Source organism: Sminthopsis crassicaudata, chromosome 5, assembly GCF_048593235.1.
Source record: "Sminthopsis crassicaudata isolate SCR6 chromosome 5, ASM4859323v1, whole genome shotgun sequence".
NCBI lineage: Eukaryota > Metazoa > Chordata > Mammalia > Dasyuromorphia > Dasyuridae > Sminthopsis > Sminthopsis crassicaudata.
Window position 1 is genome coordinate 92313431 of NC_133621.1, and position 72089 is coordinate 92385519.

The 72089-nt window shown below is 36.0% G+C and overlaps 1 protein-coding gene across 1 annotated transcript; it reads left to right on the forward strand.

Moving 5' to 3' along the window:
• Window positions 1-20719: 20719 nt before the first annotated feature.
• PDIA4 (protein disulfide isomerase family A member 4) lies at window positions 20720-52703 on the forward strand. The gene is made up of 10 exons (XM_074267596.1): window positions 20720-21484; window positions 38038-38221; window positions 41932-42137; window positions 42729-42867; window positions 43728-43933; window positions 44142-44300; window positions 44932-45083; window positions 49320-49476; window positions 50277-50510; window positions 51921-52703. Exons 1-10 carry the CDS (start codon window positions 21397-21399, stop codon window positions 52334-52336), a joined length of 1941 nt encoding a protein of 646 aa, XP_074123697.1. The 5' UTR covers window positions 20720-21396; the 3' UTR covers window positions 52337-52703.
• Window positions 52704-72089: the final 19386 nt, after the last annotated feature.

The window sequence follows — 72089 nt, forward strand, 5'->3', positions numbered from 1 at the left end:
CTATGAAAAATATCTGTCAGAGATGGATAGCATTATAGAATGAGAAAGCTTTCCTTAAATGCTGCATCAACTATCTCTGCAGTTTCTTAAATTCAAGCTTGCAAATGAATTTAGCAAACTGAGGGATTACTATGTGCCAGACACTGCACCAAGAACTAAGCTTTGTTGTTTGTCCTTCATGAGGACCACCGTGATGCCATAACATGCAAGTGCACTGAATTTAAGTGACGGAGGGACCTGTGCAAGGCTGCCTCATTTTCCCTCCAAGAGCCATCTGAGTCCAGTGGCCAGGTATAGGTCAGGATGACTGGAGATGGCCCTGGACAGAGTCATAGATCTTCTTAGCCTTTTTAAGCTAAGGTCTTCCAAAAGCCTCAGTTTGGCTGAAAAAAACACTCATTCAGTTAAGACTAGATAGGAAAAAAATAAAGCAAAGTGTCTTTTTCATGAGAGAGAACCAGTGTGTGCCTGAGCTAGTCCTAACAGACCTAGTTGAATGGACTAGACATATTCTTTGATCCCCATAACCTCTCCAAAATGGAAATTATGCACTAAAGATAAATCAACGTCCACTGTTTGCTTTATTTAGATCACAGAGAATCTGCCACAGCAGATTGACCAAATTCTGAGAGTTTAGCAATTAGAATTTGGGGGAGCTTTACTGAAAATTGGGGTCTTAGCAGGCTAGCAGCTTACTTGGGGAGAGCAAAATGCAGATAAGGGAGGAGCCAGGATGTCTTTTAGCAAGGTGTTATTATTTAAAGAAGGAAACAAGTGAGAAATTAAAATTTGGCTTTTACAAAAACATTTTCAGGATGCGGCTTTTATATGAGACATAAGGAGCAACAGATAAGAAGTTTTATTGTTCAACATTCCTTAGGTAGATACAAGGTTTTAAGTAGATCCTGAGCTCTGATCTATCAGTTGAACATGACTGAAACAACTGAACAACCCACAAACATTTTGTATCTACTACAAAAAAAAGGAGGGAGGAATGAAATAATGTTCCAAAGAGCAATAGAGCTCAGGCTGCACCTGGGATTACTTATTCTGTAAATATGAGCCTCACTGTAGAGAACCAAAGATGAATATTTGGTAACAAAGAAAAGTTTGAAACATTTTTAGAAAGAAAACCAGAACTGAAGAGATTATTTGCCTTTTGAACACTCCAAATAACAGAAATGAGAAGGTGAATAAGTGCAGCAGACAATAACAGTAACAACAGTAAGATTCTTAAGAGATATTTCTTCTAAACAAGAGAGAAGTGAAGAAGGAAATCTGATAGAGGTAAGTGAAGAAGTAGATAGCATTGATAGAACCTGACAACACCCTGCCTAAGGTGAATGCTGCTTTGTGGAACTATATTACAACATGGAAGGATCCATAAAAGTAGGTGAGGGGAAAAGCAAAAAGAGTGAGTGATACATTGGAGTCAGATCTAGAGCCAGCAATGAGGAGAGTGTGACCCCTATAGTCTCAGAAAGAGAATAAATTAGAAAAGAATATGTGAAAAAGAGTGTGTGGGGTAGGGAGGCAAGGTTGAAAAGAGAAGGAAAGGAAGGAGGCTTTACTATGAAAGTAAAATGAGGTTCAAATGACGAATGCTTCTATTAGTGAAGAGAGTATGTTAGTGAGAAAGATGAGGCCCTCACATTAGGAGTTCTGGGAGATGTGGTGCTTAAAAAATCCTGTATGAAATCTGAAAACAAATGACCAAAAAGTCACAGAGGTTATGCAACTGTTGTTAACTCTAAAAAAAACCAAAAAGTTCACACAGGTTACCACAACCACCATTAACTCTCATATAAAATAAAACCAAAGTAAATATAGGGGCAGCTGGGTGGTGCAGTGGATAGAGCATCAGCCCTGAGTTCAAATGTGACCTCAGACACTTAACACTTCCTAGCTGTATGACCCTGGGCAAGTCACTTAACCCCAATTGCTTCTGCAAATAATACAATAGCTAACTGGTCATAAACAAAAAGTTTCAGGTTTGTTTTGTTTGTTTGTTTGTTTGTTTGTTTGTTTTTTAAGTCAGTTAAAGGAGAGAATCTAGACATGTCAGGGCCTCCTCTAAGAGGATCAGTTTTAGTGAGGTCAAATCTTAACACATAGCAACGGCTATGCAGTGAACTGTAGTCCTGCAATGAGGTCTCACAACAATGAGGCAAATTTGATTCATAGTAGTCGGGGTACAGGGGTTACCCAAAATATTTGGAGGTTCCATGCCAGTGTGGCTGCTGTCCCAAAGTAATTTGGAAACTTAAAAATTTTCTAATCAAGAGGTAAAGTTTTATTATAATTGTAATGCTAATTAAAGAGGGCCAAATTCCGAAAGGAAAATTGCCAAGAACATGGAGCAAGCAGGTAAATTTATAGGGATGTGGGGAGTATAGAACAAAGAACAGAGCAGGGTAAATGATATCATGGGACTAGGGCTCACATTATTGGTGAGAAGTTTGGTAATGGAGACTGACAATGACCTCCTTTCTTTTGTGAAACTAACAAGTGTTCATTGTTTGAGTCCAGGTGCAGGACAGCAGCCCAGATTTTTGGAAGACATACCAGACATCCTTGAAGGATACCTTGCTGGAATAAAGCTATCAGGCTCCCTTTCTTTCACACACATTCTCCAAGATTCTACCATATCATTCCCAATAGCAAGATTCCTAAGGTGACTACATCATTCCTAAGGCCCAGTGACCTCGGGTTTCTTGAAAAGTATTGGGTTCTCTAATACTATTGGGCTTTCTATGTCAGCAGGTTTCATGACCTGAACATGGATCCTGTAAGTACATCTGACCTTGGGGACCACCTGCTGCTGGTGCAAAACAATTGTGGGATTTTGCTATGGCTGAATTCATCCAGAGGATAAGCACAAAGGATGTTATTAAGCTCAGGGTACAGCTTGCTTTCTGGGCCTTGGTGCTGGAAAACAGGATATCAGGTTCTAATAGTTTAAAAAAAGAGTAAAAATAAAGGGTAGTCAGGGCATGGGGAATCTGACATCTAGAAGTAGGGTTGAGATGAAAGGTTGGAAACCCTGGAGACAATTGATTCCTAGAGAAGTGGGACATTTCCAGGCAAATGTAGGAGGAAAAAAAAGTCAGCAAGGGAGGATATATGTCAGGAATAGTTTACATAATCAGGGACATGGCTGGAAAAGGTCCCTGTGGGCCAATGTCTGACACCTGCAATAACTGGCATTAGTTCTAGGAAATGAAGCACGATGGAAAAGGGGAATCCATGGAGCAAGTTCTCTAGTGGCAGAAAGTGCCTAAAAGGGAGGGCTTTAAAGCTTTGACTACATGAAGAATACAAAAAGAGAGAGAGAGAAACTAGATAATTATAGGGAACAAGAATCAGAGATGGAGATGTAGAGCAAACAGAAAGAAAGATGGATACTGAAGCAAATGAGAGAAATCCTTTTTGGAAAGGGGTACAGAAAAACTTAAAAATTATTTTTTTATTTTATTTTTTATAATATTATCCCTTGTATTCATTTTTCCAAATTATCCCCTCCCCCCTCCACTCCCTCCCCCCATGACAGGTAATCCCATACATTTTACATGTGTTACAATATAACCTACATACAATATATGTGTGTAAATGCCATTTTCTTGTTGCACATTAAGTATTAGCTTCCGAAGGTATAAGTAACCTGGGTAGATAGACAGTAGTTCTAACAGTTTACATTCACTTCCCAGTGTTCCTTCTCTGGGTGTAGTTGTTTCTGTCCATCATTGATCAACTGGAAGTGAGTTGGATCTTCTTTATGTTGAAGACATCCACTTCCATCAGAATACCTCTTCATACAGCATTGAAGTGTACAGTGATCTTCTGGTTCTGTTCTTTTCACTCAGCATCAGTTGATGTAAGTCTCTCCAAGCCTCTCTGTATTCCTCCTGCTGGTCATTTCTTACAGAGCAATAATATTCCATAACCTTCATATACCATAATTTACCCAGCCATTCTCCAATTGATGGGCATCCATTCAACTTCCAGTTTCTAGCCACTACAAAAAGAGCTGCCACAAACATTTTGGCACATACAGGTCCCTTTCTGCTCTTTAGTATTTCTTTGGGATATAATCCCAATAACAGCAATGCTGGGTCAAAGGGTATGCACAGTTTGATAACTTTTTGGGCATAGTTCCAAATTGCTCTCCAGAATGGCTGGATTCTTTCACAACTCCACCAACAATGTATCAGTGTTCCAGAAAAACTTAAAAATTAAAGAATAGGACTAACTGAAAGGGAGAAAGAGAAGGAATACCAAATGACAAGAAGGGATCAGAAGAGAAGAAAGCTGGAGGAACAGGGATACCTTAAAAAATTAAGTAGTAAGGAACAAAATACTATATAGAAAAAGAAGGAATCTGAAACTGAAAAGCTCATGTACAGACAACATTAATATAACTAGGATAAGAAGAGAAGTGGTTGAATGGGTAAAAAAAAATCAGATTTCTTAATAAAGGTTTGGTATCCAATAAACAATTAATATAGATAACTAATAGCCATTTCCCAATAGATTAATTGTCAATGGACAGTTTTCAAAAGAACTGCAAAGTATTCACAGCCACATGAGAAAAAATGCTCCACATCACTAATAATGAGAAATGCAAATGAAAACAAACTTGAGATTTCATTCCACACCCTGCAAATTGGCAAAAATGATCAAAGAATGATGAGTCAATGTTGGGGAGCTTGTAGAAAGACAAGTTACAGTGATATATTGTTGGTGAAGCTATGAAATGGTACATTTTGTAAAGCAATTTGGAATTATGGAAATAAAGTACTTTTCAATCACTATAAAACTACTAGCTAGATTACCAGGTAAAACTAGAGATTAGAAGTGATTTAGAAAATAATCTGCAATATCATTTTATGAGAACCTACACATAGTTGTTATTGGAGAAATGTGCCTATTTATTATTCACTATTCCCTAGATTTTTTGGGAGATAAGGAAAGAAATCAGAAATTCCAGAATTCCACTAGGATCACTAAGCAAGGTTAGAGCAGAACTAGGATCATAGCCAGCCATGTAGAAAATACTGAAATGGAAGAGGCTTACCTTTTTTCCAAATTAAATATTTTTCACATTGTAAAATTAACAATCTATATGTAAACATATTAAAATACAAAGAAAGAAAACAGGATTGCATGTTATACAATGAATCTTTACTATATATAGCTTACTATTTTTTTATTTAGAATTTTTTCCCCACAGTATATATGCATGAGTAATTTTTTTAATAATATTATCCCTTGTATTCATTTTTCTAAATTATCCCCTCCCCCCCTCCACTCCCTCCCCCCATGACAGGTAATCCCATACATTTTACATGTGTTACAATATAACCTACATACAATATATGTATGTAAATGCCATTTTCTTGTTGCACATTAAGTATTAGCTTCCGAAGGTATAAGTAACCTGGGTAGATAGACAGTAGTGCTAACAATTTACATTCACTTCCCAGTGTTCCTTCTCTGGGTGTATTTGTTTCTGTCCATCATTGATCAACTGGAAGTGAGTTGGATCTTCTTTATGTTGAAGATTTCCACTTCCATCAGAATACATCCTCATACAGTATTGTTGTTGAAGTGTACAGTGACCTTCTGGTTCTGCTCATTTTACTCAGTTCATGTAAGTCTCTCCAAACCTCTCTATTCATCCTGCTGGTCATTTCTTACAGAGCAATAATATTCCATAACCTTCATATACCATAATTTACCCAACCATTCTCCAATTGACGGACATCCATTCATTTTCCAGTTTCTAGCCACTACAAAAAGAGCTGCCACAAACATTTTGGCACATACAGGTCCCTTTCTGCTCTTTAGTATTTCTTTGGGATATAATCTCAATAACAGAAATAGCTTATTATTTTTAAAAATTTTAATAAACTTATTTTCAAATCATATGCAAAGAGTTTTCAACATTCACCCTTGAAAACCTTGGTTCCATATTTTTCTTCCAAACTTCTCCCTACTCTCTTCTGCTAGATAGCAAGTAATCCAATATGGTTTAAACGTGTAGTTCTTCTAAACATACTTCCACATTTATCATGCTGCACAAGAAATATCAGATCAAAAAGGAAAAAAATGAGAAAAAAAGTAAATAACAACAAAAAAGGTGAAAATACTATGTTGTGATCCACATTCAGTCCCTATAATTTTCTTTTTGGATGCTGCTGGTATAAGGACACCTCTAACTGCTTCAGCCAATGACATTGCTAATAAAACTAAGGAAAAAGTGCTGGTAGAAACAGCCAACAGAGATGTTCCAAAGGAGGCTCTAAGGAGAAATGTCATTCCAGCAGGTATCAGTCATGGGGAAGAAAATGCTTTGTGCAAGGAAGAAAAATATTACTAGATCATGATCCTAGGCTTATCATGGGCTACAAGAAAAAAAAAAGAAAAAAAAAAAACATGTCTGCAAACCTTCAAAGAACTTCCTGTCACCAAAGTCACCATGAAAAATGTCAGCTTGACTTCATTTCAATGGTTGACTCTACCTACAGATTTTCCTTTTTTTTTTTTTTTTTTTTTTTTTTGACTCACATCAAAGGCCACTTATGTTCCAGACTGACCAAAGGCAAACTGGGAGGCAGAAGGAGTGGCAGGAAAAGTATCAGATTGAGCCAAGAAATTGGAAGTTTAGTCCCTGCTCCACCATTTAGCAGCCCTCTAACTTTAGGCTTGTCACATGACTTCTGAGGAAATTACCTTATTTGTAATTCTTAAAGTAGGATGGGAAAGGGAAAAGAGGCAGCCAATGAGAAATACACATAAAGCATTTTAAAAACTTGAAGTACCTGTAAAATATATTTTTTGTTATTAAGACAGTGTTTGATCAGTAATGAGATTAATGTCTGAAAAATGAGAAAAAACATATATGGCAGAAACTCTGCTAAATGTTTCTATTATGGAATAAAGTAAATTAATTTAATGTTCCATTTATATTGCTAATCATCACATCAGTTCCAAATAGCATCAAATTGTTTTTACTTTTAGCCATGTAAGGAGGCATATGAAGCCTGTTCTAGTGGACCATTTGTTTTTGCCTGTCCAGGCATGATCTTTGCTCAAAGGATGGAGAAAGGGGGATGGAGTCTAGATGTCCTCATAAAGGCCAATATAAGAGGAGAGTTTTAAAAACTATCACCTGGGTGCTTTTACCTATCACTTCCAGTGAAATATGTATTGCCATTCTAAAAGTATACAAAGCTAATCATCTTTCTCTCAAAGGTTCCTAACTCTTAATTAAGAATTCTCACAATTCTTAAAAAATGAAAGTCCATTTCACTTTTACCACTTAATCCTTTTCTAGTCCCAAGTTCCATTAGTAGACATCAAATTTGTTTGAGCTTGTAAGAAAGCCAAGGTTAGAATATCTAAATAAAAAGACTGAGGGGTGGGAGAAGGCACACTAGTACTGAAGAAAATGAGATACTAGATGGTGTTGGGGATGTTTGTCCTTTGTTTTGAAGGGGACCATGATATCAGAGAAGTGATGCTGTGACATGCAAATGAGTTGGATTGAAGTGAGGGAGGGAGGGCTGTGAAAAATCACCTGCCTCATTTTCCCCTCCAGAGTCATTTGGGGTCAATGGCCAGATAGAGATCAAATGACTGGAGAGGGCCTTGGGTACAGTGAGAAATCTTAATCTTTTTAAGCTAAGATCTTCAACAGGTCTCAGTTTGACCCATTCAGTGATTAAGGCTAAGTAGCAACTGAGGCAAAGACCCTCCTGGAATGCCCCAAGAGGAGCTGGGAAGGTGTGAAGTGGGGGAAGCCTGGCCCACTTCCTATGCAGCTTGGTATCCACAGAATACCACTACAACTCAGTTCATGAAGCTAGTGTATGCCTACCCAAGCTGACTTCATACTTTGCTGGTGAATTGCTAGTTTATGGCTTTTTACAAGTTCTTCATAAGATTAAGGGAAATTAAGCTAGATAAACATTTTGGGACCAAACTCCTATGAGAAGTTACTGGGATCCTCCCTCCATGGATGACTTCTTCCCATGCTTTTAAGGCTGCCAAAATTGAAAACTCCCTAAGATTAATTTGTAGCTATTGTTCCACCTTTGGGTCTGGGAAGCTTCCTTTGAGAATGAAAGATAGGAAGAGAACAAGAAAAGTACAATCCTTACTTTACAGATCAAAAAGCCGGGCTAATTAAAGGCTAAATTATTTGTCCAGGGTCACATAGCTAGTAAGTATCTGATCTGGGTTTCCTAGGCCTCTTGACTCCAAGACCACTGGTCTTTTCCTTACCATATTGTCCTTCTCCATCATAGGGTAACCAATATGTTAAAAGAAGCATATATGTTACTAGGAGGTAACCCAACTACAGGTCAAGATAATAGTGAATTTGCTCAGAAGGTTATCATTTAAGATGCAGTTATTCTGATCTTGTCATAACAGGATCATTATTACCCTAGAATCTTTTGCTTACTTTGTAAGACTTCAATTTTCCCCACAAGCCAGTGCACAACTCTCCCCAGAGACTCAAATATAGACATATAAAGAAACCAGACCCTACTGCTTTACCACAAGACCTCACTTAGCTCTCTCTTATTTTTAGAATTTTGTCTTATTAACTAAAAAATCATCAACAAACAAACACTTGCATATGTAAAAAGCCAGAAAAGTAGTATTTATATGATAATACCAATCCATTACATATAACTTGGTTTTTAGGAATATGTATTAAATTTAACATGGGAGATGTTACTGCCCTGCTTGTCCTAATTTCTTTCTGCTTTCTTTTGTGTATTTTAAAATTATTTCATTGACCTCTTTTAAATTTTTTTATTTAAATCATTATTAACCTTTCACTTCTACTCTAACTCAGATAAAAGCTCTCCCTTGTAACAAATAAGAATTGTTAAGTAAAATAAATTTGAGTTAGGTATGCTTGAATATTCTGCAGATATGTTTTGAACCTATCATCAAGAGATGAAATTCCAATGATCTAAAGTAGAAAAAAATAACCATAGAGAACAACACAATAATAGACTAGTAGAGTACTAATGTTTTCTCAGAAAAACTCTGACACGGATAAACAACAGGAAAAATAGAGAATTAAACATTATTTTGGAGAAATTAGGGTTAAATGATTTATTGTACCTTCTGAATGGGACTGATAAAGAATACAGAGGTGACCATGGATGAGAGTTCAAAAAAATTGCAAATAAATATAAAAAGGCCGAAATATTAAATATATTATTTATAGACCATAAAGCAATAAAATGATAATCTGTTATAAACAAAAGACACAAACACAAATGGAGACAGTAGTGAAATTCTAAATTAGTGGGTCAAAGAACAACTCATAAAAACAATTCATAATTATTAAAATATCTAAATTTCTAAAATGGAGTAAGATAGGTCTCAGAGGAATAATAACATTCCTAGGAATATACATTAACGTATGGGGATTACAATTAATTGAAAATGAATGTATTTATATTTATTTATTTATTGAATATGAAACTAACAAAGAATTGTCAACTCATGTACTTTGACCTTTTATATATTGAATAATGTCTTTTATTTTTATATATTTATATCAATTCCCCATATATCTTTGAATATCAGACATTAGAGGAATTTACTGGTTTTCAAACTGTTTTCTCTCTAATTGTAACTTCATTGCTTTTCTTTGTGCAAAAACTTATAGATTTTGGAGAATAAAATTGCCCGGTAAGTCTCCCATTTTCTTTATCCCTGCCTTCTTTCATTCTATGAAACAATTCCACTACTAACATTATATTATCAACTTAAATATAAGCTCAAATATGTAGGTCTCCCTACTTTGATCCATGAAGGCTTCAATGGCAACCTCAATGAGAAAGAGGCTAATTAATGCCCTATCCTTCTGACTATTGACAAAAGCTGCTCCAAGCTAGTGATTTCATTTATACTGCTGTTAAAAGGAAAGTTTTATTTTTGTTGTTAATATTTTGTGGGTCTATACTCCTGATTTAACACTTGCTGCAATATGAAACACTTGTTATAAAATAATGTTACCAAATTAAAGAAGGTGTAATTATAAGAAAAATTTCCCACCATATCCCAAGAAACAGAGATGGGGGGTATAAATGGCAATTTTTAAAATGGATTAATTTAAGGCTTTTGGAAAGCCTTAAGTCTAGAAAGGATTCAGATGAGTTTCTGAAATTAAGTCAGTATAGTTTTATTTAATACACATTCTTCACGTGTAAGATTTTTTTTAATTTTATAATTATAACTTTTTTTTGACAGTACATATGCCTGGATAATTTTTTTACATTATCCTTTGCACTCACTTCTGTTCTGACTTTTCCCTTCCCTCCCTCCACCCCCTCCCTTAGATGGCAGGCAGTCTTATACAAGTTAAATATGTTATAGTATATCCTAGATACAATATATGTGTGCAGAACCGAATTTCTTGTTGCACAGGAAGAATTGGATTCAGAAGTTAAAAATAACCTGGGAAGAAAAACAAAAATGCAAACAGTTTATATTCATTTCCCAGTGTTCCTTCTCTGAGTGTAGCTGATTCTGTCCATCATTGATCAATTGGAATTGGATTAGCTCTTCTCTATGTTAAAGATAACCATTTCCATCAGAATACATCCTCATACAGTATCATTGTTGAAGTGTATAATGATCTCCTGGTTCTGCTCATTTCATTTAGCATCAGTTCATCACTCTCCAAACCTCTCTGTATTCATCCTGCTGGTCATTTCTTACAGAACAATAATATTCCATAACATTCATATACCTATGTGTAAGATTTTTAAAGGGTTTACTGATGCTTTTTCTTTACCCCAACAATCACTTCCCAATCCTTTCATCTCTCCCATCCCAACTTTAAAAAAAAAAAAAAAGCAGGAAATATGTTGATATGATTTAGTAGAAAGAATACTTGCTTTTAGTACAAATCCAGCTTCCGATGTTTATTCTCTGGGTGAGCCTGAGCAAATCACTGATCTTTTCTAGGCCTGTTTCCTCATTAGGAAAAAGAGGACATTTGTTTAGATCCAAGGCTAAAGATTAGCCTTTAATTCATGATCCTTTGAATTAAGCAAAACAAACTAACTCTATCCTCTGCTGGAATAACTTTTCCTCAAGTAATTTTAAATCATTTTCCAGAGCTATTGAACAAACTTTCACATATTCATGATATTGATTTTCCATGACACTTATTATCTTTGCTAATTTGATGGGTTTAAGGCAAAACCAGATAGATAGTACTAGCTTAAGGTCCAATATACATTGATGAAACAATTCTAGACTTTCTACCTGAAAAAAATAATTGAAATATGAGAGTGATGAGGTGATTCTGGTCAAATTAAATATCACCAAGATCTGCCAAAGAGTAGAATTGAGATCAGTAGATAGGCTAATTTAAGCTTCTAGGGGTTTTTTCCAGGAATTTTTGAAACTTCAAAGTAATGTCATATAAGAAAGAGTTCAAGAAGAGCTCTTTCACCAGTATTTTTGGTTTTATGATCCCATGTAGTGATCCTTAGTGGATAGGAGATAGAACATGAAATAGATTTAGCACATAGGTTAAAAGCCTATTCGGTTTCTAAGAAGTCCTCTATAATTAAATCTCAAAGATTCAGCATGAAAAGTGATTCTAAGTCCAAAGCATATCTGCTTTGTTCTTAGAGCTTTTTGAGCGATTTGAAAGGAAGCCAATACTTTCTCCAGCTATGAGATATCATATTGCCTTCCCTTTGGCATCATACAGTAGTGATGAATAGGCTAACATCCTATTCTATGAAGGGTTTGATCAGTGATATCTGATAGACTGTTTTTTCCCAATAATATTCTACTTTTCCAAATACATGTAAAGATAGTTTTTGTAGGCATGTTGTTTTCAATTACATATAAGCAAAGGAGCTTTGCTTTGATTCAATTATAAATTTAATGAAATGTCAAAGAAATTAATCCAACTTTCTTATAATTTATTTTTCAATCTAGTTTACATATAAATAAGTCATCTTGAGAAAACTTAAATCTATTTTAATGTTTTATAACAATTTTATAATTTTAGTCCTAAAAAAGCACTGTATTTTCTTAGTTCAGTATGCAGTAAACTGACCATATAAAAATGTATTTTATAGCTTCCTCATTTCCCGAACTACTTCCTAAATAAAACAAGTTAAAATGAAATATCTGAAACTAACCTATTTTCAGAAAAATCTCAGTAAAAAATATCACACATACACATATATATGAAAGTATGTATATACATGCAACATGAACCTACCACACATGCAAGATTCTGCAAAAAAGTCTGAAGGTAGTAGATATGAATATTTAAGGAGATAATGCTGGCAAGCCAAAATGTTATTCCATTTTCATACTTGTGTTCTAAACACTTGGACACTTTTAAAAAACAAAACACATACATACACATATGCTATTTTAAAATCTTAGCCTGAATAAGGACATTTTGTGATGGTTATTTTATAACATTGAACATTTTAAATTAATCACTACTTTTCTTTTTTCTTTTTAAAAAATTATTATTATAGCTTTTTATTTACAAGATATATGCATGGGTAATTTTATAGCACTGACAATTGCCAAGCCTTTTGTTCCAATTTTTCCCCTCCTTCCCCCCCCACCCTTCTCCCCCAGATGGCAGGTTGACAATACATGTTACATATGTTAAAATATAAATTAAATACACTATAGGTATACATGTCCAAACAGTTATTTTGCTGTAAAAAAAGAATAGGACTTTGATAGTGTACAATTAGCCTGTGAAGGAAATCCAAAATGCAGGCAGACAAAAATAGAAGGATTGGTTCATAGTCATCTCCCAGAGTTCTTTTGCTGGGTGTAGCTGGTTCAGTTCATTACTGCTCTATTGGAACTGATTTGATTCATCTCGTTGAAGAGGGCTACATCCATCAGAATTGATCATCATATAGTATTGTTGTTGAAGTGTATACTGATCTCTTGGTCCTGCTCATTTCACTCAGCATCAGTTCATGTAAGTCTCTCCAGGCCTTTCTGAAATCATCCTGTTGGTCATTTCTTACAGAACAATAATATTCCAGAACATTCATATTCCACAATTTATTCAGCCATTCTCCAATTGATGGGCATCCACTCAGTTTCCAGTTTCTGGCAACTACAAAGAGGGCTGCCACAAACATTCTTGCACATACAAGTCTCTTTCCCTTCTTTAAGATCTCTTTGGGATATAGGCCCAATAGTAACACTGCTGGATCAAAGGGTATGCACAGTTTGATAACTTTTTGAGCATAGTTCCAAATTGCTCTCCAGAATGACTGAATATATTCACAATTCCACCAACAATGTATCAATGTCCCTGTTTTCCCACATCCCCTCGCAACATTCTGCATTATCTTTCCCTGTCATTCTAGCCAATCTGACAGGTGAATCACTACTTTTCTAGGAGGACATAGAAGCAAACTGGTGATTCAAAAGGACAAAAATGTTCTGGGTAGTTATTAGGGCCCATTGAGAATGCTACATAGGTTTATATGCAACCAAAGAGGTAATAATGAATGCATGCCCTTGAGAATACAGCAACTATTTACCTTTTCCTTAAGACATGACAAAACTAAAAACATACATGATAAAAATAAACAAAACAATGCCATACAATTTCTGTCAGTGTGAGGAAGATATGCATTGAATTATCTGAAAAGTAGATAATTTTTAAAATAAAATGTAGGTACTCTTACAGCACAGTGTTTGCCATTTTTTATCTAAAATGTGCTATTGGGGTTTAAAAAATCTTTATAATAAAATCATTAAGTTTTCCAATAGACAATGATATATTAGGACAAGCTGAAATGAATATTACAGTAAGAAACATTACCAAACTTACTTTTTTTTTTTAGAGCTATAGTTTTTAGCAGTGAATTTATATATATATATATACATATATATATATATATATATATATACACACACATAATACATGACAGCAAAGATTTCACTAAACTGATAAACTGAAGTGGAGGAAACATTCATATACCAAGTATCCAGGTGATGGACTTTTTTTAAGGCAGGAAGAAGTCAACCAGGTGTCAGCTTGTATAATAAGGACTTTTTCCAGGTTAAGCCCTATAACAAATTTTACATGAGGCAACAAGATTTATTTTTATGTTTTAAGTGAAAACTTTGTTAAAGACATTTAATTCTAGGGCCTTCCCTTTGCTGATTATCTTCAATTTATCCAGTATATAGCTTATTTGTACATAACTGTTTTCATGCTCCCCCCCCCACCCCCTGACTATGAGTTTCTTGAGATCAGGCACTGTCTTTGCTAGTGCCCTAGCCTTTAGTCAAGTGTCTTGCACATAGTATTTGCTTTATAAATGTTTACTGACTTGAGACAGGTTTTTTTCCTCTCTCTTTTTTTTTTAAATTAATTTTATAATTATAAAAATTTTTTGACAGTACATATGCATAAGCAATTTTTTATAACATCCCTTATATTCATTTTTCCAAATTTTCCCCTCCCTCCCTCCACTCCCTCCTCCTGATAACAGGCAATCCCATACATTTTACATGTGTTACAATATAACCTAGATACAATATATGTGTGTAAATCCAATTTTCTTGTTGCACGTTAAGAATTGGATTCCGAAGGTATAAGTAACCTGGGTAGATAGACAGTAGTGCTAACAATTTACATTCACTTCCCAGTGTTCCTTCTCTGGGTGTAGTTGTTTCTGTCCATCATTGATCAACTGGAAGTGAGTTGGATCTTCTTTATGTTGAAGATTTCCACTTCCATCAGAATATATCTTCATACAGTATTGTTGTTGAAGTATATAGTGATCTTCTGGTTCTGCTCATTTTACTCAGTTCATGTAAGTCTCTCCAAACCTCTCTATTCATCCTGCTGGTCATTTCTTACAGAGCAATAATATTCCATAACCTTCATATACCATAATTTACCCAACCATTCTCCAATTGACGGACATCCATTCATTTTCCAGTTTCTAGCCACTACGAAAAGAGCTGCCACAAACATTTTGGCACATACAGGTCCCTTTCCCTTCTTTAAGATCTCTTTGGGATATAAGCTCAGTAGTAGTACTGCTGGATCAAAGGGTATGCACAGTTTGATAACTTTTTGGGCATAGTTCCAAATTGCTCTCCAGAACGGTTGGATTCTTTCACAACTCCACCAACAATGTATTAGTGTCCCAGTTTTCCCACATCCCCTCCAACATTTATCATTATTTGTTCCTGTCATCTTAGCCAATCTGACAGGTGTGTAGTGGTATCTCAGAGTTGTCTTAATTTGAATTTCTCTGATCAGTAGTGATTTGGAACACTCTTTCATATGAGTGGATATAGTTTCAATTTCATCATCTGAGAATTGTTGAGACAGGTTTTTAATGAGGTTTCTCACTCAAGGGTATAAATAAAGTGGGAAAGTCCAATGCATTTTGGGAAGTAGAATTTCAGTTGGCATATCACAATCCCTTCAAGATTGTCTTTAGTTTAAGCCCATTGACATAGCCAACTAGCCCAGCTCATGAGGAAATCTATAAACAAAGCTCTATATGAAGCGTCATATACTTCCACTTGCCTGTCTCCCTGATGGGCTTAGCCCATATCTCTTTAACTCCTCCAGCAACTCATAAAATAGGATTCTGCTTTCTTATTATTCTCTTTCCTGATTTGTTGCATGAGCTTCTTAAACTATCAAGATGCTGACCTAGCACCTCACTTAATAAAGCCCTCCAAATCTTTGAGCAGAGGTGCACCCTGAGACTTCTAGAAACTTTCAAATTAGTACCTCCTATGAAGCTGGACCCCTTGGGTCTAGGCAATTAAAAGATCCTGAATTGTGAGTCTTTTAAGTCTGAGACTTACTTCCTCTTCCTAGGGTTAAATTGTCTGGAAACCCCTTAAAGAGAACAAATCATGGAGGGACTGTGAGCACAACTCATTCTCCTAAGAGAAAGCTGCACTTCCAACCCTAACCTGGTTCTTTTTTTGAATACACAGTATATAAAATATATACGGTTTACATTATTAATTTAACAAAATGTACTTCTAAAACATTACAGCAGCTATGTCAATGACATCAATCCGCATGGGGTATTTAGTCATTGATTTTGGACTTTCATCAAGGCTGACACACTGCTAAAATGGCCTGACCTGATTCTTGTCTTCTTGTCACTGCCTGTGCTCCAGCCTTCCCCCTAAAGTCACCCACTCAGCAATCCTGGTCTCCAGTGACTTGTGTCTGTGTCACTTCATCTGTCCTCTCTGTCCCTGTGGCACTCCTAAATTCACCACTGAAGAAATTCAGGTTAAACATGAAGTGTTTAACCTGCAGACTCTCTGGGGACACAATAGCTGTCCAAATATCTTAAGGATTCTCCTGCAGAAGAGGAATTAGACTTCATGTGTTTGCTTCCAAAGGGAAAAACAATAGTTACAAAAATGCCAATTTGATATCAATAAAAACTAACAATCAGAGGTGTACACAAGCAGAATGGACAATCTTAGGAGGGTTTAGGACCTACCTTGCAGGAAATCTTTGAGCAGAGACCAGCCTTTTGTCCAGTTTGGTACAGTAGGTCCCTTCTAAAATTCTATGTTCTCACTGGTCTCAACCAACTTTAACATAGATCATTCCAGCCAAACTTCAGCTACACTTGAATATATAAACCCCACAACAGTTTAGCTTGACTGCAGCCCCTCAGCTTGGGCAAGCAAGTCCTAAAGGCTCAAGGTTAGTCAAATTCAATCTATGTTAGGGGCACTTGCTGTGTCTTCAACCAAGTTTAGAGAGATAAGACTTAGAAGTCAGGAAATCAGAGTTTAAGATCTGGTTATTATTCAATAATCATGTGACTTTAGGCAAGTCAATCTTTTTAAGCCTCATTTTCCTCATCTACAAAATAGAGCAAAAACATGTGAGTTTTGTAAACTGCAAAACATATTATTGGAGAGGCACAACATATAATCAGTTGAATAGGACAAATCCAGGTTCTGTCACTTAGAAGTTATGTGACAACAAGCAAGTCAAACTCTCAGATCTTTAGTTTCCCTATTTGGAAAATTGGAAAAATAGTACTGGTATCCTCTACATTTGCTAGGGCTATAAGGAAGCACTCTTAACTATGTTCTTTACTATGAATACCAACTTTATTCACATTTTAAAACATGATTTAATAAGGGTTCCTTATATAATTAGACTGCTATGTTACATTTTTTGTTTGAAGTGCTTCCTTCCTTTCTTCCACACAGAAATAGCTCCTAGCTGTGTTGTATTTTATGGAGACTGCATTCTTTTTAAGTCACCGTCTGTAGTCATAGGATCATACTACAGCTCTATCATTTTTCTGAACTTTTTGAAACATGCTTCCCTAAAGTCCAAGTCAATTAAATTTTTTAAAAAATTGTTTTAATATCACTTGTTTCCTTTGCAGCTCTATGTATTTAAAGTCTCATCACACAATGAAAAAACTCCATGGCATAAGAAAAGTTAAAACATAATCTAAGGCACGTGTGTGACAATGTGCAGCCTTTCAACAAAACTTCTTTTGAAGTTCTATAATTATAGTTATTTTTTCCCTATATCACCAACCAGTTCTTATTTTTCAGAATTGATCTCATTTTGTTCCTCAGTCTTCTATTCACCACTTATACTTACCAGGAATTTAATAAATCAATCTTTTTGCAGACTAAGACTTCCTGTAGCTGTCTATTTAGCTGAAGACCACACCTTCTTTCTGATAACTTACGCTCTATAACAGCATTGTGATTTATACTGTAATAATTCCTTTACTTCTCTTGGCAAAAGTGGATAAAATATATTACTACCAGACTACTAGTAGTAGACTATTACTACTTAAAGATAATTTTATAATATATTGGTTCACAGATACCACCATTCTGGAGAGCAATTTGGAACTAAGCTCAAAAAGCTATCAAACTATGCATACCCTTTGATCCAGCTGTATTACTACTGGGCTTATATCCCAGAGAGATCTTAAAGAAGGGAAAGGGACCTGTATGTGCAAAAATGTTTGTGGCAGCCCTTTTCATAGTGGCCAGAAACTGGAAACTGAGCGGATGTCCATCAAATGGAGAATGGCATTGGGGTATATAAATGTTATGGAATACTCTGTTCTGTAAGAAATGACCAGCAGGATGACCAACATGAACTGATGCTAAATGAAATGGGCAGAACCAGGAGATCATTGTACATGGCAACAAGAAGACTATATGATGATCAATTCTGATAGATGTGGTTCTCTTCAACAATGAGATGAGCCAAACCAGTTCCAATTGTTCAGTAATGAACAGAATCAGCTACACCCAGAGAAAGAACTATGGGAAATAAGTGTGGACCACAACATAGCATTTCCACTCTTTCTGTTATTGTTTGCTTGCATTTTTGTTTTCCTTCTCAGGTTATTTTATCTTTTTTCTATATCTACTCTTTCTTGAGCAGCAAGATAACTGTATAAATATGTATACATATATTGTATTTAACATATACCTTAACATGTAATGGACTACCTGCCATCTAGGGGAGGGGATAGGGGAAAGGAGGGGAAAAGTTGGAACAGAAGGTTTTGCAAGGTCAATGTTGAAAAACTACCCATGCACATGTTTTTAAATAAAAAGCTATAATAAGAAATAATAATATATTGGTTCACAAGTCATCATGGAGAGAAAAGGGAAGAAGGTATCTTGTTAAAGTTTTTTCTTTAAAGAGTAACACTTGATAGAGATTTCCTCCCACAACATCTCTCACATCTTTCCTTTCTCATAGATAACAAATACTGTCATTATTCCTTGACGATGTCTCACAAATCTTCCAGTTCCTTTAAATTCTCATTATACTATCACCTTTATTTAAGCATGTGTCACCTCACATAGAGACAAGTGAAATAATTTCATATTTAGTTTTCCTGATTATAGTCCTTTCCCCCAGTAATCTACCATGAACTCCATCAGCAGTTTCATCTTCTTGAAAGATTGATTTCATTGCCTCACTTCCAGTATCTACCAAATAAAGTGCTAATTTCTGAACTTCATCTCAGTCTTCTAGTTTTTAAAAGATTCTCATGCTACCACAGACACTTTGCTTCAAACTAGTCTCTTACAATCCTAAGAATGTCTTAATTTACCCTTGTACTCCCTAAAATGCTGTTCCCCACCCCCAACTAAATCTCTACGTCCTCCTTGATATTTTACCCATTCAGAGCCTCTCTTCCTCTGTTCATCCTTTTATTAACTACAACATTTAGTGTCTATCACTTTAGCTTTTTTCCTTGGCCACAGGGGCCGTTCTTGATTCATCTTAGTATTTTCTCCAGCATCTAGCATAATTCTTTATCATTTATTGAGGCTCAATAAATATTTGCTGATTGTTTTATTTCTTAGCTGTCTTTAAATTCTTTCCAGAGATTCTGGTTCAAAAATGCAAACTCAGAATGCTAGCTTAAGGCCATGCTTCTCTACACAAGCTTGGTTTTTTTAGTCATGTGCCATATTTCATAGTATTATGGCCTTAGTGGGTGGCATTTTTTATGCCATCCTGAGACTTAGCATTGGACTCAAAGGATCAGGGCTCAAAAATTGTGGTCATTACTACATAACTTCGTACTTTTCAGGATAGCAGTTTACTAATCCTTCAAACAAGGTATTTGGATCAGATCATCTTTCTCCAAAATCCACACAGCTCTAAATGCTATGGGATCTGGGAGAAATTACAAGCTTCACCCCCTTAAACTGATCTTTCAGGATGACTATTAAGATGTTTTAAATTTCCTCGGAGGAAAACATAACCTACATTTGTAAAGTTAACCATCTCCCATCGCTTGCACTGAAAATTACAGTTGAAAATTCTCCAGAGGAGATCCATCAAAACAGAATAAAGCAATGCAAATACCACAGATCAGAATCTGGAGGGTTCTAGAAGCTAATGCTGATTATTTCCTTCCTCTTACTTGGTACTTGATAGAAAATGGCATTTGTGGTTAATCTCGGTATATTACACAGCTCCTTAAAGACTAAGAATCCTCACTATCCCGTTCCTTTGGCTCCTATATGCCCCAGAAATATGCTTATTTCAGTCCCTCAACCAAGCATTTATTAAGCTCCTACGATTTGATTGGCACTATTTTAAGTGTTGGGGATAGAAAGTCCAAAAAAACTAAAAAACAGTAACAAAAACCTTCCACCCCAAACATAACCACTACTCAGCTCTCAAGGAGTATTTTACTTTTGACTGGCCTATGAAATTCAAGATAACGTTTCTGTAGTCCTTCCATCTAACGTGGGGTTTAAACCATTAGCTTCCTAGTCAGATTCCCTTTAAACCACGTGGGTTTGGCTTGACCAAAGTAAAAGGGTTTGGTTATTCCATTAATCTCTCGAAGGCTCTTCTCTGCTACATCTTCATCTCAGTGCATCTTTCCTCCGATCTAGAAACAGCCTAGAGCCCGGAGCTTCATTTATCTGGAAAGCTTCCCCCGGTCCGCCCCGCTTCACCCCGAGTCGAAGCACGGGAAGGACGCACGAGCGTATCCTGGACTAGGGACACGCGTTACTCGGACATAGGTACAGCTGCAGGCGGGGAAGCCCCACGCTCCAGCCCTGCCCCCCGCCAGGCCAATGGCCAGCCGAGGAGTAGCCCACTTGGGCGCAGCGCGAGCCAAACGGCCTCGGGCAGGCGGAAGCCCTCGCAGCCGCCGTCATCGGCGTCACCCACCCCACAAAGCACCCCAACTCCCGCTTTGTTCTCTCTCCACTCCGCCTAGCGGGCTCTCGCGAAGAACCGAGTGGCAGTTGCTGATTGGTAGCCACCAGGCAGCCAATTAGAGGAAGGCACCTCAGAGCAGGCTGGGGACTTTTAAATGCTCTCGTTGCGCCCCGGGGCAGAGAATAGGGGAGGAGCGTGTACAAAACAGGAAAAGGAGGCGGACCGAGGGGCGGGGAGAGAAGGGGAGGCAGGAAAGCCCGAAGGCGGTTCTTTAAAGCAGTGGCTCCCGTGCTGATCCAGCGGATTCGTGGAGCTGCGGGGTTGGCTCCTCCGAGTGGCTGAACTGGAGGGAGGAGACAAAGTGGGCGTGAACCTTTTAAAAGAACTCCGCCACGCGCCGTTTCAACGGACGCCTGACCGGGATTGGTTGGGTTGCTGGAGCTTCCTCCCCCTCCTGGCCAATCCCCGAGGAGAACTTCCTGGAGGCTTTTTCTCTTTCTCCTCCACGCTTTTCTCACTCCTGTAGGGTAGAGGAGAGGCGGGGGCGCGCCCGAGCGCTAGCTGCCAGAGCCAGAACCTGCAGGGCCAGGAAAGGAGCGAGAAGGAGGAGCAGCCGAGAGCAGTGACCGCACCTGGGCCGGTTGGCAGCAGCTGCCCCAATGAGGCTCCGCAAACCCTGCCTGCTGGTCCTTCTCTTGGGACTGGCCCAGCTGCTGGCGCTGGCGAGCGCCCAGGACACGGGAGAGGGTGAGTGCGGCGGGGAGCGAGGCCTGCCAACCCTGTTGCGTGCGACGGGGCCTCGTCCAAGGGGGCGGGCCAGGTCCCAGTTGTTGCTCCTCGGAGTCGGTTCTGAAGTGCGCCCACCTTGGTGCGGAAGGGAGGGGAGCTGTACAGCCTCTTCTTTCTCCACCACGATCTCTGACCCCACCTTTCCAGGTCTGCATTCTTGGGGCCGACTGGGAAGGGGGGGGCGTCCTGAGACTTCTCATACATCTTAACTCTGGAAGGTGCGGTGACCAATGATGTTCTGAGAGGCATAGAAGAAAGATTCGGACATTTTCCTTTTCTCCCAGGGGCCTTCTCCCGCATCGGGGACTGGGGACATTAAACTTGCAGGAAACTCCCGATCCGCGTTCTTTTCACCTGTTCATGACCCTGATCGGAGCCCTCGTTCTCGGAGAAGCTGACCTGAGATTTCTTTGGCAGCAAGAGAGGGCTGACTATTTAGCTTGGGCTAAATAGTCAGCTCTTTTAAGAGGAGGAGCAGGGGGAAGCGGGAACTGCTAACTTGGGAAAGATGAGCAGGGGAAAAATTCTAAGTGTTATAGGTGGGAACGGTTAACCCAAAGCTTTAGTTTAAAGTGAGAAGTGGAGATTTTCTCTGTAATTTTGAAAGGAAGGAAAGTAACTAGAGACCCGTTAACTGAATAAAACAGACATGTAGAACTTTTTCAAGTAAAAGCATCGTACATATGTAATAGCACAAGTACTGCTTGCAGTAGTTGTCAGATAGAAGCCAGGTTTTTATCATCTTCTTTGCACAAAACCTTTCCCATCTAGACACCTAGTTTAAAAACCCACGGACGTTGCTGCTATACAAATAAAAATCCAAGCTTCTACTCATCCACAGCCGCATAGTGGAATTCACTCTTTCAAACACAGGTTTCTCTTAATCACAGACTCAAGGTAGTCATTGTCTAAGTTGAAAATGATCTTAAAATTTAACGTTTGAATTACTTAGTACTTTTTAAGCTTAAGAGATATGCATCATCTTGGTTAAATTTTTACCTTGCAGTAGGGGAAAGGTAGCTTAGTCTTTGGACAATCTTATCCTCTGCCTGCAGTGATACGCAAATATTGCTATGGTTTGAGTTCATCTGACAATCCTTTGGTTGGGTGAGAGAATCGAGATAATTTGTCCAATAGAAAAAAAGGTAAATTAAAATAGGTGTCCACCAGAAACAATTCTTTGGCTTGGTGAAAATCAGGATCATACAACATACAATGTCTCTGAGAAGCAGGTAACTCCTACTTTCATCTAATTCTTAAGATCAAAATTTAGTAGAGGAAATGAATGGAGTTGGCAATTTGTAGGTAGTTCTCAAGACAAGTTTTAACTCTAAAGCAAATGTCTTGATTTTTTATGTCAAGGATGCCTCTGATGTCCTAGTGAAGCCTATGAACCTCATCTCAGAATAATATTTCAAAGTACATATGATAAAGTAAATAGAATGACAAAGAAAGCCAGTTATAGTGAAAGTTACTAAAAAAAAAAAATATTTTTTGAGTTAACAGAGCTAAGAATCCCTATTCCAACGTTAGCCTGCTCTCTTACTACTTTTCTTGAATTAGAAAGTAGTACCAGTCTTTGTTTTTTCAAATTCTCAATCTCAAGAAATTTTAAGATTTTTTTTTTTAATGTCTCTCCCTCCCCCAATTCTCCTTTAACCCAATCAAGGTAGAAGAATGTTTATTTTCTCTCTTAATGTTTAATTTTAAAAGCTTAATGTCTCTTTAAGTCCAGATATCTAAATGCTCTTGAAGTATAATCACCACATTTCTGTTTAAGGCTCTAACAATTCTATATTAAATGTCTTAAATGTGAAGATAATGGTCATTTGGTACTTTTTTTTCAGTCTTCAAGACAAATAGTAAAGGAAAGAAAAGCAAGTTCTTGTTAGTTGGACAAATTGTTTTATTTGGTAATTTCATTTGTTCTTAAAAGTCCACAGTTGTTGAAAGTGTCAAAAGAACATTAAATGCTATAAACAATTTTTCTTGAAGTACTACCGTTAGCAATTTAAATACAGGGGTATCCAAGCACATATAACAGACACTTATTAGCCACCTACTATTTATTTGAAAGGAGCTTCGAGGCACTGAGGATACAGTAACAAAAGCATAACACCCTCTGACCTTAAAATAGGTGATGTTCTACCTGAAACTTAACTTTTCTTGGCTATGAGTAAGACCTGATTTGCATGAACTGGATAATTGGAAGCTTTACCAAGCTAGCAGGTTCTCTTTTTATGTGTTTGAATTTAAAGGAAGGACAACATTGTACTTTTCTTACAAATGAAGGTATTCTGGGAAATAGAATAAAATAATTTAAAATCATTTTTGAGAATTGACTCTAGCTAGGTGGCGCAGTGGATAGAGCACCAGCCCTGAATTCAGGAGGACCCGAGTTCAAATTTGGTCTCAGACATTTAACACTTCCTAGCTGTGTGACCCTGGGCAAGTCACTTAACCCCAGCCTCAGGGGAAAAAAAAAAAAAACAAAAACAATTGACTCTAGAATGATTATCTTCTCCAAAAAGATTCCTTCCTAGCCAATGAAGGTAGAGTAGTATAGGTAGAAGAACCCTGTGTCTGTAATTGTAAAATCCTGGGTCCCACACATTGTGTGTGCAATATGGACAGCTGGTCCCTAAACCTTTTCTGAACCTGAGTTTCTTTGCTTGTCAAATGGGGATAATATACCCCCTATCTCAGGGTTATTTGTGAAGAAAGTTTTTTGGTTTTGGTTTTGGTTTTGGTTTTTGTTTTTGTTTTGTTTTTTTCAGTTTATTGGATTTATTTGCAATAAAATTAGAGCTGACTATATAAGAATGAAAATTAGCCCTTTTCTTTCTGGTCACTCAGAGGAAATTCAAAATACCAAGATTTCTACAGGACAAAAATCAATTACAATGATCATCAATAGAAGAACAAGTTAATAAAAAGGTTCTACTTCTACTACTTCTATTTTCTCTACTTTTACAACTAGAGCAGTTTCCTGATCTCAGCTTTGGTCCTCAGCAATCTAGTGCCAAACTCACAGAGGCAGTATTGTAAGGCAATTATAGTGTATGTACTTGAAATCAATCTTTTAAACATCTACTTTCAAGTATCTAATTCCAATATCAATTATGTGATGATAAGCAAATAACCCAAATTCTTTAGACCAAGAAAATATTTTTTAAAGCTGAAAGGATTGTATATTTAAATATATATATATTGTGGTTGGTTGGGATAATAGGTAAGGGATCAAAGTAGAGAGAAAATGCAATGTTTAACTGGGAAAACCGTATAAAACTGAACAAGTTGTGTGTATATCTTTTGTTTAAATTTAAGAAATGGTTTCTCAGAGGACTTTGGGAATTTATTATTCCTCTAGGGAATTTTGCTTAACTCTTTGTCTTAACCTATTCCCTAGCTATGCCCCCATCCTATGTGCTATCCCCTTCTTGCTGGAACATCTCATGAAAACTCAGTATTCTGGAATATAAATGTCTCTTTTCCAATATGATTGGTATTCTTCTAACTTGCGACCTCAGGGATTGGAAACTAAAAAGATTTATTTTATCTGCCCCTCTTTTAATCCTGGAGTTGATTTGATTGTGGATCTGCCAATTGCTCTCATCCTTGATAGAACTAATTGTTTGAGTTCCCCTGAAGTTTATGATCTGAAGACCACATCTGGATCCTTGATAGCATCTCTCTGCTTTGCCTTCCTGGTCCCACTTTGGAGGTCCTATTTGTTGAGAGACGCTATTGTTAGCCATTGTGAAGGAATTGTTAGACAACCTTTAATTCAGAGGTTCTGGCTCCAGGTCAGCACTTTTTGGGAGATTTTTCTTTAAATACAACAAATAAAAAGGACCTAATCCTTTTAAACTCTTCTTGGTTTGGCTAATTATTCTTCTTTTTAAAATAACTTTATATTTTTCCAAATACTTGTAAAGGTAGTTTTCAGTATTCACTTGGCAAAACTTCCCTAGAGAGCAAGCTAGATTAAACAGGGACATATTTGTGAAACTCATTTAAAGCTCTTTATGCACTATACAAGGGTACCTAAGCAATATGTCCTTGGTGTTATATTCCAGTAGAAGAACAGAGCCTCTAAGAACTGGAGTAATAAGAGAAGGAAGAGAAGAATTAAGACTTGAGCTGTGACCTAAAGAATTGATCTGGCTTGGGAAAGAAAATATGCCGAGTTTTTTTTGTGTGTGATTTTTTTGGGGAGGGGGATGGTTGGGGGGGGGGTTGGAAGATGAAATGAACTTTGCTATGTTTGAAAGGAAAAGAATAAGTAAATATAGAAACCTATAGATATATACACAGGTGTGTGTATGTGAAGGGGTTAGGATTAATTTGATGATAATGATTGCTAACAATATAGTGCATACTACGTTCCAGGTAGTATGCTATGTACTTTACAAATAACTCATTTGATAGTCTTAACAACCTTGTGAAGTAGGTATTATTATTAGTCTCATTTTACAAAATGGGAAGAAGGTAGAAAAAGGTAAAAGTGATTCAGGGATTTCAGGAATCTATGAGCACATTATTCAGGTAAGGTGTTGGGAAGTTGGTGAGGCAGGGAGTCAAGAACAATGAGGATGAACAATGAACAATGAGGGAAAGAACTGATAGAGTCTGAATGCAGGTTAAAGCATACACTTTTTCACTTTTTTTTTTTTTTTTTTTTTTTTTTGCCTTTTTAAAAAAATCTGTTTTCTTTGATAATATGACATATTGAAATTGGTCTTACATGATTCCACATGTATAACCTATATCAAATTGGTGTCTCAGGAAGGGGGGGAGGAGAAGAGAATTTGGAACTCAGAAGCTAAAAATGTTAAAAATTGTTTTTATATGTAATTGGAAAAAAATACATTATTAAAAAAACCCAACAACAATTAGATCTGCTTTATAAAAAGAGGGATTGAAAGCTGGGAGGCCCTGACTCTAAAGGTAAATAATAGACTCAATAAGTGTGGAAGAACTAATGAGTAAAGACTGATAGGATATGTTACACACTCAAGATCTTGCAAGTAAAATAGAGATATATGAGATCCTTGTAGTCCCGGGAGGTATAAATTCATTCTTTCTCATTTTTTTCCAGTTACATGTAAAAATAATTTTCAACATTCATTTTATATAAAATTTTGAGTTTTAATTTTTTTTTTATCCCTTGCTTCCATCCTCCCTTCCCCCCCAAGATAGCAAACAATCTGATACAGGTTATACATGTGCAATTCACTTAGACATTTCTGAATTAGTCATGTCATGAAAGAAGAAACAAAAGAGAAAAGCCATGAAGAACAAAAAATTATTATAGTATGTTGTGATCTGCATTCAGACTCCATCCTCTTTCTCTGTATGTGCATGGCATTTTCTATCATGAGTCTTTTGGAATTTTCTTGGATCATTGTATGCTGAATCAGTCATAATTGATCACCAAACAGTATTACTATACTTGTGCAATATTATCCCAGTTTTGCTCACTTCACTCAGTAAGTACCATTTTATGAAAGTCTTTCCAGGTTTTTCCAAAATTGGCCTGCTTATCATTGTAGCACAAAAATATTACATTATATTTGTGTATGGCTTGTTTAGTCATTTCCCAATTAATGGGTATCCTTTCAATTTCATTCTTTTCCACTACATAAAGAACTGCTATAAATTTTATACATGTAGGTCTGTTTCCTTTTTTAATGATTTCTTTGGGATATAGACTTAGTGTAGTAGTAGTAGCTGTATCAAAGGGTATACAATTTTATAGCCCTTTGGGCATAGTTCCAAATTGCTCTACAGCATGGTTGGATCAGTTTACAACTCCATCAACAGCATATTAGTGATCCAATTTTCTTACATCTTCTCCAATGTTTTATCATTTTCCTTTTCTGTCATATTAGCCATTCTGATAGATAGAAGATGGTATCTCAGAATTGTTTTGGTTTGTAGTTCTCTAATCAATAGTGATTTAGAGCATTTTGTCATATGACTATACTTTTCATTTCTTCACCTGAAAATTGCTTTTTCATATCCTTTGACCATTTATTATTTGGGAAATGATCTGTATTATACATTTGACTTCATTCTCTATATATTTGAGAAATGAAGCTTTTTTCAGAAATAATTGCTATAAAAATTGTTTGCCATCTTTCTGCTCTCCTTCTAATCTTAGTTATGTTGGTTTTGCTTGTGCAAAATCTTTTTTGGTTTAATGTAATCAAAATTACTCATTTTTCGTTTCATAATGTTCTCTGTCCCTTGGTCATAAATTCTTCCCTTTTCTGTAGATCTGACAGGTAAGCATTTCCTAGCTTTCCTAATTTGCTCGTGGGTATCATCTTTTAAGTCTAAATCTTGTACTCATTTTAACCTTATCTTGGCATGTGATATAAGATGATATTCTGTGCCTAGTTTCTATCTTACTATTTTCCAGTTACCCCAGCAATTTTTGTCAAATAGTGAGTTCTTATTCCAGAAGCTAAAGTTTTTAGGTTCATCTAACAATTGATTACTGTGGTCATTGACTATATCTTGCGTATACCAAATCTATTCCATTGATTTACCATCTTTTAGCCAGTACCAAATAGTTTTGACAATTGCTACTTTATGATATGGTTTCAGATTTGGTATAGCCAGGCCAGCTTTTGCATTTTTTTTTTCATTTATTCTCTTAATATTCTTGACCTTTTGTTCTTCCAGATGAATCTTTTATAGCTGTAGTTTGGTAGTTTGATTTGGTGTGGTACTCAATAAGTAAATTAACAGATAGAATTGACCTTTTCATTATATTAGCTCAACCTACCCATGAGCAATGGATATTTTCCCACCTGTTTGCTTCTGATTTTGATTTATATGAAGAGTTTTGTAAGTGTGTTCATATATTTCCTGAGCTTGTCTTGGCAAGTAGACTCCCAAATATTTTATATTATTTACACTTATTGTATATGTCTCTATATATGTCTTGCTGCTGAGCTTTATTGGTAATATATAGAAATGCTGATGATTTATATAGATTTATTTTATATCCTGAGATTTTGCTAAAGTTGTTAATTATTGCAAGTTGTTTTTTAGATGTTCTCTAGGATTCTCTTCAGTATATCATATCTGCAAAGAGTGATAGTTTTGTTTACTCATTGCCTATTCTGATTCCTTCAATTTTTTTTTTTTAAATCGCTAAAGCCACATTAATAGGATTATTTAATGGGCATCTTGTTTCACCTTGATCTTATTGGAAGAATCTTAGCTTATTTCAATTATAGATAATGGCATATGCTGATGATTTTAAATAGTTATTACTTAACATTTTAAGGAAAGAAGCTTCATTTATTCCTATGCACTCTGGTATTGTGTTTTGGTTTGTGTTTGTTGTTTTTTATAAGAATGGGTATTGTATTTTGTCAAAAGCTTTTTTTTGTATTAACTGTGATAATGATTTCCATCGGTTTTATTAATATGGCTAATTTTGCTGATTTCCTAATACTGAATCAGCTCTACAGTCTTGGTATAAATTCCATCTGGTCATAGTATATTACCCTGATGATAAATTAGTGTAATTTTTTTGCTAATATTTTATTTTTAATATTTGCATTAATATTCATAGGAAAATTAATGTATACTTTTCTTTCTCTCCTTTGGCTCTTCCTGACTTAGGTATCAGCACCATATTTGTGTTATAAAAGGAATTTTGTAGGACTTCTTCTTTGCCTATTCTTTTTCCCCAAATAGTTTACAAAAGAAAAACGACACATGCATCCATGTGTGCGTTTTCCTAAAGCTCTTCCCACATTTGTCATTTTTCTTTTTCTGTCAGCTTTGTATTGGATATGAGATGGAAACTCTAGGGTTGCTTTGGTTTGCATTTCTTTCATTATTAGTGATTTGGATCTTTTTTAATACGGCTTTTGATAGCTTGGATTTCTTCCTTTTGAAAATTGTTCATATCTTTTCACCATTTTTAAATTGGAGAATGGTTCTTTCTATCAATTTAAATTAATTATATGTAGGAAATGCGACCTAAGAAAGGAATTTGCTGCAAATATTTTTTCCTCAATTGTTTCCCTTGTTATTTTAGCAGCATTAGTTTGGGTGTGAATTTATTCTTAAACGATAGCAAACATTTAGGGTTTCTAAGTTGCTTTATATATAAATTTTCATTTTATCTGTACTGTAACCTATTTTACAGATGAAGAAACTAAAGTGTCTGAGGTTAGATTTGAACTATATTTAGTTTTTTCTAACTCCAAGTTCAGTGCTGTGTTCATTGTGCCTAAATCATAGGATATATTAGAGTCATTTAGTCTAATTCTCACTGGTGGGGAAACTACAATTATGTTAATAGATATATTAGAAGGGCTCTGATTAAAATGGCAAATGATTGTACATTTTTTTTTCCATTTTTGGAATTTATTTCTTTAACAGAAATAAAGAATAATAGCTCATATTTCTATAGTTTTTAAAAATTTTACTTTTTAAATTTTGTTTCAAATTCTCTTCTTTCTTCATTGAAAAGACAAAAAGATGTTACCCATTATTGTTGTGATTTTTTTTTTACAATATTCTCTTATTCCTCATTACAAAATAAATCATAAAAATCAACAGATTTCTATATTAATCAACAAGTATTAAATCCCAATACTGAGCACTCTATTAGGTGTGGAAAGGGAGATACAAGGGCACACAGGACAAAACTTACTCTGAAGAAACTAAGAACTCTGAAGAACTAAGTCTTGAAGTTAAAATCAACTTTGGGATTCAGGTAAGGAGGGGAATGAGGTCTAGCTAGGTATGTGGGGCTGCCAGTGCAGAGCAGCAGAGGTAGGAAATAGATTGTCCTGTGTAATGAATAGAAATAAATCCATTTTGGCTACTTTTCAGAGGGCGGAGCAATGCCCATTTTGGCTGGAAAGACAAGTTGAGACCAGGTATTATAGGGGTTTAGAAAATAAAAAGAGTTCTGTTGTATCCATAGAAGTATTTGGAGGCCATGATTAGATCTGTACTTAAAGAGCATTTCTTTGGCAATAGCATGTAGGCTGGACTGGAATAAGAAAAGACTTGAAGCAGGGAGATCCATTAGGAGACTGTTGAAATAATATGAGATGCAAAGGGTGTGTCTTCAGATTGTAGCTGTGTGAGGGAGAGTTCAGATTTGAAAAACATTGTGAAGGTGACTAGATATATGGGGTGAGGAAAAAGAGGGACTCCAGAATAATGCTAAAACAGAATCAAGAACTCAGTAATAATAAGGATAACTGTAAAATGCATGGAATATCTGGAAGTCAACCCAACACAGTTCTTGCAATACTTCTTTATGGAAGTAAAGAGCAATTTAAATAATTGGAGGAATATTTAGTTCTCATGTCTAGGCTCTGCCATTTACATAAAAACAACAATACCAGTGAAATTAATTTATAAATTTGATTTTATGCTAATCAGACTACCACGGTAATACTTTTTCGTTATACAAGATTATAATAATTCATTTGGAGGAAAAAAGTCTAGGATATAAAGGGGAAGATTAAGGAAAGGTAAAAATGAAGGGAGGAAATAACACTTCCAGATTTCAAATGATATTATAAAACTTATCAAAACTATTTTGTTGCTAAATATAAAACAAAAAGCTATCCATAGAACAGACAAGACAAGGAAGAATCCAAAATAATTGAATTTTAAAACTCCAGTTCAATAAACCTGAAAACAGATTTCACAAGAAAGTGTTCCCTGTCAGTAGATAAGAATATCTGGAAAAAGTGGGAAACAATCTGACAGAAGTTAGGTTTAGATCCCAGGTTCTGAACCTGGTGGGGGGGGAGGTTATGACCCCAGATGGGGTCTTTTGACTTCATGTGTAGGAGGATCACAAAATTATGATTTGTTATCAGTAAATGTTTGATTTGAATACCTATATATAGGTATCTAGGTCACATCCAACTTTCTTGGCAAAAAAGGGTCATAAGTGGAAAAAGCTTAAGAAGCCCTGGTTTAGTTCAATAACTTATGCCATATAACAAAATTCAAAATGTACGTGAGTAGGATGCTAAAGCTTGAAAATAATCATATCTCAGTTAACAATCTTTCACAACTGCTTGAGGGTGGATTTTTAACCCATCAGGAAAGGTAGTGATTTATTATGAAAGATAAAATAGATAATTTTTATTATACAAAACTGAAAAGCTTTTACATGAACAAGCTTGATGCAGGTAAGGTAAAAAGTTTAATCCTCTGGGAATCTTGTCAGAATCTTTAATAATGTGTGGTACGAAAATGGTGAGGGGGTCACCATTTAATAAAAAAGCTGGAGAGAGCTCTAGAGAAAAGCAAAGTTTATTGTTCATTCTCGGGAGAAGGGCATCCCACCCTTGGAGCAGACTCTTGAAGAGAGGAAGCGCCTCCTGTGGGCCAGATAGCACCTTTAATCCCTAATGCAAAACACCCCCTTCCACCACTGACTCTCGTCCTCATTGGCTGAGAGTCTTGCATTCTAAACACGAGATCTACCCTCGAAATTGAACTTGACTAATAAGTACATAGTTGCCCATATTTGGCTGAAATAGGGAGGAGATGATATCATGGGAGGGGAATGCAATTATGCCCTTGACTCGATCTTTGGAGTCCTTCAGGTCTACTCAAACTCTGAAGTAGATGAATGCTTAGTCGATTTTCACAACTGTCTTGAAAGATCTCACCTCATCTCATTCAATAAGGATCCAATCTCCAAGATATACTGGATATCCCAAAAATTATAGTGCAGTTTCAGGCTTTTTTCTTTTCTTTTTTTTTTTTTAGAATTTTTTTTCACAGTATATATGCATGAGTAATTTTTTTTATATAATATTATCCCTTGTATTCATTTTTCCAAATTATCCCCCCTTCCCTCCATTCCCTCCCCCCCATGACAGGCAATCCCATACATTTTACATGTGTTACAATAAAACCTAAATACAATATATGTGTGTAAATACCACTTTCTTGTTGCACATTAAGCATTAGATTCCGAAGGTGTAAGTAACTTGGGTAGATAGACAGTAGTGCTAACAATTTACATTCACTTCCCAGTGTTCCATCTCTGGGTGTAGTTATTTCTGTCCATCATTGATCAACTGGAAGTGAGTTGGATCTTCTTTATGTTGAAGATATCCACTTCCATCAGAATACGTCCTCATACAGCATTGAAGTGTACAGCGATCTTCTGGTTCTATTCATTTCACTCAGCATCAATTGATGTAAGTCTCTCCAAGCCTCTCTGTATTCCTCTTGCTGGTCATTTCTTACAGAACAATAGTATTCCATAACCTTCATATACCATAATTTACCCAACCATTCTCCAATTGATGGGTATCCATTCAACTTCCAGTTTCCAGCCTTTTTGTATAGATAATTGACTGAAATATAAAATCCAAATCCATTTCCCTGTAGGGAAAGCAGTCTCAGGATATACCCCTGCGAAATATGTACTATTATTATCCCCATTTTTACTAAAGAAGTAGATGGTAAAGGATGTTGTGTCGTGCCCAAATTTACTCAGTGAATATGTGATTATTTTATATGTGAATAAAATTTCATGTAATTAAAAAAAGCTTTATTCATAATTTGCTTAGAAAAAAAAGATGACTAAGTAAATTTTAACAGTATTTTTATGTTCTATCGATTTCTAGTTTGTTTTTCCTCTTTGTACTCAAAGATTTTGCTGTTGCTTTAATTTTGTTTGTGAATTCATTGACTCTTAAAAAGAAAGCCTTCCTCTGCCAGTGCAGATTGTCACTTCTGTAACATCTCTTCTTGAGACTTGTCTGGGATATTTGAGAGGTTGAATGATTTGCTCAGTCAGGATCATGGAACCAATATATGTCAGTGTTGGAACTTAAAGCTAGATCTTCCAATTCCAATGGATTTGGACTGGAAAATGCCTCTGCATCCAGAGGGAAACTATGCAGACTGAATGCAAATGGAAGCATACTATTTTCATTCCTTTATGTATGCATGCATGCTTTTTCTTTCTTGTGCTTTTTCTTTTTCCTTTTGCAATATGATAAATATGGAAATGTATTTAAAATGATTGTAAATGAATAACCTATATCAGATTGCTTGCTGTCTTGGGGAGGGAGGAGATAAATTTGGGAGATAAGGAGAAAATTTTGAAATACAAAATCTTACAAAAATAAATGTTAATTTGTAATTGGAAAAATAAAATATTATTTAAAAAAAGAAAACTGTCTTTACATGTTTATTGGAAAATTAAAATACTTGTTGGGGGGGAGGGGAGCCAAGTCTTTCTGACCGTAAAGTCTAATGTTATACTTTATATTTTTGCATTTTATCATTATAAGCACAAACAATCAATGAATTTACTTTAAATAATACTTAGGTTGAAAAACTGTTGTTTGTGAAAGTTATGACATATTCTGGCATGGGGGTTCTGTGAAGTCCATAGATACTTTGGATGAAACTCACTGAAACAATCTTAGCACACATTCTTATAGCAAATATTAGTAGTGATATTGCTTTTAGTGTAAATAATAGGGACAAAGACTTTTCTGTCTTTTCTTTAATTCTTGTAATAACTCTGGCTTTTTCATATGACTTTATAATTAACTTGGCAATGTGCTTATTACTTTTTCGGATTTGTCGTGCTTATGTGGCTCAGCTAACAATTTAAAGGAAATCAGAATTTTTGTCTCTGCTATTACTTTTATTGAAGCAAAAAGGGGGAATGTGCTTTCATTAAGAATACAGGGTTTTAAGCCCCTGCTGTCTGTGTGAACTAGGGCCATTCACTTAAGCTTTTGACAACCCTCAAAGGCTTAAGTTGCCTGGAAACTAGAGGGTGTTGTATTCCCCCCCACCCCAACATGACCTATCTATTCCTACCGTTCTTTCCAAAGTTTAGGAAGAAAGAATAGTCTTTGCTTTCTCGCAACAGTGCACAGACAGGTGGATTCTTCCATTACTATAATCAAGTCGACCACCCCCCCTTATCCTTCTCCTGTAAGCAGAGGGTTTTCTGCTTCAAGTCTCCTTGTTAGTTTGGCTTGTCATATGGAAATGGTTGAATTAGGGCTGGACTTGTTAGTCTCCATTTTAAAGTGTCATTGATTTCACTTCAATCCTTTTATGTTCATTTTTCCTTCTCTGATTTACATTTAGATCTTGCCACACAGGCCAAGAGCTCTCATGTGATTTACTCCTAGGTTCATATAATTAATGTTTTTACTATTATCAGTCATAATTTCTCCCCTTTGATTATCTACTTTCTTCTTGATAACAGGTGGTAGGGACTGTCTTTTGGTATCTGCTTCTGTGACTTTAGATATTCTATTTATTGTGTCATAGTAACAACCTTCTCAATCAGGTGTAATTCCTAGGATTGGTGGCTAGGCACATAGTCTCCTGTGCAATATCATATTAGTAGGAATGATTCTGATAGTTAATAAAAGCTCACTGGTACAGTTTTTTCTTTCTTGCTTGTTTTTTGCACTATTTTAACTTATTGTTTATTTTTAGCATTATTATTTTCTTAATTTTGAGTTTCAATTCTTTCTCCCTTCTACCTCCTCCCACGCCTCAACAGGCAAGCAGTGAAATAATGCAAAACATATCTATATTAGCCATATAAAAGAAAGTGAAGTAATTATACACCAGTTAGTACTTGAAGTTCATTGTTCTTTATAAGTGGATAGATAGATAGCCTTTTTCCATTATGAGTCCTTTGAAATTGTCTTGGATCATTTTATTGATCAGAGTAGCCAGATTTTGCATAGTTGATCACTACTCTTTTGGGTTTTTTCATTTCCGCTGGTGCATTTTCAAAGATTTCTTTCCTTACAGCTTGTTAAAAGGGGCGGCACACTTGACTGGTAAGGTTTCCCAAAAGTTTTTCCCAAAGTTTTCATATGAGAACCTCCTATTAATTCATTGATTATTATTACAGACCCTCCTTTATGGTATGTATTCTGAGATTTTGTAAGAACCTGAATTTTACATGTTAGTCCATGAGTATCTGTTATAAAGGTCTCTTTTCCCACCCAACCACTCTTTTGCAGAATCAGAATTGTGTATTTCCTGGGTCTGTCAGAGACCTCCCAGGTGTTGGCAGATTTCACTCATACATTTTGCTATCTTTATACCAGGCACCATATATCTATACTTATCCCAGTCACTTCTTAGTATGAAAGAACCTTCTGTTTCATGACTCTTGAATTGTCAGTATCCTGAAATCATTCTCCCTTTACTGAATGAAAACTTTGACTATTTCTGTATCTTGGTTTGGAGATTTTAGTAGATGGTGGATTGTTGATCTGAAGTTGAAGCCTATTCTTGCTGTGGTTTTTAAAAAAATGTATTTTAATTGTTTTTATTTACCAGATATATGCATGGATAATTTTACAACATTGACAGTTGCCAAACCTTTTGTTCTAATTTTTCCCCTCCTTCCCCCCCCCCCCAAGATGGCAGGTTGACCAATACATGTTAAAGTATAAATTAAATACAATACATGTATACATGTCCAAACAGTTGTTTTGCTGTACAAAAAGAATCGGACTTTGAAATAGTGTACAATTAGCCTGTGAAGGAAATCCAAAATGCACGTGGACAAAATTAGAGGGATTGGGAATTCTATGCAGCGGTTCATAGTCATCTCCCAGAGTTCTCTCTCTGGGCATAACTGGTTCAGTTCATTACTGCTCTATTGTAACTGATTTGGTTCATCTCATTGAAAATGGCCACATACATTAGAATTGATCATCATATAGTATTATTGTTGAAGTATATAATGATCTCCTGGTCCTGCTCATTTCACTCAGGATCAGTTCAGTATAAGTCTCTCCAGGCATTTCTGAAATCATCCTGTTGGCCATTTCTTACAGAACAATAATATTCCATAATATTCATATATGTGGTTTTGTTTTTAAAGAAAGTAAACATTTCTTTTTTTTTTCTGCCTTAGGTATCCTTTCAGCTCTGTTGTTTTAGTTTTGTTCCTATTCTTTGTGGCCCCATTTAGGGTTTTCTTGGCAAAGATATTTTGCCACTTCTTCAGCTCATTTTTAAATGAGGAACTGAGGCAAAGAGGGTTAAATGATCTGTCAGAGACACACAGCTAATAAATTTCTGACATCAGATTTGAACTCAGGAGGATGAGCCTTCTGACTGCAGATCTAAGACTCTAGGGACCTACCTGCCTTCTCAGCTCTAAAATGCTGCAATTGAATGAAGGGCATGGCCTTTTCATCCCTTTCCTTTTTTTAATTATTGTGAACTTGACACACAAGCATAAGAACAGAAAAGGAGTTTTGCATATGATGCTATGACTGTTATATATACCTTTTTTTTTTTTTTCTATATATACACCTTAGGTTTAGCATGATCGTTTCATTATTACCATGCTTATTTTTGTACTTTTGGGGCCATCCTTTTGCTCTTTGTATTTTAAAAAATATTTTATTGATTCCCTTTTCTTTTACTTTTCTTTTGGCAGACTATCACAAGCTGTCCCTTGTAACAAATAAATGTAGTTGAACAAAACACTGTCTTGTCCAAAACTGTATGTTTCATTCTTTTAATCTCTTTTTAGGAAACATTCTTATAAACTTAAAGGGTGTATTTCTGTCTCACTCTGCCAGCTGTGCATTCTTACTCTTTATCACAAATTCTCTCCTACCTATGCTTTACAGGTTGCCTCCAGGGTTAGTATTCTATTCCTAAGTGATGTGCCTTGTTTTACTGGGTAGTGAAAATTGAGATGAATGGTCCATGTAGTAATGTCCACCCAAGGGCTTGCTTGAGCCGGGATCAGCTTTGTAGGTATTGTGAGATAGCATCCTGGGAATTAAAATGTGGCATGCCATGTACCTTAGCTTGAGCTGAGGAGAGCTGAATAGCCAGTAAAAAACTGGTTCTTAGCACAATAATAAAGTATCTATGTAGTGCTTTGCAGCTTACAAAGCACTTTTAAATCTGTTTTCATTTGTACTTGCTAACTGTGCTAGGCAGGGCAAAGGAAGTTTATCCCTATCTCACAAGGGAGGAACCTGAGCTTCAGAGTAAGTGACTTTTTCCCAAGGGCATATCAAGATGCTAAGTCTGCATTAGGGAAAAGCAAGGTCTTTCTGATTTCTTCTCCCATGTATCTTCCATTCTCTCAGCAGAAAATATCATTTTCTATTGGAAACATCAGGTAAAGATATGTGGGCATGTAATGACCACTGAGTTAATCAGCCTTGTACATTAACAATCAGGACCATGAAAATCACTGAAGTACCAAATTTAGGCATCTAAGCTGAGCTGTTTTCCTTTAAAAATTTCTAAACTTCTTTTGACTACATTTGATGAGAAACAAAATCCATTTTCTTAATTAAAAAAAAAAAAACCTGGATTAAAAAGCAGAGATTAAATGATCAATGTTACCTTTAGAATCTATTAGACTAGTGGCAAGTGGCACTTTACAATTTATTAATCTTGGAATTTATAATCCATATGGGGATTTTCATGATTAATATGAATGGGGTTTTGTTTTCTAGATTCTTTTAGTAAAGATGATGCTGTTGATGAAGAAGAGGAGGAGGAGGAGGAGGAAGATTATGATGAAGATGAGGATGATTCTGAAGTGAAAGAAGACAATGGTGTCCTGGTCCTGAATGATAACAACTTTGATGTCTTTGTGGCTGGCAAAGATACTGTGCTGCTGGAATTTTATGCTCCCTGGTCAGTATACTTTGGCCCCACACAAGTAGTGATATGTTGTGTGCCTATTTTCACCCACTTAGTTTTTCAGGGTCAGCAGATTGACAGTAACAACTCGAATATTATTTCTTAAGTGTCTTGGCTTGCAATCTGTGTCTATGGAAGATTATAGATCATTTCTGCTGGCTATACCAATAAATTTTTTTCTGTCTGTTGTCCATACTTGTCTTGAGATCTTATGGGTTTGGTTTTGTTTTTTTACCAAACTTATGGTTTTTGTTTTTTGCTTTACCAAACTACCCAGGGTCTCTTGAACTTTTTGAGTGGAGAATAAGAACATTTCTATTTAACCAGCATTTTAAAATTACTATTTATAGTACATACAATACTTATTGCAATTCATATTTACAATTACTAATCTTTACATTTATAATCCATTAGGGGATTTTCATAACCTGGAAATATAAGTTGAAACCAAATTATGGAGAACTTTGAATGCCAGGCTAAATTAGGATATACATTTTATTCAGTGAGCATTCAGAAATCACTAAAAGTTTTTTTCAGCAGAGTAGTTTACATTTCTGAATATTAGAAATTTGTTGTGATCACTATGTAAAAGATGGATTGAAGAAGGAAGACACTAAAGACTACCTTAGATTGTGATGACAATTCAGGCATGAAGTAAGAAAGTTGTGAACCAGAGCACTGAAAATTAAAAGCATAAGATTATTTCTAGAGAGAAAATTAAAAGGTATAAAAAAGAGATAGGTATATGAGAGAAACTTGAAGCATTAATATCTACATTCTTTACATTTATTATTTTTTAACAGAACGGTAGTATTTCCACACTGGAATTTGTTCTGCACTTCCCAGTTCCCATGTAATTTTTTCATACATAGAGAGTCTTTTCCCCCTTTTAATAGCTTAAAATATTTAGACCCAGCAGTTAGTTCATTGAATTGAAAGGTGCCTGTTACAATATTAATATAACTCATCTTAGATGGTTATCAGCAATTAGCATTGTTTTCTTGGAATTGTTTTCATAGCCATTTCTACATTAGAGAATAAGTCTTACTTGTTGGATTTCTGTCAGTTTCCATATGGATACTGAATGTCAAAAAAAAATTTTTTTTTTAAATGTAATTCTCATCTAGAACTCATCTCTATATCCCCTTCCTTTTTTTTTTTTTTTTTTTTTTAAAGAAATGTTATTAGGAGCGATTAGATGGTGTAGTACATAGAGTATCCCTGAAGTCAGGAGGACCTGTGTTCAAATCTAGCCTCAGATACTTAACACTTCCTAGCTGTGTGACCCTGTGCAAGTCACTTAACTTCAATTGCCTCAGGAATAAAAGAAAGAAAAAAGAAACATTGCTTTTTGTCATGCATAATCCTATTACTTTGTCTACTACATCTTATTATTTTATCTAATACATTCTATAAACTCTAATAATTTTCCCTACAGATAAAAATGTTTCTCCTCTGGATGAAACCTTAGAGAGCATCTAGTCCCCCTCTATGACTGAACTATAAGACTTTTGAGTGAAGGGGCAACTTCTGAGAGTGGCTCATACCTCATTTTGCATCTCTACAGCTTTCACTTATTGCCCTCTAAAGCCAGGCAATAAAAACATAACCTCTTTTCCACATGACAGCTCTTTAGATACTTGGAAGACATTTACCATGTCTAACACCATTTCAGATTTTTCTATTTTAGGCTAAATTTCCTTCCCCACCTCCCTAGTTCCTTCATCTGACCTTCGTAAAACATGTAACCTTCTTATCTAGTCAACCCTCTTCTAGATTGTCATCTTTAAAAGTGTGATATTCAGGTCTTAATGCTGTTTTCTAGATCAGTGATATCAAACTCAAATAGAAATGGGACCACTAAGTGAAATCCACATATTGACTTAGAAAACCACATATTAATATTATCTATTAGCACTTTTAAAATATATATTTTATTATAGTAGTTTAGTGTAGTATATATTAGTATGTAACAATACAGTATATATTAGTATCATATATTAATGTTATATATTCATATTTTTATTTGTGGTTTAAATATTTCTCAGTTTCATTTTAATCTGACTGCAGTATTTGACTCTTGTTCTAAAGGTCTTACCTTGATAGCATAGTGAAACGGCTCTTTGCTAGTCATGGATATGATCCTTTGCTTATTGCAGCCCAAAATTGCATTAGTTTTCTTAGCTGTTATTTTACTTCAGCTCATTGAGCTCACAGGCTATTAAAACTCTCAGATCTTTTCCCAAGAAACTGCTTCCAATTCAAATTTTTTGACTTTAAAGTTGTCCCATACAAAATACCCATTTCCACTACTCTCTTCTTTTATATTTATGAATTTTTTTTAATCTGACTAAGATTTTATATATGTCCCTATTAAATTTCATCTTAATAGATTTGGCTCAAGGTTCTAACTTGTCCAGATCTTTATGGATCTTGGCTGTCATCCACTGTGTAGCGGTCCCTTTCCTACCTTTGTATCATCTTATTATTTTATCTTTTGCCAACTTTTCTTTTATCTGAGTCATTGATAAAAATGTTAGCAGCATGGAGCCAAAAGCATTGATTTTTAAAATGTCATGGAGTTCAACTTCCCAGTTGACATTTAAAAAAAAAAAAAGTGTACCCTGTGCTCTAAAATGAAAGCAAATATCATGTGCAATGGAGATACTCTAGAGACTTTTCCAGTAAAAGTGGATGTAAAACATGTATGCCTACTCTCCAACTGACTTATTTGATATAGTTCTAGAAATGCTAACAATAGCAAATAAGATGAGAAAGGCATTTAAGGCTTAATAAAGATAAGCAAAGAGTTAATAAAACTCCCATTTGCTAATGCTATAATGGTTTATATAGAAAACTCTAGAAAATCATCGAAGATATTAATTGAAAGTAAATAGATTCAGGAGAATTACAGGCTATATTAATGTAAATTAAGAGCATTTTTGTATATTAATAAAGTCTAGGAGAACCCAGTAATAGATAAATCTCCTTACCAATTTTTGGCATCTTGACTAAGCCACAACTCATCTTTTTTTCATAAGACTTAACAAAAAAACTTTTGTCAAATTCTTTGCCACAATCTAGGTAAACTATATAGTCTTCTCCTAACCTGTCAGAATAGTATAACCCTAACACAAATGGAAATGAGGTTTATTGATAAAGCTACACTGGGGAGGAATAGCACCATGATTTGGGAGTTGTCAGCTATATCTATATTTACATATAGATATAGATATATGACTCTGCTTCTCTGAGAACAGAGATTTTATTTTGTCTAAATTTTCTGTCTCATAATCCTTCGTGTGATGGTATCTCCCCAGAAGAGATTTGTTAAATATTCTTGATTGTTCATTTGATAAATAGTAAAAACTGTTAGCTAGTTTAGGAATTATCTAATCATTTTCTTCCTTATACCTTCTTAGGAAGCAGTCTACTATGGGCCACAAACTGTGCTCTTCCCCTTTTAGTCTGTAGTTTTTTTTGTTTTGTTTTTTTTAACTGCTTATATAGTTCAATTAATTCTTTCTCAAGGTCACTTAGAAATATATCTTCTACAACCTTGAAAATCCTTCTTGCCCAGTCTTGGAATTTTTAACTTAGTTGTAATTGTAGTACTAAAAATCTTATTTTTGTGTGTTTTTTATTTGATGAAATCTTTAAACTTTAACTAATTTTTTTCTCCCCTCCCTAATCTTATCTCCCAGGTGTGGTCACTGTAAACAATTTGCTCCAATATATGAGAAAATAGCCAAGACCCTTCAAGAAAATGATCCTCCTATCCCTGTTGCCAAAATTGATGCAACAGCAGCATCGACATTAGCAAGCCGGTATGATGTAAGCGGCTATCCCACCATTAAAATCCTGAAAAGGGGGCAAGCAGTGGATTATGATGGCCCAAGATCAGAAGATGGTAAGTGGATCCTCTGGTTTGCTTAGAGCTTAAACCTGTGACTTGCATATAGATGAGTGCTGAGATGTTTGGTAGAGGGCTTAGGCTAAGCCATTTTAATGATCTAGACTCATAGATATATCCCTTCCCTTTTAAGGGTCATTTACTTGACCAAAGAACTGTATATCTTTATTAATAATTCAAATTTGCATAGTGCTTTAAAGCACTGGAGTAGATCCCAAATAGATTCCTCCTGGCTGCACATTGACTTAGAAAACCACAAATTAACAACTTTTATTTCATTTTTTTATTTTATTAAACTCAAACATTTCCCAGTTATTCTGGCTTACCTTCTGGGAATTTTTCTGGGAAGAGTTTGATACCTCTGCTATAAAATACACAAAAATATTTTCCTCATAATTCTTTGAAATAGGTAGTATAGATGTATGGTTGTTTTCACTGGATGGCTGAAGCCACTGACCTAATGAATAAGTATCACAGGTGGGACTGGAATTCAAGTGCATGTCATAGAATAATCTCTTTGAAGGGATTCTTCATTTCTGGTGTCAAAGAAAGTGAGAAATTTGATCTTTTTCATTTGGCTTCTTTCAGACATTGTTGCTAAAGTCAAAGAGGTTTCTCAACCCAGCTGGACTCCTCCACCTGAAGTGACCCTGGTGCTCACTAAAGATAACTTTGATGAAGTAGTGAATGATGCAGACATCATTTTGGTGGAGTTCTATGCTCCTTGGTAAGATGCATATCACCTTGATAAAGTGGAACAGGTTTGCTGTTAAGTAATTATTAAGCACTTTCTCCTTTCCTAGCTCTGAATTAGATGCAACAGTGATGAGCCTCTGAAAGAATGAGGTTCATTGGGAAAAGATGATGCACAGTAATTGGGGGGGCGGAATAAGTGGGCAAAGTGTAAATATTGCTAAAAAACTGAAAAGGCAAGGAGAAGGTATATAAGTTTATTAATTCAGAATGTATTCAACTAAACAATTAGTGATATTTTTAATCATATCTTAATTTTTATAAGACAATAATTATGTATAACAGACTTAAGTATTAGTTTGGAGGTTAGTGGGGGGGAACCGATACATGATTTTGTTGAAATAGGAAGATCTTGATGAGGAATCTTCCTCTGATGCAGCTGGGTAAAGACTAATGGATAGTCCCTAGTGAGTCAGTTACTTGAGGATCACTCACTCAATTTGTGTCAGAGCAGAAAATTCCCTATTCTTAAGTTTAAGATAAACTCAGTATTCATTATTTCTTTGGATAGTTGGGTTTTGATACATTGATCTGAGTTGCTAGATAAAGGAATCAGGTCTTTTCTTTTGGAAAACTGCCAGGACTTCATATGTTAAAGAAATATAAATTGGAGCCAAATTGACTTTGAGGATGGCAGTCAGAATAAATCCTAGACTGTGTAGTTGGCTGTGACTTTGTCTTTGTTTTTTTGTTCTGTGAATGGAAGATTAACTTAAGCTTAAGGTTTTGGTGAGGATTTCTTTCTGATATAGGGTGCCTCTGAGGTCCCTTTGGAAATTCTGATTCTATTCCTCATTGGAGTTGTTCACCTGAAAAATATTTTTCCTTTGACAGGTGTGGACACTGCAAGAAACTTGCTCCAGAATATGAGAAAGCTGCGAAAGAACTTAATAAGCGTTCTCCTCCCATTCCCTTGGCTAAAGTAGATGCCATTGAAGAAACTGATCTGGCCAAGAGGTTTGATGTCACTGGATACCCAACTTTGAAAATCTTCCGCAAGGGGAAAGCTTTTGACTACAATGGCCCACGAGAGAAATATGGTATTGGCTCTTTTTGCTAAGACCACACTGGGGAGGAATAGCACCATGATTTGGGAGTTGTCAGGAAGAGAAGCATTGGTAAAAATCTGCTTCTAGATGCACTTGAAACAGGGATCGGCCAACACAGAGCCAAAGTTGTCAGTCTGGAAAGTAATGGTTGATCTGTTTGGACTGCATTACCTTCCTTAGACCTGTTCTTTGGTTCTAGGTATTGTGGACTACATGATTGAACAGTCTGAACCTCCATCCAAAGAAATTCTGGCTGTGAAACAAGTCCAGGAATTCCTGAAGGATGGAAACGATGTCATCATTATCGGCATCTTCAAAAGCGCTGATGACCAAGCTTACCAGCTCTATCAGGAAACTGGTAAGTTTCATTTCCATGAATGAGAAAGAGAATGGGGGTTGCTGCCTTAGGACACTAGTTTTGGACAAATTTTCACATAGGCAGAATTTTAAAGGCTCCTACCACTAGGCTACCATTTAACTTCTTGTAAACCCTATATATGGAAGAGCCAAGTTAATAGATAGGTCTATAAAGATCTGGTAGAGTCCTATTAAAGTGAATTTCTCTGATTTTTCTTCCTTGCGGAGATCTCTGTGTCAAATTATGATAGAGTTTCATTTCTGGGAAGTTCTCTATAAACTGCTTTGCTTTGAAAAAAGACTCCCCACCATCATAAGATAGATGACTCAAAACCAGAATTGTAGACTTGATAATAGATATCAAATACAGATAATTTATTTCATTTTGCATAACAGAAGCACATATAATTTAATCCCATTATTTTCATCAGTTTGCTTTCTCATTTAATTTGCTTCATCTCCTTTTACCATTGATTCTTGGTAACAGCTAATGCTATTTAGCTTTAAGTTTCTCTTATGTGAGAAAGATTTTCTTGTCTTTTATAAATTCCATTTTTTAGGATCTAACTATTTTGGCTAATTCTACTGGTAAGTTTCAGAGATTCTTACTTGTCTCCTCCTTTATTTCCCAGCGAACAACATGAGGGAAGATTACAAATTTCACCATACTTTCAACAATGAAGTTGCAAAATTCCTGAAAGTCTCTTCTGGGAAGTTGGTTGTGATGCAGCCAGAAAAATTTCATTCTAAGTATGAACAAAAAATCAATGTTTTAGACATTAAGGTGAGTGGTATTTCCCAGGCATCTAAGTGATACTGAAAATTTATTCATTGTTAAGTAAAACACTGATTGTTGGGCAGTCTTAATGATCTGGCTTTTTTCTGTTCAAAAAAGTGAGATTTCCTTCCCTGACATGTCATCAGAGCCTCATTTACTAGTCTGTGTCCCAGGAGTTAAGTCCAAAACTCCAAAAAATATCTTTGGTTTAAGATCTGATTGAACTAGGAAAACACAAATATCAATTCCTTTTTATTATTTACTGTAAGACTTGGCATTAAATTTATAAATTTGAATTGTGTGGTGTCCAAGTATCAGTGACTACTTCTGGCAGAATGACAAATCCCAGAGGACATCTCAGCCACCCTAAGGCAACTGGCAAGACTTTAACTTAACCAGCCAAGATTAATAATTCTTTTTTCCTGCCCTCAACACTAGTAGTGGATAGTGTTGCCTTTCGCTACCTATTCTACTATGGCATTTCTTAGTGTTTCTAATTAAATTTCCGGGAAGATTTTTTTATCCTAACTTAAAACTCAAGTACCAACCTGGACTTTGGTAATGATAATTTGTGTTTCTGTGGTGCTGTCCTTTACAAAGTATTTCTCTCATACCTCTGTGATGTAGGTTGTTCTCTGTGTCTATCACTGGGGATAATCCCTCCACTCGGGTCACTTATAAGCCTATCATTTCCTAAGACAAAGTTTGGGGCGGGGGGGCGGGCTCCTTCACTGTGCCTGTCTTGGTATGAATCTTTTCACTTTGAGAGAGACTGGTCTTCACCTGCAGATACACAGTCCACTGAAGGACGTGCCAGAAATACTATTCTGCTGGTGTAGCCTTTACAAATCCAGGGTCATCTCCTTGCTGAAACTAGGTATCAGAGTGGAACTTGAATGGAGGTGAGATATAGTTATTATATTTTGTATGCTTATAAGCATCTGTATTCGATTTTAGTAGCAGATGTGATGTGACAGCAAGCTGGGTGGATTCCCCATCTTCTTCCCCATGTGACTTTGCTTGTCCAGATGTCTCTACTTAGATCGTAGAGATTGTGAGTATTTGAGGCAGTGACATCTATTTTAAAACATCATTCATATTTGGACCATCTTCTGGTCTTGATTAGTTCATAACTTCAGGCTATTGATATCACTTTCTGGTTGCTGAATATCAAGCAGCCATGAGAAGCTGGTGGATAGTTCATGATGAGCATCGCAGACAAGGCACATTTGTTTAATTAAATTAAGTTACATTGTCTTCAGTGTCTATTCTTGTTAAAAATTTTTCTTCTATGGCAAAGTATATCTACTTCTGTTAATTATTATTCCAGTAGCAAACCTAAACTAATAGGTACTAGACTGAGCCCAGCTCAATCCCCACCGAAAGTGCACATTAAAACTAATGTTGTATAAGTGGTAATTGCTTTAAGCTTATTCAATTTGAATTTCAAAAGTGCTAGTAGGATTTTTTTTTTAATGTTCCTAATATCAGCTTTCTTGATTTTTTTTTTTTTTTTTTTTTGGCTGGAGAAGACCAAGGTATCTGTAAATAACACCTCAAATGGTCTGTCTTTCTTTACTGTATGTTAAGAATTTTGTACTTATTAAGTCAAAATAACATTTTTATATCACTGGGGGAAAATCCACAGATTGAATATTTCTTTTTTTTTTTAAGTGGAATCGGATAACTTGATATTCATATATTGATGTTAGGAAAGTATTTAGGTCATTTTCTTTAATTCAGAAGCCTGCTTGGCTCCATTTAGGAGAGAGAATGTATTTAAGGATATGCAAATCTAAAATGGATTTAAATAACTGAAAAAAATGCCATTTAAAAAATGAACTACTTTTTCTTCTCAATAGTATTTTATTTTTCCAAATACATGTAAAGATATCTTTCAACATTCATTTTTGTAAAACTTTGTGTTCTAAATTTTTTCCCTCCTTCTCCAAGACAGCAAACAATCTTAGATAGATTAAATATGTGCTATCCTTTTAAATATATTTCCAAATTTGTCATCTTGTGCAAAAAAAATCAGACAAAAAACAAACAAACACAAGAAAAGAAAAACCAAAAAGGTAAAAATACTGTACTTCAATCTGCATTCAATATAGTTCCCTCTCTGGACGTGATTAGCTTTTTCCATCCCAAGTCTATTGGAATTGCTTTGAATCAACTCCTTGTTGCAAAAGAATCAACTTCATCACAGTTGATCATTATGTAATCGTGTTGCTGTGTACAATGTTCTGTTGGTTCTACTCACTTCATTTAACATCAGTTCATGTAAGTCTCTCCAGACCTCTTTGAAATCATCCTGCTAATTGTTTTTTATAGAACAATAACATCACATAAGATTCATATATCATAACTTATTCAGCCATTCTCCAGTTGATGGGCATCCCCTCACTTTCCAGTTCCTTTCCATTACAAAAAGGGCTGCCACAAACATTTTGTACATTTCCTTGAGAAACAGACCTAGTAATGGCACTGCTGAAATTTTGATAACTTTTTGAGCATAGTTCCAAATTACTCTCCAGAATAGTTGGATCATTTCACAACTCCACCAACAATGTATTAGTGTCCCAATTTTCCTATACCCCCTCCAACATTTGTCATTATCATTTCCTCTTATCTTAGCCAGTCTGAGAAGTATGACATGGTACCTCATAGTTGTCTTAATTTGCATTTCTCTAATCAGTAATGATTTGGAACATAAAATATGAATTATTTTTTCTAATCAGTAATGATTTGGAACATAAAATATGAATTATTTTTTAATTGTTAGGGTGTATTTTAAATAGATAACTTTTTTCTCGATATTAAATTTTTTTGTAAAAAACAAAAACTTATTACATTACATCTATGTTTTAATGTGGATTTACCAAGACATCCTTATACTGCCCTATAAACATTGATTGAACTCAGGAATGCAGTAGAAAGCTGAAGGAGTGAATCTTCACCAGACCAAAGACCTGATGACTGTAGGCTAATTAGTAACAATGATAATAATTGGCATGTCTACAGTGCTTTTAAATTTGCAAAGTATATATTTGCTTTATATATTTTGTTTCATTTGAGCCCTGCAACATTTTTGGATAATCTCCTATTACTCCTTAGCCAGTATATCTTTTTTGCATCTATAGAATTTTTTTTCATGTAACTAATTGTGAATGTTATGTATAAAATACAAAACATAATTGGCCTACAAATAAGGGATTGGGGATTTTCTCGTTCTTTGGTAACATAGATACAATGCCTTCTTTTAAGAAAAGTGGAATCGGACTGTCTGCCTGATTAAAAAAACTTCGCTAGTAATTCACGTAACACTGAGAAACATTTAAGTCAATATTTATAGATCTTTTCTGGCTCTTTGTAGTTTTTTAGAAAAGTTACCAAGACTTTCAGTCATCTCCCCAATGGTAACTTTTTTCATTGATTATGTTAAGTTTCAAGCTTTCTGTTTCTTGTTTGACCCAACTGCATAAATGACCAGAAATGTTCCATGTCCTACTTCAGGGATTCTCTCTTGCCTCTGACTTCTTTACTTTTTAAGCTTTATCTAGTTAAGGTTTTTGATTGATATTAAATATTTGATTTTGCTTTTTGTGCTGCTTTGACTTTGTATTGATTTGGCTTTTGTTTTCAATTTTGCTGATTAAAGGAATCAAAGATTCTTATTGCACTTTTGTTTTCTGGATTCTTTTTCTACATATTTATTATTTGTTGTCTTGTGTTGGACAATGTGGCATTTAATTTTTCTGCTATCTGTAGTAGTTAGATAATTGATTGGATCTTGTAATTTTTGTAATATTATTGTAATCATCTAGTAAGCTTTTCCTCAGATCTTAAAGTTCCTTCTATCGTGGCAGTGCTCTTTCACAGTGGTGATGTAATCATATCCTGCTATGTGTGCAGGACTGCAGTATTTTTGTACTTTCTGTCTGATATTGTAGGAGAATGTATGTATTCATGGTAGTTATAAGTTTCTTGATATATTATGTCAGTACAATTGGTCTACTGCTTGGATTCATGCCACTAAACTCAAAAAGGGCTTTTTGTAATTCCAATATAAGTAATATAAATGTAAACACATTTTCTAGCAGTGAAGTCTTTCAGAGTAAGCAACTTTCTGTCACCCTTCTCTCTGTCCTTTATTCACTGAGAGTGATGGAATCTGAGTGTTCCTTTCAGGCACAACTTTTCTGTTGTGTTATATTCACATCAGTTGGATGTTTGTAACAGGAATCCACTGAAGGCGCTGCCATCAGGGACCACGTGGTGAAGCATGCTGTGCCATTGGTTGGTCATCGAACAACTTCCAACGACGCCAAGAGATATGCTAAACGTCCTCTGGTGGTTGTCTATTACACTGTGGACTTCAGTTTTGACTATAGAGTTGGTGAGTGGCTATTTATTCAACAGGTCACCCACTTGATTACTTTAAATATTTCTTCTGAGGTCTTTGAAAGTTAATGACCTTTGGGGGAGTGATTCATAGTTTTTGTTTTAGGTACATTTTCTGTTGTGACATTTACACCTTCAGAATTACTTTATATTATGTCATTTCTATTCTACATAACTATTTTATTCTCCCTAGAAATCATCCAGCAAAGATTAGGATCAGTCATGTTTCTGGAAGGCACCAGGAATTTTTTGCAAATGAGGAAATTTCATCTCTTTAAAGTGATTTGGTCAAGCACAGGGGCATTCAGCTCTATTTCAATGGTTGAAAGACTAGATTAGAATCTAGGTCACCTGGCATCAAGTTCAGTGGTCCAATATTTTAATATATATAGTTCTCACCAAACTTATTCTTACCTCTTTTTAAAAATTTGTTTTTAAGATTATATACTTAAAAGTCACCTACAAAACAAAATATTCGAATATACAAAGAATAAGATTACATATGAAGCCATGAACTTTGTTATGCACAATTTATTTTTAAAGACATATATTACATTTAATAATTGCCTTTTATATCCACTTCTGATTTTTTTTTTCTTGTATGTATTTTTAATGCTTTTTAGGGAGTCTCTTGAACTTCCAAAAGTATAATTAAGCTTTTTTGTGTAGACATTGTATAGAAAACTCAAAATTTGTGCCTCATTGGCATATAATCTCAGGAACAAGTATCTCAGGAAGCTTGAACTTTCAGTGCAAACTCTTTCATCAATTGTCATGTATTCTAATTGGTTTCAGCTACTCAGTATTGGAGGAACAAGATCTTGGAAGTGGCTAAGGACTTCCCTGAATATACCTTTGCCATTGCTGATGAGGACGACTACTCTTCTGAAGTGAAGGATTTGGGACTGAGTGACAGTGGTGAAGAGATCAATGTAGCTATCCTAGCTGAGGGTGGCAAGAAATATGCCATGGAACCAGAGGAATTTGATTCTGATACTCTCCGAGACTTTGTGGTGGCATTCAAAAAAGGTGAGTCATCAGGGATGACAAAATTATATGTCAAGAGGGTCTTCATAGGTGAAATCTTGGAGACCACCATTAATTCTTCTGCATGAAATAGGATTTCAGAGGTCTTTCGTGCTGATTATTTTCAGTGTATTGCTAGTCCCACCCTCTCTTTTTCATTTTATTTATTTATTTATCCATTTGTCTCTTTATTTATTTGTAGGTGAGGCAATTGGGATTAAGTGACTTCCCCAGGGTCACACAGCCAGGAAGTGTTAAGTATCTGAGACTAGACTCTCTTGATTTCAGGGCTGGTGCTTTATTCACTGTACCAACTAGCTGCCCCATCCTCTCTTTTTTAAAAGAAAACTTTTAACATAAACATAAAGCTCTTCCTACCTCTACTGCTTTTTTTCCTTTTCTGGTCAGAGAACTGAGGGCACACTTTCATTTCCTTGCAAAGGGAAGGAGGTAAACATGACCTCAGGTTCTCCTGAGTATAGAGAACAAAACTAAAGCAAAGGAAAGCAGCAACAATTAGAATAAAACCATCTGTATAGCAAGTGCCAGGCACATAATACAGTAGGGCTTAATAAATGGTTATTGAATTATTTGGCAGGTTCCTGGTTCCTAAGCTTTCCCTCAAGGAATACCATATTCAAAGACTAATTCTAGTCTTCATTATGTTCTTTCCTTTGGTAATGCATAAGCATTAGTCTATTATTAATCTTGCTTTAAAATGTAAGATTCATTATCCATTTTGCAGTTATAATTATTCATGTATAGAATGACTATTCAGACAATCTCAGGTATCTAATAAATAGTCCAAAACAAAATAAGCCAAAAAAAGCACATCAAAAATGTTTCATAAAGGCTAACACTAAGACAAAACAAAAAATGTCTCTGTGCTTTCATTTTTAAAAATAATTTTTATTTTTTGCTACTGGACCTAACAAACACAAACCAACATGAACAGATTTAAAAAAAAAAAAAAAAAAAAAAAAAGATTATATATGAAACCATGAAGTTTTCTCATAATCAACTTTTCATGCACTTTATTTACTGGAAAGCCCTTTAGCCCCTCATTTAGTCTTTTTTACTCTTTAAATTTGTGAGAATGATATATTAGAATAAATCTGATTATTTATCTTTAAGGAGCTAATGAAACACTTAAAGGATGTTTTTTTTTTGAGGGGGAGGGTGGTTAAGGCAATGGATTATTGAGAATAGCATCCCAGCATTCCTCCACAGATGTCTGGGGGGGTAGCTTCATGGGACCTCAGAACTGAAAGAGATATTAGAAGCAGACGTACTGCATAGTGTTGGTTGACTTGTAAATAGTAGTCATGCTTGCCAGGTGGAGCAGCTTCTCCATTTGGGACCATTGCACTGGAACCTATATACTACTGATCACTTCTCTCCTTTTCTCTTTAGGAAAACTAAAGGCAATCGTCAAATCCCAGCCTGTGCCCAAAAACAACAAAGGGCCTGTAACGATTGTGGTAGGTAAGACATTTGAATCTATAGTGATGGACTCAAAGTCAGACGTCCTCGTTGAGTTCTATGCCCCATGGTGTGGACACTGTAAGCAGCTAGAACCTGTGTACACTGAACTGGGGAAGAAGTATAAGCATCGGAAAAACCTGATCATAGCGAAGATGGATGCCACTGCCAATGATGTGACCAATGACCACTACAAGGTGGAAGGATTTCCTACCATCTACTTTGCTCCTCGCACTGACAAAAATAACCCTATTAAATTTGAAAATGAGAAGAGAGATTTGGAGCACTTGAGTGCATTTATAGAAGATCACAGTACAAAACTGAGCAGGACCAAAGAAGAACTTTAGAGGCCAAGAAGAAGAAGGGAAAGGCTGTGGATACACTGTAATTTTCCAATGAAAGGTTGCTGAATGGGGAAACAAATGAGCCTTGTAGGCAAAAAGGGTTTGGGTGTTAAAGCAGTTGCAGTATCTGATTTTTTTTTTTTTTTCCTACGGTGGTTACAGACATGGAACTGACATAAATGTCTCATGATAGAATGGTTCAGATATTTAAGGAAAATACATCTATTTTTGTCATTATTTGGGCTTGATTATTTTCATTTTTTAACCTCTTTTTAATACTTCACCAACCCTCAAGCAGATAGTCTCTATGTGTGAATGTGTGTTGTGTTTTTTAATTTAAATTTTAAAAAAGAAAAAAACTTTTGCCAAATCACTTTGATATTTTGACTTTTTATTTTTGATCATCGTCTGAAGTGTTATAGTTTACAATGAAGTTAATTTGTATTTTTTTTTGGTAGCCTTATTTCAAAAAAGCCTTACTGTTACGAGCAAAAGTTGTACATTAGAGTCATTACAACAATTGACTTCCTAGTCCCCCAAGGATGACAGTATTTGTCAGTTCTTTTTCTGCCTAAGACATCTTGAGGATAAGGGTACAGTGAGAATTGTGAGTTAGATGATGTTTAAGATTGTTGACTATTTGGAGGGACTATAATTGTAACTGCAGGAGTTTTTCTTGGAAACTGTTGGCCCAAAGCTAAAGCTAACTGACTTGTTCAAAGTCACACCAAGTAATAAATAGCAGAGCTAGGATTTAAAAGCTCTTTCCAAATCTAGGATTCTAGCCATTATACCATAATGTTTTTTTCTCAGGTTTCTCTTCTCCTTGGTGTTTCCCTTCTGCCCCTCTCTCCATCCCCTCAAAAAAGACTATGATACATCATCTACCATACATTTCATAAAACACATACAGTTGGAAACTTCATTAATAGCGATAAAAAATATATAGATTGTAGTGATAGAGCTGTATGCTAGGATATATCATATGCAGTAGGAGCCAGGGTTGTACTATGGAAATAGCAGCTGTTCTGGAAAACAATCTTATGCATCTGAGAGACTTGATAAAATTGTTGTTAGGGCAGAACTCCCTGATGAAGTAGAAAAATACTAAATTAGGAGACCTGGGAGCTGCCATTATCTGAGGGACTTTAGGTAAGGCACTTAACCTAAATGATGAGTTTATCCAAGGTCCTGTCAGTCCAAAATTATGAGAGAGAGTGGAAGTAACATTGTGATTCTCATTAGTTCTCTGCTAAGAGAACTCCAGGTACTAAAGGAAAGTTCCTTCCAACTCTGAGACTCTGATACAGATACTCTTTTCTTTCAGATAAGAAGCACAGGTTCCTCACCCCTGCAGCTACTGAGTTGTCTTCTAGGGAGCAAGGGGGCTTCTGAACACTAGTTTCAAATATCTTCTACCTATATTCCCCTTTCCACAAGAGTGTAAATGACTTATTTTCCTGTTTTGGACAGAAAGAGAGGGTGAAAAATCGGGGCATTTGGATACCTAATTCGAACATCTCAATCAACAACCGTCAGAGGGCCTGTTCTATGTCAAGGGCCCAAAGAGAGATCTTGAAACAGACTGCAGCCTTGCTGATTTTACCTTCTAGGCCAGTAGAAGTAGAATATAAAGTCTTTAAGGACAGGGAGTGTCTCCTTTTATAGTCTAGCATTATTGGTTGCTAAATGCTAGAAATTGTGCTTTGGGAACTCTTCTGACCTGCTAATCCAAATGCATCACTTATATGATTATTAAAGTTTTTGGTTTTTTTTTTTCCTTTTTAAAAAACATGGATGTTCTTAATGACACCTTTCTAGAGCTACCATCATTGATTCAACAATAGATTTTAAGTCAGATGATAGATGGGTGGGTGGGTGACATATCATGTAGTTTGCTAGGCACTGGGTAGCATTGACTGGACTTTGTAAAAAGCAAAAGGCACCCCAACTTTAAATGGACTTGGAAGGTAAGGGGGAGTCCAAATTCTTCAAGCAAAATAGCTGTCACTTCATGGCCCCAGCAAAGAAAGCAAGCAACCAATATTGATCCTGTCTGAAGCCAGTAATGTGACTATGGGTAAGCTTAGGATTAGGGATGACTGTGGACAGCTCTTTGTTAGCCTTAAAACTTCAATAAGTCAAAGATTCATGATTTCACATTTGTGGATAACTCCCTCTGTGGATTGAGGGTCCACTCTTGTTTCTTTTCTTAGCAGGTGTTGCTTCATGAACTCTTAGGTGATTTCTAGTTACAAAATGGATCTATGATTTTCCAAGGATGGGAAAAGATTGTCTTAATTGTCATCCTTACTCTGATATCCTGTTGTAGGATGCTGTTTCCCAGCACAACCAAGTCTTCCCGATTCCATCTCCCACAGCTATTCAAGTTCCCAATCTTCCTAACCTATTCAGAGTTTCTTCAGGAAAAATTTAACCAGAGTACCTCCAACATGATTAAAAGTAACCCAGAGTACCCCCAGCAGTTCCTGTACAGGTACCATTGGAAAAAATCAATCCTTTCCTGCCCCATAGGAACTGGGAAAAAAAATATATTACTGATGGAAATGTGGTAAAAAAAAATAGGGTGTTGAAAACTCATGAGGAAACCCTCTACCAATGTAGTTCTGGGACATGGCTCAAGCACTGAGGTTAAGTGAGATTTGCTTAGGCTCACACAGCTAGTATAAGACAAGATCACCCCAGGTGGTCCTCCTTCCAGGGCTAGGCCATGCTGCTGCTTTTTATTGTAATAGTACAGTCACTCTCATTGCCTAGACTAGTGGAAAAAGGTATCTGAAGCCAGATTTAAGCACTCCAGGCCCAGCACTCTGTGCATTGTGGCGTTATCTAGAGGCCCAGGGAACAGCTCAAGAGCAACTGGTTGGAAAGGGGATAAGGATTAATAGGGTTTGAAGCTTGAATCGCCTTTTCCTCGCCACTTGGTTTTGCTAGGAAGGCTCAACATTTGTAACTTCCTACCATCTTCCTTGGGCCTTTTGACTTTTTGCAACCATTTTTCTCAATCCCATACATCATCACTTGTGTAATTTCAGTTAGAACCTTCTGGTGATTCCATTGCCCAAATATTCAGAGCTAACTGGTGCATATTTGTGGGGACAAAAACCATCCTGTAAACCAGGGCTAGGGAATCTTTTTATTTTCCTGCAAGAGCCATTTGGCTATAATAATGTTTTGGAGCCATGCAAAATAAGCAACTTACACCTCAAGCAGTGGAAGGTGGTTATACTTGGCTTTTAGCTCATCGCTTGTGGTTGCCTGAGAAAATTGATCTCTTGGGCTTTATGCAGTCTGACACTGAATGTTCCCCATGCCTGCTACAAACCAGCAAATCTTCAGCCTATTCACCCTCACTACATACATACATATATACCACAATTCAGTTCTGCACAAGTTCTAGGATTTATGATTTTTTTAAAAATTAATTTATTTTTATTTTTTTAAGTTTTATTTATAAAAAATTTTGACAGTATATATGCATGAGTAATTTTTATAACATTATCCCTTATATTCATTTTTCCAAATTATCCCCTCCCTCTCTCCCCTTGATGACAGACAATCCCATACATTTTACATGTGTTACAATATAACCTAGATACAATATATGTGTGTAAATCCCATTTTCTTGTTGCACTAGGATTTATGATTTTGATTTATATTGGGGAGTATATTATCTCTGGGGTTCTAGTATTCCTCCTACAGCAATACTGTGTTCCAAATTTTCCCCTCCTTTCCCCTAGATGGTAGGTAATCTAATACATGTTAAGTCATATATATATATGTGTGTGTGTGTGTATATATATACACACACATATATATGTATATATATATATATATATACACACACACATATGTGTATATTTAACATTTATATAATTATCTTGCTGCTCAAGAAAAATTGGATCAAAAGGGAAAAAAAAAACACAAAAAACAAAGCAAACGACGAGTGAAAATATGTTGTGAATCCACCCTTAGCTCCCACAGTCCTCTCTCTGGGTACAAATGGCTTTTCATCACAAAATTATTGGAACTAGCCTGAATCATCTCATTGGAAAGAGCCATGTAATGTATATTCTAAGATAGTTGTCTAGATCACCCACATATTCTAAGATGTATATATGGGGATGAGGGGGAAAGAGACAACATGCATCTGTAATGTATATTTTCAGTTGCTTAGAGCAGGGCTTCCTAAACTTTTTCCTACTTGCAACCCTTTTTTGCCAGAGAAATTTTGACATGACCCAGGTATATAGGTATTTAAATCATTTACTGATAATTCAGTTTCATGACCCCTGCATTCAGTTATGTGACCCTATATGGGATTACAGTTTAAGAAGCTGGGGCCTAGAGCACTGAGATTGTGATATAGGAATGTATAAGGTGATGGGAGAGAATAACTATATGCATACAAGATACATACAATTTGAACAGAAAGTAATCTCCAAAGGAAGGGAGTGGGTTGGGAACAGGAAGCTTTGGAAGCTGAGGCCTAAGTGAAAAGAGAAGGGGTCAGCAGAGTGCAAAGCTGTCCTTTGGAAATGGAATATCCTGTTTAAGGAACTCAGTGTAACTGAGTCGTAGAGAGTGCAGAGGGGAATCAAGGGGAAGAAGTGGGAAGATGAGTCAATAAAGGGATGTTTTAAGAGTCTTCCTTGTCTACAATTACTTTGTCATTCTCTTGCTATATCATTATCTTCAACAAAATTAATGCTCTTAAGTGGAGGGCTTGCAGGGTCAGAAATGGGATGTGGGGACAGCCCACTAGAGTTCTCATAGTGAAAGACCAGGGAGAGAGAAACTGAGGAAGTGAACTCAGCTCCCAGGAAATAGCATTTGGTTTTGCCCCCTCTCCAAGTCACCCTGAGTTTGTTTCACTTCTGCACCCCCTACACTGGTACTTTCTTGAGAACAGGGATTTTTTTGTAAAAACTTTGTGCCAAACGTTTGTATTTAAAAGTGGGGGAGGAGACAAGGTACCCCAAGCTGCTGGGAGGGGCTCGGTCCTCTGCCCTCCAAATGAGGTAAGGCCAGTTGGTGAAGAGCATAGCTTCCATAGCTTATCACTCTAAGCAGCTGCTCTCTTCACACCTTACACTCCCAATGTAGAAATAAATCTGGTTCCTTCACCAACACAGCTAATTTGGTAACTGAGCTTGGGTTACATGGGCATTAAAAGGGAAGAGAAAACAGCCACAAACTCTTCTCAGATATGGATAGAGAAAATTATGGCTGAGCCAACAGATCAGCCAAAATCAGGACTAAAGTGTGGAGTCCATGATGGGAGCTCACTCCCCTCTGACAGTATTTTCTAATATCTCATATCTCAAAATCCTTTCCCCATTGGTCAACCACAGCAGTTGCCAGACAGTGGATTGCAGCTTAGTGTAAGGAAAAACTTCTTTAAAAACAAACCCAGAGCTATCTGAAAATGGAATAGCTTTGGAAAATCCTAAATTAACCATCACTGGACATCTTTGGGTAGAAGCCAGATGACCACTAGTCAGGTACATTATAAAGTAATGGTATTCAAGTAAAAAAATGGGGGCCATTATACTATCTAAAAATCCCTATTGGCTATATATTGTCTTAAAATGTAATATTAACTATGTTTTATTGTATTTTTTACTCATTTTGTTAAATATTTTCCACTGGGAGCATAGAAGGATGCTGTTAACATGGTTGATGTCTCTATTGTAGAGGACATTCCAGTTCAAGTAGGGATCATCCTGGATGGCCTCTGAGGTTCCTTAGATCTTGGAGATTCTGTGATTTTATTAATAAAACAGGTTCTTATGCCCCTCAATTGTTTTCAAAGATAATGTATCTAAGTGGCAAGGGCCCTGAACTGGCGATCAAAATTTTCCTATCATGTTCTGTGGCCCTTAGCAAATCATAGCCTCTATGAATCTGGTTTCTTCAGTTACTAAAAATAAGAATTGGACCTTATGACATCCAACACCTCCAAGATTCCATGATTTTTCTTTCTCAGTTTTTGTCTCTGTCTTGTGTCTATCTCGGTGTGTGTCTCTTTCTCTCCCCCTTCCCCCAATGGCGTGATATCACTATTTTTGTCAGTCTGTTGCTCATTTTCTCATGTATATCTCTAGCAGAGGTTTCTAAGTGGGGGTCTTGTCTATAATAATTTTCCATTCTATAAAATTAGAGCTGGGCGAATATTCCTGACCAGGAGTTTCTCTGTCCTTTGCCTATTTGACAATTCCAACATGATGCTTTCCCTGCTGGTGGTTCTTGGTTCTAAAGAAGGTGCCAATTGAGCCTTCAAATTCCATATATTTAAACCTGACCAAGGTACCAAGACATACTAGAGGCAGCCGTGTGGGGTCAAAATGGCTCCTTGTGCTTCCTACCTGGCCCCAGGTGTTCATTATTACAGTCTTGATTCTGGCTTGGAAAACAAGAGGTAATAGGAAGGGCAATATTATCTTTAGGAACCCACAATTAAAAAAACACCACCAGCTAATTATATAAAGAGTTCAGGTTATCTCCTGGGGTAACCTTTTAAAACTCCCCACTTTAAATATGTCTCCAGGGACAGCCCTAATGAGCTACATATCTGCAAGTGCCCACAGCTCAAAAGTTTAATCAACAATTCTACCATTAGTACTCTTGTTTTCAGCCCTTAGGATACTAAATCATAAATGTAAAATTGGAAGGAAACTTAGAGATTACCTGGTTCAATTAGCATATTTAACAGATGAGGAAACTGAGCCTCAGAACAGCATAGTGATTTACATTAGTCCATACAAATATTAAGCAGCGCTGGTGGAGCCCAGTTCTGTCAGCAGCAATAATAATAATAACTGCTCTCTCTTTAGGAGTGTACCTTCCTTCTCAATGTATAGGAGAGCACGTAAAAAGGAAAAGAATTTGGCATTGAAAATAATTTTTAGGGGCAGCTAGGTGGTGCAGTGGATAGAGCACCAGCCCTGAAGTCAGGAGGACCTGAGTTCAAATCTAGTCTCATACACAATACTTCCTAGCTGTGTGACCCTGGGCAAGTCACTTAACCCCAATTGCCTCAGCCAAAAAAAAAAAAAAAAAAAAAGCCACCTAATGAGGGGAACACAAGGTGAATAGAAATATAACCCCAGCTTCCATCTATGTGAACACATATACACACCCACACCACTTTTTCCCTGTTCTAGAAGGGACCAAAAAAAAAAAAAAAAAAAAAAAAAGCAATATCTTTCTGTCCCTTATTTCAGGTGGGAAAAAAACAGATAAAGAAGGGGGCAAAGAAGAAGTGAGGAGAGGAAAAGAGAAATATGGGAGAAGAAAGGTCTTTTTCAGTGTCGTTTCTTATGCACCTGATAATTTAGGATGCGGAAAATGTGACAACACAAAACCTTTTTAAGGGAACTCCTCTTGAAAAGACATGATGGGGAAGGGAAGACAGCAACAAGGAAAACAAAAAGGCTTTGGAGCGCCACAGAGGCCGTGATTGGAAAAGGATGAGGATGGAAGGAACAAGGAAGAGATGGTGAAAGACAGTTTTTTGCCAATTCACATCTTATTTAAAGTCTCCGAAATAAAGCGTTACGGCTAGTAGATGGGCATTTCTCTTCCTGGCAGCTGACACAGCTCCCAACACCCTAAGCCACAAAAGTGGGCAAGAAGCGTCCTCTGCTGGTAAAACGAGGTGGAAAATGATAATAGGATTCTCTAGTTTCTATGGTAACTATTTAATAGATCCAGAGCCTGCCAGGCTGCTGGGCAGGGCTTTCAGTTAAGAATATGGAAATTGAAAGAAGGAGGAAAGGAAAGAAGGGAGAGGTTCAGGTTTCCAGGCAAGAAGGAGTGTGAAAATAATCAGTTGCTGTTGCTTCTCATTACTGCCGCCATATAACAAATAATGATAAAAATAGGAGCCACCTTAGATCCATAAAATTTCTAGGCATTTGAGTCAATTGTAAAAGGACTGGATTAGTTTTCTAAGGTATATTTTTTTTATTGCTATTACCATTCTCTCTTTCCCCTATAAGGAAAAAAAAAAAAGCTTTGGAATTGTAGAAATGGATATTTTTGGAAAGTGTGAAAATAAAATGCCATTTTGGATGTTAGCAATTAAAAATGACCTGATTGATAAGGTATATGTTTGTAAAGTACTTAACATGGCTCCTGGCACACAGGAGACCCCTAATAGATGCTTTGTGCCCTTTTCCCCCCTCCCCCAGTCTAGCCCCACAATTTTAATAGTTCCTTGCAGTTACATCCCACTTTTCATTTTTAGGGCCTTTGCTAGTAGATCCCTTTATCACACTCCCAAGTGATGTAGCCCTATCCGAGTGTCCTGACTCCCCACTCCACCATAAGCTCACTCCGTATGGAATGTTTTTTATGATTTTTAAAAATATTCTCTGTAAATCTGAAGATACTTGGCCATTTTATGTATAACTTGGTTTGCTCATAAGTACTGTCATAGACCCTTGAGAGGGGCCTCAGAAACCATCTAGATTTTTAAAAAGTATACTTACTCAATGAGTTTTTATTTTTCATTTTCATATCTTCACCTAAGTTAACAAAAATATTAAGGAGGGCAGGACCACATGGGGCTTTGTGGCAGACCACTGGAGACTTTCCTCCAGATTGAAACCAGGGTGTTTATCAACATTGTTTGGATACAGTGTTCAACCAATTTCAAATGTACCTAAATACCTAATAATGTAATTTACATCTCCATTATGTCCACAGAAATATTAGGAAAGACTCTTGTTTAGTGTTTTGGTAGAATCAAGATGTAATAGTGACCTTATCACAAAGGAACATGAAGTTTCTTTGACATAATTTGTTCTTGTGATTTGTTTCCCAGGAATTGCTGTTATCCTCTCAAAATACGCCAAACCATCTTCCTATATCTAATCTGTTCTGGAACTTCGCTGAGAAATAACATGTAGGGTTTCCAAAATCTGTAATTTCCCTCTCTTTTGAAAATTAGAACAACACTCTTCATCACTTTACTTATTCCCTATGATTTTGCAAAAAATATTGCACTCCCATTTATGAATTCATTTAGTTTTCTTGGGTACAGTTTAGAGTCAGAGACTAAATTCAATCAGATTTTTTTTTTTTTTTGGACTTTGATTCCCTTAAAAAAAAAAAAAAAAACCTAACAAAACCAATATTTATTCTATCTTTTCTAGTTGAAAGATCATTGTCCTTGATATAAAATGGAAGTTTACCTTTTCCAGATTTTAAAAAAATCTTCCCCAAACAGTAAGCCTATTTCTTCTGAGTGATTTTTCTTAATCTTTTTTCCCTTGATAGTATTTTATTTTTTCAAATACATATATAGTTTACATTCATTTTTATAAGACTTTGTATTGAAAATTTTCTCCCTCGCTGCTTTATCTCTTTCCCTTCCCAAGAAGCAAACAACTTAATTTAGATTTATTTTTCTTAATCTTAACATAATTTACAATAGTACCTAATAATTTCTAAAAGGTGTTGTTTTTGTTTTGTTTCCTTTTTTTTTTTTTTTTTACCTTAGCCATATCCTTATTCATCCTTGGTCATGTTCCTCCTTCCTATTTTTTGTGTCATTGAAAATTCTGAGCTTGCCAGCCATTTTCCATACACTGGGGTTTTTTCCCCCTTGTTTGCTTTTTGGTGCTATCCCTCTTCCAAATTAGAATTATTTGTGATTGCACAGCAGTTAGGCTTGGCTAGGAAGGTGTCATGCAAAGGGAATGCTTGGGTTCCCTTGCATATCTGATTCCAAGGGCTACTGTTTGAGCTGTGGGTGAGAGATAGAAGTAAGATTTAATCTGATGAGATGGACAAATAGCAACATGCAGTATATTCCCCGGTTTCAACAGTTTTTATATCCTCAGGGGACGTCAAAACAAAACAAAACAAAAGCAAAAAAACCAAAAAAACCCACAATCTCCCACCTCCCCCCCCACCAAAAAAAATCCAAAAAAACAAAACAGCGATGACAGGATAGCCCTTGCAAGCCTGTTCTGGATGAGTGGCTTCCACACAAAGCACCCCAGGTCTGCGTGACCAGCTACTATTTTTGCATGTTAATTTCCCAGCATGCTCTGCTTTATTTTTTGACTCTAATTCTAAAGAAATCTATTGAATTTCTATCCATACAAATGTTTCAGTAAGCTGAAAAGATACTTATGTTTATTATAAACAATTTGATAACCAGTTTTTTTACAACAAAAATAACACTATAAGGTAAAAAGGACTCTGTATAGTAAGCTTTAAATATCGCGAGACATAGCCGTTGGCTTTGGCTGGTCCGAAGGTAGTGAGTTATCTCAATTGATTGTTCACAGTCAGTTACAGATCGATCTCCTCGTTCTCTCTTTCCCTCCCTTCTCACTACTGCACTCGACTAGTCTTTTACTACTTTTACGCATCACTTTTTGTTCTTAATCAGCCTTCGAAGATTGCGTTTTAATTTGTTATTAAAATATTTTGGTAAATGTACTTTTCAATGTAATTGGTTTCCTTTGTGATTGATCCCCGTCATGAGCATGCGCTATGCGTTGGCTCCTTGGCACTGAATAAAAAGAGACCCAGTTCGGTTTCCAAGTTAATGACGGTGCATCTACATTAAAGGACAACTAACTGCCCGGCACGTGCTGAATGAGGGGAACAGGCAGTGGTTAAGGAGAGGAGATGGGGGCGGGACTAACAATGGGGATTTCAATTTCGAATCAGCGTTTCATTTTCAGAAACGAATCTATTTTCCATTTACAAAAGAATACGAAGGGAGCTAAAAGCAATCTGGAAACCTGGGACCTGAGGTCCCGACATTTGGAAAAGGCACAGCGTGAGGGAGCATGAGGGTGCGATGACTGAAGCAGGGCGCTGGTGGATATTCAGAAAAGGGCTGATTTGTAGAGAGAGGGAAACATGGGAGGGGGCGGAGAGGAGCCTCAGAGCGCAAATCCTAGGAAGGGAAATTGATCAGGCTCTGGGATGTCTGTGAGAAGAATCGGGAAACTTACTATTGAAAGGGAGTTAGGAGTCATCCAGTTCAGGCAGAGATATTTCCATTTTACAGATAATGAAACTGAGGCTTATTATCTGTAAAATAGAAATAATTTTTACACTACTAACTCCTTGTTTTCTACAGAGCTATTTAAGTGTGAAACATCATTATTACAGACAATTTTTTTTTTTTAAATACACAGAATTAATACAGAAACTGAGAAACACCAGAAAAAAGCCAAACGTCTTAGTGTTTGGGCTGGTTTCATATATTTTATGAAGCAGTTTATTATCATTAAACTATAGGTAATAATGTAATAATGTATCTCATTACATGTAATATCCATGGTTGCAGAATAATTATATATAGTACTTATATGCCAATTACTGTACTAAACTTTTATAAAGATGATCTCATTGGGTTATAATAATTAAAATGTATGTATCACTTCCGATGTACCAGCCACTGTTCTTTACAAATATTATCTCATTAGATACAATGATATCTGTGGTTGTATAATAATAAACTGACAACATTTACAGAGAACTTACTATGTGGGTGCAGGGCTGAGCACTTTATTATCTCATTAAATATAATATATATAGTTGTATAATCATGATAACATTTATATAGCACTTAACTGTGTGCCAGGCATTATGCTAAATGCTTTACAATTATTGTTCCATTAGATAAGATAATGTCTATCATTTTGTAATAATAATAATGATACATATATAATGCCTACTATGTTCCAGATACTGTGCTAAGTTTTTACAAATATTATCTCATTAGATATAATAATATCTATTAGATAATGATAATGCTTATAATATTAATAGCTAACAATCATACACTTATTTTGTGCCAGGCGCTGTGCTAATCACTTTATAATTATCTCATTTCATCTTCACAAGAACCCTGGGAAGTAGGTGCTATTGTTACCCCCATTTTGAAGATGGGAAAACTGAGGCAAACATATTTAATGGCTTGTCCAAGATCACACAGCAGTATCTGAGGGGGTATTTGAACTCAGTTTTTTTCTGACTTCTGTATGCTGTGGAATGTCTATATGGTACCACCTAGCTGCCTTTTATGTCTTCTCTCATTCCCTCTCTCCCCACCAGTTCCTTCCCACGTCACTTATTATTTACCTTCTGTATTTTTTTGCTTGCCTATCCATGTGCATGTTGTTTAGAACATAAATTCTCAAGGCAGGGAATAGTTTTAGTTTTTTGTCTTGTGTCTCCAAGTGGCTAGCATGGGGCATGGAAGATTCCCATCAAAGATTTGTTGAAGAAATGAATAAATTTCAGCCCCACCGTAATGTTCTTCACACACACATTTAAATTGAACACTTTCATGCCGAAGATTTCAGAGCATTATTTCACACTCTAATTTCTCTTAGAACATTCTCAGGCCACATCTTAGGAGCGGTCCCACTGGGGCACCGACCAGACTGGTCAGTCCGGCCTTCAATAGAATGTCTCTCTTCCAGTCCTTGTTAGCCTTCAAGAGAGCATAGAGCCGGGCTTCGGGTTCTCCTGCTTAGAAGGAAGAGGGAGAAAGTACAAAGAAAGCTAAAAGGGACAAACATGATCCTATTTGAGTCCCACAACAACCTAAATCTTCTATTCCTGATCGGGGACCTGGTGCCCCAGACGGTCAAACAATACACTCCTTTTCCCATAGTTAGAAAGGTCAGGGGAAGAGTTTGAGCTCAGGGCTATAGCTTTAGGTTCAGGATTCATCCATCGCACCGCAGCCACCTCAGGGAGAACAATTCTCACATTTTGCTTTCTTACTTGTAATGTCCGGGCTAGCTTTCTGGAGGCCTTCCTGATGGGCCTTGGTCTCAGCAGGACAGACACCAAGAGAGTGGTCAGGAATAGAGTCTAGAATCTTTATTTTGGCCCAGTCTTGATCTTAGTGGAGGAGACAGGAGAGCCGCCAGGAGGCTGGACAAAGATAGAATGTCTCTCTTCCAGTCCTCGTTAGCCTTATATACCTTATGTACCTTATGTAATTACATCATTACATAATACTGAGTATGTGTGAACTAGAGAACCATTACATTACCATGCTAAGTAATAAATATATGTGTGACTAGAAAACCATCATCTCATCTATTCCACTGAGTTATTAACACATTGTTTTAAATATACTTCTCCAGAATTCCACCCTCTACATTTACCCATTTTTTCCCTTTTTGATCTGATTTTTCTTGTGCACAAGATAATGTATAAATATGTTTATATATTGGATTTAACATATATTTTAACACGGATAACATATATTGGATTGCTTGCCAGCTAGGGGAGGTCATGGGGGAAGGAGGGGAAACTTTGGAACACAAGGCAATGCAAGGGTCAGTGTTGAAAAATCATCCTTGCATATGTTTGAAAATAAAAAAAATTTTTTTAAATGATAAACTGATTTTAGAAAGGCTCAGAAAGTTTTACAGGAATGTGGGGTGAAACAACCAGAACCAGGAATACATTGTACACAATAACAGCAAGAATGGGTGATGATCAGCTATGAAAGGCTTGGTTCTTCTCAGCAGTTCAGTGATCCAAGGCAATCCCAATAGACTTTGGACAGAAAATTCCATCTTCATCCAGAAAGAGAACTATGGAGATTGAATGTCGATCAACATATGCTATGTTCACTTCTTTTTTCTGTTTGTTTTTTTTTTTTTCTCTCCCATGGTTTTTCCCTTTTGTTCTGATTTTTCCCTCCCAACATAAAGGATGTATATTATAATAAATAATAAAAATCAAATATTGTTTTTAGAGCCAGAATAGTTCTTTAGTTGTGTCCAATTTTTTGTGACTCCATTTGGAGTCTTTCTTCAGTTCATTTTACAGATGGAGAAACTGAGGCAAACAGGAATAATCGACTTGCCCAGTATCTAGGCTGAATTTGAATTTAGATACTTAACTAGACGACCCTGAGCAAATTACTACCATCCATTTCTCTCAGTTTCTTAGCCTACAAAAATGAAGATGATGATAACAATAGCATCTTATTTCTCAGGGTTATTATAAGATATAAGGTAGTATTTATTTATTTATATGATGACATAAATCATCCTCATCATCATCATCATAAGGAACATCTCCCTCCATCTTATCTAAAACCCTCCCAGTCCAACACTAATTTTGTCTAAAATCCTATTCTAAACTAAAATAACCTAGGGCTCTCTTAAAACTTAGGATGGGAGGTGATTAGCCATTCATATTTAATTGTTAATTAGGTCATTTATAGAAATTTGGAATTAGGAGGAAATTGAAAGGTCATCCAGTCCAACCTCAGGATCACATGATAGTCACCCCCTCTGCACTATTCCTGGCTGGTCAGACTGTAGCCTGAGTTTCTAATGAGCAGAAAACCCAATCTCTATTCCTTTGTTGGATAGCTCCAATGCTTAACAGAGTCCTTCTTTGAGATAATATGGCAAATGTATGTGTATTTGTTTTGTAAATTTTGTAAATATTAAAGCACCACATGTGTCCCTTATTATTATTATTATTATTATTATCAATTTTAAGCCTAAATCTTTCTTTCTGTAATTTCAACCACAGAATCTAATACTATCTCTTGGGGCTGCATAGATTATACTGGCTTCCTCTTCCATATGACAGCCATTCAAATATTTGAAGAAAGCCAGACTGGTTTTGTGAGTATTTGTCCTTTGTTTTCCCATACAGGTTGCTGCTGCTGGATTTAGTTCCACAATTTTTTTTTTATCCTTTGGGGGTGAATATTTAAGCAACTTGATCCTTCGGGGACAATTCGGGGATATTTATGGTCTGCTTCTAAAGAAAATGGATAGATTTATGTGGGAAATTGGAGAGTTAACAGAAGAGGGGAAAATCTACACAAAGAGGTATCTACGGGGTATTAAGATGTAAGCAAGAGAGGGAGCAGAAGGGTTAGTAGTGGGCAAATTCCAACTCCAATCGCTGAAGAGTATGCATTTGATAAATGTTTGTTGGCTATACAGGATCTCAAGAAAATCGTTAATCCAAATCATTAATAATAAGAAAATTATAAATTGAAACATCTCTGAGGCTTTACAAATTATTTACAAATAATGATGCAAACAACGGTCGAATTTGGAAAAGTTGAGGAAAGGCAGGTATACTATTATACTGGTCTTGAAGTTATTCATTTGGTTGGAGGAAATAGAAAACCATTTGGAATTTTACAAGGAAAGTGTCAAAATTGTCCATATTTTTTACTAAAGAGGGGAAAGGGACCTGTGTGTGCCAAAATGTTTGTAAGCAGCTCTTTTCATAGTGGCTAGAAGCTGGAAGATGAATGGATGTCCATCAATTGGAGAATGGTTGGGTAAATTATGGTATATGAAGGTTATGGAATATTATTGTTCTGTAAGAAATGACCAGCAGGATGAATAGAGAGGTTTGGAGAGACTTACATCAACTGATGCTGAGTGAAACGAGCAGAACTAGGGGATCACTATACACTTCAACAACAATACTGTATGAAGGTGTATTCTGATGGAAGTGGAAATCTTCAACATAAAGAAGATCCAACTCACTTCCAGCTGATCAATGATGGACAGAAACAACTACACCCAGAGAAGGAACACTGGGAAGTGAATGTAAATTGTTAGCACTACTGTCTATCTACCCAGGTTACTTATACCTTCGGAATCTAATACTTAACGTGCAACAAGAAAATTGGATTTACACACATATATTGTATCTAGGTTATACTGTAACACATATAAAATGTATGGGATTGCCTGTCATCTAGGGGAGGGAGTAGAAGGAGGGAGGGGAAAATCTGGAAAAATGAATACAAGGGATAATTTTATAAAAAAAAATTACTCATGCATATATACTGTCAAAAATGTATAATTATAAAATTAATAAAAAAATTTTTAATTAAAAAAAATTGTCCATATTTAAAGGGAGAGATCTCACAACTGAGGCAGATAAATCCAAGATAGGAAAAATAAAGGCAGACCCAGTTGGGGGTGAAGGTGGGGTAAGAGAGAGGGAATAAGCATTTATTAAGCACTTATTAGATGCTAGGCTCTTACAAACATTATCACATGTGATTCTCACAACAAACCTGGGAGCTAGTTGTTACTATTCCCATTTTTATCATAATAGCACTTACCTCCCAGGGTTGTTGTGAGGATAAAATAAGATAATTGTAAAACTCTTAGCAGTGTGCCTAAAACAAGGTAAGTGCTATATTAATGTTAGCTATTATAGTTATTGGACAAGTAGGATATAATATAGGCTTGGGAAGAGATGCATCTTCCTGAATTCAAATCTGACCTCAGATACTTATTAGCTCTGTGACCCTCGGTAAGTCACTTAACTTTGTTTGTCTCACTTTCCTCATCTCTAAAATGAGCTGAAGAAGGAAATGGCAAAGCACTCTGGTATCTTTGCCAAAAAAACCCCAGATGGAGTCATGATGAGTGGGGCACAACTGAAATGATTAAAAGGCAATAACTCAATGAAAATGAAAAGATCCCTCAAAGGAAGTTGTAGTGAGTATAACTTATCTCTGTTGTAATAACTAAAAAAAAATTAACACAAAAGAGTAAAAGATTTTAGTATTTTAGCCTTTTTCTTTACTGTTTCAAATATGAAATATTTAATAATAACTTTTTAAAAATAAATGCAAAGATAGTTTTAAACATTCACCGTTGCAAAAGCTTGTTTTCCAAATTTTTCTCCCTCTCCACTTCCATCCTCCCCTAGACAGCAAGTAATCCAATATAGGTTAAACATGCAATTCTTTCAAACATATTTCCAATTTATCATGATGCACAAGAAAAATCAGAACAAAAAGGAAAAAAATAAGAAAGGAAAAAAAGAGGCAAGCAAACAATAACAACAAAAAAAGATGAAAATACTGTATTGTGAGCCACACTCAGTACCGATCCTCTCTAGATGTAGACGGCTCTTTCCATCACAAGTCTATTGGAATTATCTTGAATTTCCTCATTGAAAAGAGCCACGTCCATCAGAATTGATCATCGTATAGTTTTGTTGTGGCTGTGTTTGATGTTCTCCTGGTTCTGCTCATTTCATTCAGCATCAGTTCATGTAGGTCTCTCCATACCTCTCTGAAATCATCCAGTAATATTCCATAACATTCATATATCACAACTTATTCAGCCATTCGCCAACTGATGGGCATATATTCAATTTCCAGTTTCTTGACACTACAAAGAGGGCTGCCACAACATTTTTGCACATGTGGGTCCCTTTCCCTCCTTTAAGATATCTTTGGGCTATAAGTAGAAACACTACTGGATCAAAAGGTATGCACAGTTTGATAACTTTTTGGGCATAGTTCCAAATTGCTCTCCAGAATGGCTGGATTCTTTCACAACTCCACCAACAATGCATCAGTGTCCCAGTTTTCCCACATCCCCTCCAACATTCATCGTTATTTGTTCCTGTCATCTTAGCCAATCTGACAGGTGTGTAGTGGTATCTCAAGTTGTCTTAATTTACTCAAATATGAAATCTTAACATAAATAATTTGACTAAATTCCTCTGAGAACTGACTGCTGCTGTTTTCTATCTTACCTAATCTGAGTTATAGGGTTTAAAATCTTCCTGTCGCATAGCTGACAAGTTCATAAAATGAACAGAGTTGCATGGACCCACTTTACTATTAGATAAAATAGGTCCTGTCATCGTTGTATGATTTCAGAGTTTCTAAAAAAGTTCCTTACCTCTAAAAAATAAAAAAATAAATTATTTGCCACTCTAATTCTATACTCATTTTTCCCCACTAGTAATTAATTCATTTGGATTAAGATTTTATCATCCTTATCGTTATTCCTTAATATAAATTAATTTGTCAGATCCTTCCTAGGCACAGATTTTTGTAGCAAGGACTGTGGAAGAGGAAAAGGGAAAAGCAGCATGAGGATCCTTAAATGGAAGAGCAGAAACAGAGAAGAGATTTATTATTAAGGTTATTGATGATAAAAGTTCCCTTTTCCACATTTTGACCCTGGAGTTTTACAGCATGCAGCTGTTCTGAGAGTAGCATGAGACAGCATGAGACAGCAAGAATAGCCCCAAGAAATTAGCACATTTCAAGGGATCTCAGTGATCATACACCTGCCTTTTCTTTTCTTACTGTCCAGTCCCGTTCCTAAAGAGACACCCTTCTTTTCATTGTTTCTTGGGCTCCCTGGGCTTCTCACAGGATTTCTCTCTCCCTACCATCACAACACTCCTTTCTTTGTAAAAATCCTTTTGCCTTTCCCCACTCTACAAACTTTCTCTAAAGGGGAAAAACCCTTAAGATATATCAAAACCTACATAAAAATCTCTTTTTAAATTCAGTGGAAGCAGCGTGGTTGTGGTGGAAGACTTGAATTTAAATTTTCGAGGAAGGTAGCAAAAAAAAGGAGAAAAAAGTAAAGGGCTAAAAACAGAAAAAAAAAAATAAAAATAGAAGAAAGGCCAGAAGGAATTACAGACAAGCAAGACAGCATCAAAAGTCACATATTAAATTAGTTAATTTTTTTAAAAAAAATTTCAAAAGAAAAGCAAACTCTATATAGTGATAATAATCTACCATTTCATGTACAATCCCTCTTACAGTATGTTTTATAAAATATATGGAAATGCTTACTTTAATAGGTTTTAGTTAAGTTCAGAAAAAAAATAATGAAAAACAAAAATAAATCCCATCTGTCACCCTTAGTAGAGCTCTATGACCCTCAGCTCTAAATCGATGGTCTGAAAAGTGTTAGTTGGGAGGCTTTAGCCCAAAATCATAATGATGAGGACCTGTTGAATTTCCCTTTTCCTTTTTTGAATCATGGAGACCCATGTCAATATGTCAGCCCAACAGGGAATATATGTGACTGCTTCCCTGGAGGAAAAAAAAAAAAACCAAAGCAAACAAAACAAACAAACAAACAAAAAAAACATTGCTTTCATTGCAACTAAATGGCATAATAGATAGAATGTTTGAGTCCAGCTTTAGATTCCTTATCTGTAATATATTAGCATCTTCCTCACTGAGTTGCATGAGGATCAAATAAGGTTGTATGTCAAGTGCTTTATAAATGCTAGCTATTTTTATTGGGTTTCTAGCCTTTTGATCACCACTCAGCAAAGGGGAAAGTATATATATATATATATGAAATGTAATTATGTTATATTTTATATATATGTAATATATATAACTCCTGTAGAGTTAAATTAAAGGAGTCCTCTGTGCCGGCATTTACATCCTGCAAGATACTGTATGAAATGACAGCTGGGTCCAGATATGGCATGCAGGGATAAAACGCTGGGATGAATAGAAATTTGTCCTCAATACTAGAATTTGCTTCCACTTTTCTACCCTCCAAAGGAGTTTGAATTATGGCCTTGAAAGATCGAATGATCTATTGATTTAGCCCTTAATGAACAGTCAGGGACATGCTGTTTTCATTATTGATTTACAAGCTACATTGCCTTTCACATGGCCTGTAGTTTTGAATTCAACAACAGATGTACAGTCCTTTGGCTTCTTTCCAGACCATTCATTACTTTCCATTTTCTGTTATTACTTCTTTCTCAATAAATCTTGGATTTGAAGGAACAAGGGGAGGGTGAGTCCTGCAGTTTTGGGCAACAGGTGGCAATTTTCCCCCGCTGAGCTATACACTAATGTGGCCTTTGTCCTAGGCAGGGGCTTGATTGCTCATTAGATCTCTGATAATTTCAGTGGAACGTCCACTGATGATCACAGACTTACATTATGCTA

Bases quoted from the DNA above. Each gene is read 5' to 3' on its own strand.
- PDIA4 (XM_074267596.1), top strand. From the start codon at position 21,397: ATGAGGCTCCGCAAACCCTGCCTGCTGGTCCTTCTCTTGGGACTGGCC. The intron at 43,934-44,141 runs GTATTGGCTCTT...CTTTGGTTCTAG, and splicing joins TGGCCCACGAGAGAAATATG to GTATTGTGGACTACATGATT. The intron at 49,477-50,276 runs GTGAGTGGCTAT...AATTGGTTTCAG, and splicing joins CAGTTTTGACTATAGAGTTG to CTACTCAGTATTGGAGGAAC.